This window comes from Ipomoea triloba, chromosome 5 (genome assembly GCF_003576645.1).
Source record: "Ipomoea triloba cultivar NCNSP0323 chromosome 5, ASM357664v1".
Classification (NCBI taxonomy): Eukaryota; Viridiplantae; Streptophyta; class Magnoliopsida; order Solanales; family Convolvulaceae; genus Ipomoea; species Ipomoea triloba.
Window position 1 is genome coordinate 18,304,670 of NC_044920.1, and position 72,089 is coordinate 18,376,758.

Consider the following 72,089-nt stretch of genomic DNA (forward strand, 5'->3'; position numbering starts at 1 on the left):
TACAGGGCAGATCAATGAGATATGTTGGAATCCTTCCGTGAAGACCCGTCAAACATAAAACTTCGGAAACACGCTCTACCGGTCAAATCTTCTTATTATAATGCTTAAGCGAGACTTAGAGGTGGGACTAGGCCAGGCCCCTTGTAGGGATCTATGTTCAGGCCTAATTAATGCCTAGTTAGGCCTAGCTCATTAAGTAGAAAGGCCAAGCTTGAGCCAATTTGAAAAGCTTATTAAACTAAACAAGCTAGACCTATATAATACACAGGTCTAATTAATGTCTGTTTCAGGCCTAATTAATGCCTAGTTAGGCCTAGCTCGTTAAGTAGAAAGGCCAGGCTTGAGCCAATTTGAAAAGCTTATTAAACTAAACAGGCCAGACCTATATATATTAGGGTTCGGCTTACAAGCCTACAGGCCTGGCCTATATATATATATATATATATATATATATAGATATATATATATTCTATTTTATACCTAATATATATTTTTATATTTACTATACAATCCCAAGTATATATAATTACCAAACTTTAACCCTCCACCTTCAAAATCTCATTATAAATTATAATTCAACTATAAACATTGGTGCTAATCCTGTTGTATGTATTTTTATTGTTTAATTTTTTTTATTAACTGTTCTTACTGTCATAATATTTAATGAAATATCGCAACTTAATTATGTGAGTTGATTGTTTATTATTTATGATATTATATAGGATAACAAATAATAATACAATTGAACTTATGTATTATTTGTAAATTTTTTACAGGTATACTTTAAAAGGCTTAAAAATTAAGGACTTAAATAGGCTCAAAGCCTATTTATGATCTATTTTGAAGCCTTTTTGAAAGCCTATATGTTAAATAGGTTTTTAAAAAGGTTTCAGGCCAAGTTAGGCCAACTGTAGTCTCGGGCTTGAGGCTAAGAAAATGCCTACATACAGACCTAGGCCCAAGCTCAGACTTTAGATTTCCATTGCATACCCAGGTCTAAATTTCTAAAGCTCGGCTCGACCTAGCCTATTTCCACCCCTAAGCGAGACTAGGTAATATTTTTGGTCTTTACGAAGTCCCTAATTCAACAAGGATTACAAAGCAAATTTTAGAGATTATAAGTGTTTAACTTACCATTGATAACATCATCAAATTCAATACATAAATTCCTTATTTATATAAAAAAATTAAATTAATGTATTTATTTGTTTAGATACATCATTTATATACATATATTATACACACACACAAGGGTGATTTTTATTTTTTGTTGGTATTTAATACAGTTAGCTATTCCGATGAGGCATGAATAACTAATATTATGGGGGTATGACAATGAATCAATGGCTATTTGTCTATTTCCATTACAAAAGGAATAGCTAATTCCATAAAAATTCTATAAAGTGATTTTAAAAACTAACTAAATGGCAAAATGAACCTATTTCATAAAAATGCTATTTTAAGAACCTGTTTGGTACACCGTAATTTGATTGTAATTGAATTGAAATTCAACGAAAGTTTCAATTACATTGTTTGGTTAGACAGAGTTGCAATTCCCTCATTTTGTTGAATTGCAATTCAATGGATGTGGGAAATGACAAAAGGGATGCAATGACACTACTACCATTAGTTATTATTATTATTATTATTATTATTATTATTATTATTATTACACAAGGACATTTTAGTCTTTATATCACTTCATCCCTTTCTATTCCCAGTAATTATATTCCATACTACCAAACAATGTAATTTGACTTCCTATTTTATTCCGACCTTATTCTTTTCCCACCGAATTATAATTCTTTTCTCTTTTAATTCCTCACTCCCAACTAAACGCCCCGTTAGATAAATATCTCGTATATATATATTTTGTTTGGTACGCCTGACGGGCGGAAGGCACCAGGATTAATAATACCCTCGTATAAATGCTGAAAAGTGACCGTCTCCTAACCACTCAAATTGACCGAATAATTAACACACATATTTGCCTCTCATGTGAAATTCTCAAAGTAGAAATGACACCCCCTTTTGAAAATGTTAAATAACACAGATGTAACGCCGAACTTTGTACACCACAAAACCACTCATACGGCACATGTAATGTTTGGCCTAATTAATATAATTAACTTCAACTAATTGATTAACTTACTCAAACCATCAATTAAATCTATCTAACTTCTAACTAATAAGAACCAATACATGTTATACTTTTAAATTATGTCCACAATTTTTTTAATACTTAGTCAAATTGTAAACTATGTTAAATGTCACTGATCAATACCCCGACTAGGGTACCCGATCTGAGAAGACTAGTATTGGGAGTCCGCTAGTTGACCGATTGTGAACGGATATATATGTAGCCCGGGTTGTTTAAATCTATGTGGCTCAGTCCAGGTAGGCAGTCGGGAGGCGTTGCCCGATCGAGTGCGCTCTGAAAGGCGGTTAACTTGCGTGGAATTAAGAAACTCGAGGTGAGATTTGGGGATTTTGCCTTAATCAGAGTTTGGTAACTTCCATGTCGGTTGGGCAGCCCTAAAATACCTTCCTAAATTATATTTGTTAAGAATTTTACTTAATTTCTTGAATAGACTTATTATTCTTGTATAAATACCCCTGGGGTCACATTGTATCAAGAGCTCATTCTCTCTCTCGATTTGGAATAAAAGTACAATTATTATCTCTTTAAAGTTTTAATATTGTGTTAATTAAAACCTTTATGCGCTTATAACTTGAATGCGGAAGCACAATTAACAATGAATCACATGTAAATCAAATCAATCAACTAAACAATGTTCATGATCATGGATCTTTAATTAAAACATGAATAAGGATAAAGATTTACTTGATTCCATGTAATCTCTAACTTGAATAATCTAAAATGCTTCACCTCTCTGATCTGTATGCCTTAATCACCTCTTGATGATATGGAGACTAGAAAACTCAGGGACTAGAACCTATGATTGGAAAACCATATGATCCCTAGAGTTTTCTTGGGTATTTATAGATGTGGTGAGAAACCCTCTTTCAAGAGGAATGAGAAACCTCCTTTCAGGAATAGAAATCCCGTTAGGAATATGAAACCTCCTTTTAGGAGAATCCATATCCTTTTTCCATTATACATCTTTTAATCCTTATAAACTTAAATTTTAACAGAATGAGAGGGAGGGAATTTCACCCAGTAATTCCGCCTTTATACATCACTAATCATCAACGTGAGTCCCTTGTGGAATTACAACTTTTATTATATAAATCAATGTTAGGAAATAATTATTTCTAACAGTCTCCCACTTGATTCATATAAGCATGACACCTTTATTATATGAATCAACATTAGGAATAAATTATTTCTAACATTTTCCCACTTGATTCATATAAGCATGATTTTACATTTTCAATCCTTAATTTTAGCTCACTTAATATGAAAATGTAGAAGTCAGAACCTCATCGGACTTTACTAACCGAATCATGGCAATTACAGGCCTGACATAGCGTCCTGCTCCCTTCCATGTATCACGGTTAATAAGAATCCGAACCATAATAATAAGGTTAAATCCAAAATAACCTTATTCCTTATGTCTTAATTAAATAAGACTAATGTTATCACTTTTGAATTATGCATAAATAAGTGATCAACATCAACAATAACGAAATCAAAACCTGAATAGATATCTAAGACTATCAACAACCCAATGTGCTAATCAAACATAAATCCATACATGTATGGCAGGATTAACCGTTATACAAGGACTTTACCAGTATACCCATTTTACCAACATGGCAAATGAAGGTTTTGGGCGTCAATCCCTTAGTCAACGGATCCGCGATCACAAGACCGATGCCAAAATGCACTATTGATACTCTTTTTTGATTTTGTACATTCTCCTTAACAGACAGAAATTTCAAATCCATGTACTTGGCACCTCTAGTATATATGTCGTTCTTTGAGAAGAACATAGTTGCCGCATTATCACAATGAATCCTCAATGGTTTGGCTATAGTGTCAACAATGCCCAAACCAGAAATGAAATTGCGCAACTATGATGATTTGAATCTGTAGCCTCAAAGCATGCTACAAATTCTGCCTCCATACTGGAAGGAACAATGACAGATTCCTTCACACTTTTCTAAGATATTGCTCCACGAGCAAGTAGGAAAATATGTCTGAATGTGGAGTTTCTGTTATCCAAACATCCACCATAGTCTGAGTCTGAATAACCTACAACCTCCAGGTTATTCTTCCTTCTATATGTGAGCATGTGGTTCTTAGTGCCTTGTAAGTATCATAGGACCTTCTTTGCAGTTTTCTAGTTTATATCTTTCTAAAACTTTGTTAATGTAAGCGATCTAGGATAAACCTAAAATCCCATGTGATCTATCATGGAACATTTCTATTCCAATCACAAATGAAGTCTCACCCTTATCATTCATTTCAAAGTTCTTAGAAAGATATTTATTAACATCACGCATTATCCCTTTATCATTAGCAACCAGAAGAATGTCGTCAACATATAATACCTTGATTACAAACTTGCTTCCATTAACCTTCATGTAGATACACCTATCAACAATGATCTCTACAAAACCAAATGACAATACAGTATTGAATTTCAAGTACCATTGTCTGGAAGCCTATTTTAATCCATAGATCGACTTCTTCAATCTACATACCAGATTTTCATTTTCTGTGGACATGAAGCCTTGCGACTGATCCATGTATATTTCATCTTCTAATTTACCATTCAGAAAAACAGTTTTAACATCCATTTGGTAGAGCTCAAGATCAAAATGAGCCACCAAAGCAAAAATAATTCTCAAAGAGTCTTTCTTAGAAATCAGTGATAAAGTCTCTTTATAACCAAAATGAGAATTATTGCCCTGTATGGCTTGGATAAATGGGACTGGATCATTATCAATGCTCAAGTCACTTTCATGCTCAAGTGCATAAACAATGTAGTCACTACATCAGGAATGACTGATCTTTTTTGTCTAGTAGATCTCCTTAATGTCACTTCCTGTTGAGTTTTCACTTGATCATCAACTTGAGTTTCAATCTCATCTTCATTTACAATAGCTTCCTCATGTGGAATTGGAGCATCTAGTTGCTGTTGTTCCAAAGTATTTCCATAAGGTTGCACTACAACAATAGGAACTACAGGAGGGAAAGGATCACTTGATGAACCTGGATCCATCAATGTCTCATTAATTTCAACATTATGAGCTCCCACACTCCCACGGACTTTACTATTTTTTAATGAAGCGAGCATTACTAGACTCAACAGTCCTCACACTATGATTAGGATAATAGAACATGTATCCTTTAGACGTTTCTAGATATCCAATGAAATTACCACTAATGGTTATGGAATCCAATTTATTTTCATGTGAATTATATATCCTCACTTTAGCTTGACAGCCCCAAATGTGAAGATGCCTCAAACTAGGTTTCTTTTCTGTCCACAGTTCATAAGGTGTTTTAGAAACAACCTTACTAGGAACCCTATTGAGTAATGAAGCTATAACAAACACAAGTTTTACAATCACAATAACTCAAATATAAACTTGACACGATAAAGGCCTTGTTTTCGTATCTAATTATAAGCATATCTAAGTTAAACCCTAACTTGTTAAAGCGGTCATACTTAATGCTTATATAGGTTGATCTTTTATATCATGCCCTACATTATGCATTTTTTTTAAAAGATCAGTTAAGAGTAAAACTCAACCTTACTTGCAATGCAAGCCAAGTACTGTATTTAAAGATAATTTTAAATTACTACTTGCCACCAATAATGAAGTACTCATCTGCGCATTGAACTCTAATTCTAATGTCATATATTAGAAAAGAGTTGAGCTTTCCTCCATCACTTGCTATCAATAGGTTTCAATCATATCCTTTCCGATGTCTTTTGAACTATGTCCCTTGCTAACGATTTTGTAAATGGATTCGCTAAATTATATTGGGACCATACAAAGTCTAGTTCTATAACGCCATTATTTAGGAGCTCACACACATAATTATGTCTCATGCTTATGTGTCTTGACTTGCCAATTTGTCATTATAAATTTTGTTATATGCTTTGGCATGTGTTGTGGCACTGTCACAATATACCAAAATTGGTAATATTGGTTTAGGCCAAACTAGAATTTCCAAAATTGGTGATATTGGTTTTAGTCAAGTATTTTAGAATTAATTTTAATTCCACCCAATGTACTGCACTAGGATTACTAGTGTACCTACTCATCTTTCCTATTTCGAAAGCAATATCAGGCCAAGTGTTTGTCATTACAAACATGAGGTATATAATTACTTCAGAATATTCCAAATGTGGAACAGGATTACCTTCGTTGGATACCAACTTAAATAAAGGGTCCATAAGAATAGACATTGAAGCACACTCTATATAATTAAATCTTTTTAATATTTTCTCAATATAATGAGACTGTGTTAAACTTACACCACTCTGCTCTTTTATTATTCTTATTGCAAGAATAACTTATGCTTCTCTCGTATCTTTCGTGGAGAAACTGGAACTAAGGAAATCATGTTTATTTGACTTTGTCTAAATTAGTAGTGAAGATTAGCATGTCGTCTACATATAGACAAATAATTACCCCTTGTCCTTGGTTTTAAATTTGCTATAGATACATTTATCGGACTGATTAATTTTGTACTCATTTCTCAACACAACTTGATCAAACAAATCGATCATGTCATCGTTTATAGGCATGCTTTAAGCTATAAAGTGACTTGATTAACTTACAAAATTTATGTTCTAATCTTGGCCTTTAATTATGAAACCATCTAGTTGTTTCATGTAAACCTCCCCCTCTAATTCACCATTTAAAAACATCGTGAAGAATTACAAGATCGTGTATTGCATATATAGCAATTAGCAATCTAATTGATATACTGTAGCAATTCTTGCTACAGGAGCATAGGTGTCAAAGAAGTTAATTCCTTCGCTTTGCCTAAAGCCTTGTGCTAGAAACATGACTTTAAACTTCTACTTGAAGTGTCATGTGTTTTGAACATTAAATTATATAAGATGGACATGAAAAATTCATTGTTAAATGTCTGTGAAAAATCATTTTTAAATGGCTATATAAAAGAAGACATTGGTGTCTGCCAACTAAACGGGTTTATGGATCCGAAGTTTTTGGATCACGTTTACATGCTAAAGAAAGCCATTTATATTCGGAAAAAGGCCCCTAGAGCCTGGTGCTAGCTATACAACAGCCTGACTCAATACCTATTATAGTAGGGATAAAACTAAGGAGTAGTAGACAAAACTTTATTTGTAAAACTTCAATGGATTAGCATCACAGTGGCACAAATATGCTTTCTTGGTTCTACAAATCAAACAATCCTAAAGGGGTTATTCATAACCTAGTCCAAATAAAAAAAAATCTAGCTAAAGGATTTGGTCTTGATACTCCTAAGTTTGCTTGCACACCTATCAAACAATAGAACTAAAAGAATCACACTTGGCGCCAATAAAACAGATTATTAAATATGTTAAAGGCACCCATGAATATGGTATTTAGTATGATAGAGATTGTAACAATGATCTAATGGGATAGGAAAAGCCTGTACTTAAGAGGATGTTTCTTCATAAGACAAACCTTGGTGTCCTGGTTAAGTAAAAAACAAAGTCAATATCCTTTTCCACAACTGAAGAAGAATATGTTGTCGGAAGAAGTTGTTGCACTCAACTACTATGGATAACGCAAATGTTGTCAGACTATGTTATTGAAGAAAAACGCGGATGATTAACTATAATGTGTAGATAAAAGAGGGAAGAGAAAGAGACAAAAATGGATAGAAACAAAAAGGAGGACAAATTTGTGTAAAGTAATCGGTTGATTACCTTCTTCTCATTAGGGTTTTTAAGAAAAGGTAATCAACCTACCTTTTTAACAAAACAAAATAAAAAAAAGAAGAAAAGATAAAAGTTGACATGTTCCAGAGGAAAGAGAAGAAGGTGTTAGAACACCTTATTCTCTCTCCTCATTTATGCACATCGTACACGGCCAATGGTAGAGTAGTAGTAGATCATACTAGTTGTTGTTGTTGTTGTTGTTATTATTATTATTATTACTATTATTACTATTATTACTATTATTACTATTACTACTGTAGTGTAGTAGTTATTATTATTATTGTTGTTGTTGTTGTTGTTGTTGTTATTATTATTATTATTATTACTATTACTGTAGTGTTGTTGTTATTACTAGTATTTTCACCCATGTGATGCACGGAATGAATACGCAATAATACTTTAAGAATATTTGGATCGATATATAATTATATAAATTATAACATCAAATATTATATAGTGCAATTGAAAAGATGGTTTGGATCGATTATGTTTTGTGATGTTATCCATTCTTGAATTCGACCAAATAAATGTTTAATTAATAGCTAATGTGTAGATGTAAGCATCTAATGCTAAAATTTTGGGATTTTATATATCAGTGTTTAGGATTTGTATAACTTGGGCAAATGTGTTATTTGAAAAAAAAACATAATATCACCAGTTCGAATTACACATTATTAAAACCTCTTTGTATAGTAGACGACATTGGTAGTAGTAACAGAATCTTATCCATGCTCGTCTAGAGCTAACACCTTCAAGCCATCAGAATGGGTGACTCGGAAAAAAGTCACATACAATTGACCTTGATTAAACACCGGTTTTCCAGTGATAATTGTTTATGCTGGAACTTGAAGGGCAATCTCATATTAGAAGGAGTTAGAGACATTCGGGAGATAAGAACTTTGGTTCCTTTATGTGTCCCATTAACTATTCTTGCTTTGACAATGCTATCTGTCAATCTTATGACGATGAGACACGTACCGTTGCAAAGACCAAGAGAGTGGCCTATGTTCCACAATAACATAACATGTGGACCAACCTTTAATGTCATGGTATTCAACATCATCATATGGGTCTGGTATTTCATCTAAGATCAGGGTGTCAATTTCGTTCACAGAATTTTCCCTATTTATCCTTTTGGCAAATAGCAAGATGTGTATCTGAGGGAGACCTCTTTTTTGAAATTCGGTCGTGTAGTCATAAATATGTTATTAACTGCAAATACATAATCTAAATGTCATTTTGGCTCAAGATTTACAAATCAATTTACATTTCATGTGTAGTTTGTAGACTATCACTGCACAAAAAAAAAAGGTCTGAAATGCATAATTATATTTACATATTTATAATTTTTTAAAACAATATGTTATTGTATTGAAGAAAAAAAACAAAAGCCATTATTATGATAAATAAATGTTTGATATATGATATATTGAATTTATCATCGCAACATATATATCTGGTTGTTTTGCTTTAGACTCCAAGCTAACTTAATCGATTGTATCTAAAAACTAATATTTTTCATTTATGTTTAGTATTTTCATTACCTTTTTTTTTTAATAGATTATAGTATATGAGTTGTACTATACAATTTTTCAACTATTTTTGCAATGCACATGTATCATATCCACCATATATTTTCTTATATTCTTCAACGGTAATAATATATAGACATTATATATATTAGAATACTATATAAGTTATTTCCTAAAATATAAATTTCAAATCTATAAAAATGGTTTACATTATTATTTATCTAAATAAATTTAAGATTTTAATATAGAGTACTAATGTTAAACATCGATTTCTGCACGACACACTAAAACACAATGTTCGATTCTTGCATCACAAATGTTATAAAACATGGTCGGTAGGATTTGAACCTACACGGGCAAAGCCCACATGATTCTAGTCATGCCCAATAACCACTCTGACACAACCACAATTGCTACAACCCTTCAGGCATTACATCTTTAACTAAATAAAAACTTTCTTCGAACGAATTATAATATGTTATTGAGTGACAACATTTGAATAGTTTCGTACTTCTTATATATAGTTTTATCTCATTTGGGATGGTAATTTCACTCAAATTCAGTGGGGATGATAAAATTTTTCCCGTTTCTCAATATCTATATTAATTTTTTAAGGGTTAATAACCGAAATGATCCCTTGACTATATATAACGAAATTACCAATATTGTAACTAACTATATTTTTTTACTATATGTATCGTATAGCAAAATTAATTGTAATAATATATTAATAATATTTGGATTGATATACAATTATATAAATTATAACAACAAATATTATATAGTGCAATTGATGAAATGTGTTGGATCGATTATGTTTTCTGATGTTATTCTTGCTTGAATTCGAGCAAATAATGCCCAATTACTCATGCGATGCATGGATAAAATTTTTTATTATATAATTTAGATAATAAAATTACAAATGAAATTATAAAAAATTCTAATATTTGAAAGTGTACATTTATTTGATTATAAGATTAGTGCAAAAGTATCACTCAATTAATTGAATAGTATGTGACTTGTTTGTCTGCAATTATCTTAAAAAAATCAATATGTAATATAATTTATGTAATTATATTATTACTAAAATAAATATCAAAAAAAAGGAAAAATAATTTAATTGTAATTATTATAAAAATAAATCCAACGACCCGTGTTTAGCTTAATTAATAATTATTATGCAATTATACTAATATTTGTGCAATTATACTTTTATACCTTAAGTATATTACTTTTCTCTATATCACATTTACTTTTTTCCTCCTCCTCCTCCATATTGAATAATTAATTTTAATTATTAATAAAAAAATCTAACGGCACATATTTAATTGTAATTATACTAATATTTGTGTAATTATTAGCTTGATTAACATAATAATTATTAGTCAATTATACTAATATCTATGAAATTAATTCCTTAGATACCACAATAATTATTAGATAACTATACTAATATTTTACAATTATACTTTTATAGTTTCAGTTTAAAAATATATATAGAGAGATTACCATCCATATAATTACCGTTGTAATTACACGGAAAAATATGAATGATAATTTATTTTGTTCTCATAGTATTATACCTTAAGTATATAAAAATATATCTATATATTAAAATTATCATATTTATTGAGCTATTATTTACTGTAATAATTATTAGATTTTATATAGTTAAGTTTGGGAGGTAGTTTGGGCGGAAAGTTGTAAACATAGGACTTAATTTTTATTAGTAGTATAGATTACTAGTATAGATGTAATTGTATTACCATATTTTACAATATTACGTTGCAAGGAAGTATATGTACTGTATTATTACAATTAGTAATTTTAATCTAGAATTGTATTACGAATAGAAAATAAAGTATGAAAGAATATATTGCATAAGGAGTTTTATTACAATTGTAGTATGAATAGGAATTGTATTATCATATTTTACAATATTACGCGAACCATGAGTGTTTTGGGCGGGAAGTTAATTAAAATGGAGGATTTTGTTTTTATTAATAGTATAGATTACTAGTAGTAGTGGTGGTGGTGTAGTGTAGTAGTAGTAGTAGTAGTAGTTGTTGTTGTTGTTGTTGTTGTTATTATTATTATTATTATTATTATTAATATGAAGTTATTAGTTGCACTAATAATTACACATTAGTGAATAAAAGAAGGTAGTCCAATTATCTTCTTTTCAAATAGGGTTTTGAAAAGAAGATAATGACATTAGTACTTTATACATTTTTGTCTAGCGTTTTTAATCAACACATTTTTATCCAAATGATGTCAAATCCACACAATTACTATGTCATACCCAACAGTGTGACAATAATAGTGCTATCAACATTGCTAAAAATATTATTCAACACTCTTGGACCAAACATATCGATAGTGAAGTGAAGTCATTCTTTCATCGAGTTAAATTAAATAAAGCAAAGGTAAAATTATATATTTCCCTAGTCAAATTTATGGAGGGTTTTGTTCGTAGGGATTTGAGAATTATGCTTTTGATTAGTGGGAGATAACTCCAACTTGTAAGGTTAATAGAAGATTATTTAACCATCCACATGTTGTGGGCACTACACCTATTGTAATTGATGGAATAATATAATATGCCTTATTATTATTATTATTATTGTTATTATTATTACTAGTATTTGACCCCGTGCGATGCACGGAATAATATTTAAGTAATTGATGAAATTGGTTGGATCGATTATGTTGTCTGGTGTTTTCCTTGTTTCAAGTAGAGCAAATAATTGTTCAATTACTTGTGCGATGCACAAATAATATTAGTTTGCGCGGGAAAGTTGAAGGGGAAGATTTTTCTTTTATTAGTAGTATTGATATGTGAATATAGAAACAATATTACCAATTAATAGATATTAGTTAATTTCCATTTTACATTTTCTTACCAAATAAGGTTTATTAATTATTTGACCAATAAAATATTTAATTAATAGCATTTACCTGGGAGTCATGGAGTAACCACTCCAGTGTGTGTTGGTTGATTGTGGAATGTGGATATTCCCTTGACAAATAAAAACGCATTAGCCGGAGTCTGATACAACTCCTTCTCGTCTTGGGAGATAGGTCGGAAGCAGAGACAAAAACATACCCCATTAGTGAAGGAACAATATTGTTGAAAGATTTGTGTGACAATATCATTTTACTATTTCGATTTGTGTGAGTAGGTTATAAAATTTCTAATTGATGAATGTATTTATAATACGAATTGACGGAGGAATTGTAGTATAGGAATTGCAGAGGAATTGTAGTATACGAATTGTATTAGAATTGTAGTATAGGAATTGTAGAATAGTAGACTTCATTTTGTAGTATTGGATTTCGTGTTGTAATAGCAGATTTATTTGATACGGATTGTATTGGAATTGTAGTATAGGAATTGTATCGTTTTAATATTATTCTATTGTTTATACGAATTGTATTAGAATTGTAGTATAATAATTGTATTGTTTTAATATTATTCTATTGTTTATACGAATTGTATTGAAATTGTAGTATAGGAATTGTATTGTTTTAATATTATTCTGTAGTATTGGAATATTATTCTATTGTTTATACGAATTGTATTGGAATTGTAGTATAGGAATTGTATTGTTTTAATATTATTCTATTACTTTAATTGTTTTAATGTACAATATTTTGGGCGGGAAGGAAGATTTCGTTTTGGAGGATTTTGTTTTTATATATATAATAATATAAAGATAAAGATTTGTATTGTTTTAATATTATGGATTTTGTTTTTATATAAATTTGTATTGTTTTAATATTATTCTATTGTTTATACGAATTGTATTGGAATTGTAGTATAGGAATGGTATTGTTTTAATATTATTCTATTATTTTAATTGTTTTAATGTACAATACTTTGGGCGGGAAAGAAGATTTCGTTTTGGAGGATTTTGTTTTTATATATATAAAGATTATTATTACTATTATTATTATTATTATTATTATTATTATTATTATTAATTATTAATAGTCAAAAAAGAAGGAGTCCAACAATAAAGTAGACAATGCTACAGGAAGTTGTAATTGCAAAGGAATAACATTATATAATCGTTCAGAAAGTTCAGACAAAGGACCCAGGCTCATTCTGCATATTTTTCTGCCTCTGTACATGTACAACACCTACACCAAACATAATAAAGACTTTTGGCTTGATTTAGCCCAAAAAGGCCCATGGTTTTTACCGCTTTGATTTCCATGTTAAATCCTTGTGTCATTGTTTATTGATTCCCTGCAATCACTTCATTATCATTCTTCTTTTATTTATTGAATTTATTAATTAGGGCACCCCCGGGTTAATTAAATCCATCAATGGTGCTCTTGTTGACAATGAATAAATATGCAGTTGGTCACAATAAAAGAAGATTGAGATTTCCGAACCTATCTTCAGTTTTAATTTTATATTTAAATCAATACTAGTGGCATGGCCCACTAATCATGTGTTATTTAGCATGCAGGGAATAACCTTGGTGAACTCCTAGGTGCTCCGTGCACCTTCATATGATCTTCAATGCTTTGAACAAGAAAGGTCAAAAATTTAGTGCCCGTGCACAAACATGTAGTCCAAACTACACCCATCACACCACAGGTTAATTAAATCCATCAATGGTGCTCTTGTTGAGAGCTAATTAAACACTCAAGTTTAATTTGCTCTCCGTTTTGTATCTCACAACAAAATATATTATTCATCCTTATAATATTAATCTATATATTGTTCATCTTTTTCTATGTAAGCAAGCCTCATTTCGATCACTCCATCTAGTACATTATCTCAAATATACATGCAAATAATACAAGTTTATATATTTTATCCTTCCATCTCTCCTTGATTCTTGGAAATTGAAATCTTGAAACTTGAAGCAAATATGGAGAACAGTATGAATGCAGCAGCAGCAGCCAAAGTTCAGCAGGTGACTAAAGCTCCGCCGGACAAGCTTCTGAGGAAGTTTGCCAAGGTGGGTTCCAAGTCGGAGAATAGACGAAGGAGGTAAGGTATGGGCGGCGGTTTCGATTTTCCAGTTCGGGCTCGGCAGTTGTGCGGTGGTGCTGTGCGCACATCCGATTGTGCTTGCCTTCTGCCATGTTGTTGTTTCGCCTGGGGAGTATTGGTTGCGGTTGGGCGCGACAAGGCAGCAATATCCATGTCAGGCATTCTGCGGAGTGTAGGCTCGTCTCTTGGAGGCCGACTTTGTCTCCGCTGATGTAGTTTCCGCGGTTGGCTGCGCATGGGAAAGTAATCGGCTGGCCACGCATGAGCAAGATAGCCACGCATGTTAAAATTTGCTTTCATGAGCTCTTTCATGGGGAGTTGGGGGCTATGTATTTAATTTGTTTGACCGGATCCACCTAGCAAATAAAACAGAACTAAATATGTTATCAACTGGACTCGAACCCTAGCGTGTCGATAAGAGAAAGAAGACTCAGACTAATGGACCAAGACATGGTTTGTGAGCTAAGGGATGCCTTTAAAGTGGAGGGAAGGGTGGCTATTTATATAGTTGTAGGATTCATGAATCGTTGACAAATGAACGGCATCGGGTTGCCTTCAATATTAGCCACACACGTGTCACTCCACTACTTTGCTTCCAACGCGCTCCCATGCATAAGTGGAGATTCATGCCCTTTAGTATATAAGATCTTGAGTGGCTTAATGATTTAGAACTTATATTGCTATGTTGGAGGCTGTGGGTTTAAACTCTTATGATAGCACATTTTATATTATTTTGCTCCAAACTTCCTTCTCCCCTTAGCCCAATAGATTCCCATTATTCTTATTGGGCCAACACCTCACCCATAAAGATGGATACCCCGCTTAGGCAGTTGGGCCAAGACTTATCCCATAAAATGGGCCGCCGAGGTCCCATGGCCCAATCAATAATAATAATAATAATAATAATAATAATAATTATTATTATTATTATTATTATTATCATTTCTTTTATGTTCTTTTCCAATTATTTAATGTGTCCAACTGTGTGTTTATTCAAATAACTGTATAACGTGATGATGTAGTGTGAGCGGGAGTGTGAAAATGGGTGTAAAGTCGAACCACGGAGATTGGATTTTATGGCACGTAAGGAGTAATCACCTAGACTCTAGTCACCAAGGTCTTGAAACCCATAAGGATCCAAGCAAACCATTTTAAAGATTAAGGTGTAACAACTAAGAAGTATTTTTGGAGTTTTGGATATAAGGGAAAACAAGATTTAACTAGGATTAAACTCTATTGGAAAGGATGGGTTAGACTAGGTGTATTACTCTATTGATGCATTCAAACTTAGAATTGGGGGATGAACATTAACCCTAGGTTCTTGAAGCTAGCACTAAGGAATCCAAGTTCCCCACAAGGATTATTAGAACAAAGGTTGCCCCATTTCCATGGTGTATCAACCTAAGTTCTTGAAGAACAAAAGCTATTTAAGCCCCAAATCTACCCCTATTTCCATAGAAGAGAAAATGGGTTTGAGATGTGAGTCCCATCAATCCCATTGATGGAAGACTTTCCAAAGACAAACAACAATCATTGCGCAATAACTATTGAAAGATAAAATCAAAATCCAACTCAAACTCAATAACCCTAAATGGGTGTTCATCCCCTTTATGCAATAATCACATAAACAGCATCAATAAGAGCAATAAACACCAAATCTAACCCATAAAAAGGACTACTCACTCATATATAAGGTAAACATAGCAATATCAATCAAAGAAATCATAAAAGCACAATAAATGTAAAGAAGAGATGAAGAAGAGGAAATGAGAACTTTACTATTAAATGTTGAAGAAAGTTGGTGGAATCCCTTCCAAATCCACAAAATAAAGCTTGCAATGTGTTCTCTAAAGTAGATCTAAGCTATTCTAAGCTAATATTTGCTATGGAAAATAATAGAGAGAAGTTATACACTAGCTAGGGTTCATAATAATCAAAATTGAAGCAGAAAAACGCTTAAAACATAACAGTGCAGACATAAACGGGTAGGGACACGGCCATGTTAGTACCCATTTCGGTGAACAGTTTTAGGGCGGACCAAAACGGGTAGGGACACGGCCGTGTCACTGGCCGTTTCCCTTCATTTTCCAACTTTTCTTTGTTTCTTGCTCCATTGTGCGCTCCGCTGCTCCTCTCCCTCCTTGAGTGGGATCCTAAGCTACCAAAATTGATCCAAAGCTTTCCAAAATGCTTCCTTTACCACTCGTTGTGAAGAATTTCACCTATAACCACAAAAACACACAACCAAGTAATAAATCCCACTCAAGTTTCAACACTTAACTACAAAAATAGATGAAAGAGGGGGCAAAAAGGTATTTAGAAATGGAGTCATCACGTGACAAGCTCCATGCTGCCACTTACATATATAATATGGTATGGTAAGCCTCGTGCTACCAACTATATCTCAAGGCAAGCTCAGCGCTGCCATCTAAATTACATGGTAAGCTCCACGCTACTTCCTACAACAATGTTCACAATGAATAAATATGTAGTTGGTCACAATAAAAAAGATTGAAACTTTTGTACCTATCTTCAATTTCAGTTTTAGATTTAAACTAATAATAAGGGCATGCCCCATTAATCATATCATATGCTATATATTTGGATTGCAGGAAGTAATTGTACGTCATGGGATCCTAGGTGCTCTGCGCACCTAATTGTGACTCTCCCCAACGCTTTGTGCGATGAGGGCTCAACTTTAGTGTCCCGTGCACAAACATGTAGTCCAGACTACGTTTGTCATTAAGGATGCACTCCGAGTGCATGTTATTATCTTTACCTGCAGTTTGGTTTCACCTGTAGTAATTCTCTACTTTCGTAAGCCGACAAATATTTGCGGCTAAGAAAGTGGGAGACTCATGATGGAAGAATATAATATGCCTTATTATTATTATTATTATTATTATTATTATTATTAGTCAGAGAAGAAGAAGTCTAGGAAGAAAATAGGAAAGGCTACGGGGAAGTTATAATTGTGCAAAAAGACATTATATAAAGGCTCAAAAAAATCAGACAAGGGATATCATACTCATTTTGGTCCTAAATAACCTCTCTCCTATGTACCTTCCTTCTTCCTCTTTCATTCCATGGCCATGACCTGCGTACATACACCTACAAAATGTAATAAAGACTTTCAGCTTGGCTTAGCCCAAAAAGGCCAGTGGTTTTTAATGCTTTGGTTTCCACGTTATTGTTTATTGATTCTCTACAATCACGTTATTATCATTCTTCTTTTATTTATCAGATTTATTGACCCCACTCCGGATGAGCTCTAAGGCTTGAGGTCCAACCTCGCTTCAGATAACCTCTAGAGCTTGAGGTCCAACCTCAGCCAACGCGAAGACTTGGACTCCACTGTAGATGAGCTCTAAGGCTTGAAGCCTAACCTCGCTTCGGATGACCACCAGAGCTTGAGGTCCAACCTCAACAAACACGAAGACTTGGACTTCCCGCTTCGGATGACCTCTAGAGCTTGAGGTCTAATCTCGCTTCGGATAACATCTAGAGCTTGAGGTCCAACCTTGCTTTGGATAACCTCTAGAGCTTGAGGTCTAACCTCGCTTTGGATTACTTCTAGAGCTTTAGGTCCAACCTTGCTTCGGATGACCTCTAGAGCTTGAGGTCCAACTTCACTTCGGATAACCTTTCCAACTTGAACTCCCTGGGATGAGCTCAAGATTAGCTTAATTAAGGAGGTCGGACCTTACCCGGTTTCGCGTGCCCAACCTCCTTGAGGTTGTGTTGAGCTTGTGTTCGACTTGATCTTGGACCCCAGGGGGTCGGACTGAACTTTGAGCTTAGCCTTGACCTAAGGAAGTTACGTCGAACTTAGAGCTTCTCTTAGGTAGTACTGTCAAAGTGGGCTGGCCCGCCCCACTGCGGGCCTAATCTCTGGCGGGCTTTTGCGGGCCGGCCCATTAGGCCCGCGGGCTAGGGTTCATGCGGTCTAGCCTGCCCCACGTGGGTTCGCGGGCCCCACGGGTCGGCCCGCGGGCTTTTTAAATTTTTACTCTTTTTTTTTTCTTAATTCTTGTTGAATTCAAAGTTCAAAACAATAAGTAGAGTCTATAAATACTAACATTGCGAATTTGCAATCCAACTTTATAATCTAACAAAAGTTAATATTAATTCAAAGTTTAAAATTAAAAAATATGTAAAGCCTACAAGTAATATTAATTTTTTTGTATTTAAAAATTTTAAAAATTATATTTTATAAAATATTATATATATATATTACACAGCAAGGCAGTTGGCAGCTGTGTAACATATATATTATATAACATGATTATGTTATATAATATATAGATTATGTTATATAATATATATATTACACAGCAAGGCAGCGTACTGCCTTGCTGTGTAATATGTATAATTTTTTTATTTATTTAGGGGCTTGGCCCGCAGGCTGCGGGCCTTAGCGGGCCAAGCCCGTTAGGCCCGCACTTTCGCGGGCCATTATTCTTGTGGCCCTAACCCGCCCCATCGCCGGGCGGGTGCGGGCTAGCCCGCGGGCTTCGGCCCATTTTGACAGTCCTACTCTTAGGCTTGACCTGAGGATGTCAAGTTGAGCTCGGGGCCCGGCCTAGGCTTGACCTAAGGAAGTCGGGTCGAGCTCGGAGCTTGACCTAGTTTTGACCTAAGGACATTGGGTCGAGCTTGAAGCTTGTCTTAGGCTTGACCTAAGGAGGTTAGGTTGAGCTCGGAGCTTGACCAAGGCTTGACCTAAGGAATTGAAGTCGGGTCGAGCTCGGAGCTTGACCTAGTTTTGACCTAAGGAGGTTAGGTCGAGCTTGGAGCACTGCCTAATTTTGACATAAGGAGGTCGTCTTAGTTTTTTTTTTTTTGTTTTTTTTTTTGTTTTGTTTTTCTTTTATGTATTTTCTTTCTTTGCTTTTGTCATTGTTGTTTGCTTTTTTGCGTTGGCGTTAGACTAAGGTACCTCAACCCTCAGTTCTTAGCACACCCTTTCGATGGTAGACAAGGTCAAACCTTGTACCCTCCTTAGGGTGCCAGTCGTTCTAAATCGAGACCATTCGATATTACACCTAGAAACTCTTCCGTTTGACGATAGGCGAGGTTGGACCCAGTATCACCCCTAGGGCTTTTAGTCGTCCTAAATCGAGGCCAGTCGACCTTGCGTCTAGGGACCCTTCCGTTCGGCAATAGGCAATGTCGGACCTTGTATTTCCCCTAGGGTGTTTGGCCGTTTTAAGTAAAAGCCTTTTAGGTTTTAACTTATAGACCTTGTCCGTTCGGCGATAGGTGAGGTCGGACCCCATACTACCCCTAGGGTACTAGCCATTTAAATGAGGTTGGCTAAGAAATGTTGACCAAAAGGTTGGCCCGTTCGGTAGTAGGCGAGGTCGAACTTCATTCTGCGCAGTTAATGCGATATGATCTGCTGCAGTTTCTCGTGTTGCGCATTCTGAAAGATCAGAGGCTATGTTACCATGTGAAATTTTGGAAACGTGAAGTCATGAACTGTTGTTTGCCGGTGCTGCGATTGAATTGTTGTTGCTAGGTGTGATGCTACGAATAGAGGCAGTTGTTGCCGGTCATATGTGAAGACAAAAAAGAAAAATCATCATAACATCAAGAAGTGAATTGCAATTGGCAGTAAAAGATAAGAAGATGCTCTTAATATTTTAGTTATTATTATTATTATTATTATTATTTCTTTTATGTTCTTTTCCAACTATTTAATGTGTCCAACCGTGTGTTTATTCAAATAACCGTATAACATGGCAAGCTCCATGCCGCCACTTACATATATAATATGCTATGGTAAGCCTCATGCTACCAACTACATCGCAAGGCAAGCCCAGCGCTACTATATAAATTACATGGTAAGCTCCGCGCTAGCTACCTCCTACAACAATGGTCACAATGAATAAGTATGCAGTTGGTCACAATAAAAGAAGATTGAAATTTTTGAACCTATCTTCAATTTCAGTTTTAGATTTAAAACAATAATAAGGGCCTGCCCCACTAATCATATGTTATATATTTGGATTGCAGGAAGTAATTATACATCATGGGATCCCAGGTGCTCTTCGCACCTAATTGTGACTCTCCCCAACGCTCCGTGCGATGAGAGCTCAACTTTAGTGTCCCGTGCACAAACATGTAGTCCGGACTACATTTGTCATTAAGGATGCACCTCCGAGTGCATGTTCTTATCTTTACCTGCAGTTTGGTTTCACATGTACTAATTCTCTACTTTCTTAAGCCGACAAATACTTGCGGCTAAGAAAGTGAGGGACTCATGATGGAATAATATAATATGCGTTGTTATTATTATTATTATTATTATTATTATTATTATATGCGTTGTTATTATTATTATTATTATTATTATTATTATTAGTCAAAGAAGAAGAAGTCCAGCAAGAAAATAGGAAAGGCTACAGGGAAGTTATAACTGTGCAAAAAGACATTATATAAAGGCTCAGAAAGATCAAACAAGGGATCCAGGTTCATTCAGTCTTAAAGATATAACCTTTGTTCTACATATTTTTCTTCCTCTTTCCCATGGCCATGGCTGCCTTTGTACATGTACAACAGCTACACCAAACATAATAAAGACTTTCGGCTTGGCTTAGCCGAAAAAGGCCCGTGGTTTTTACCGCTTTGGTTCCCACGTTAAATCCTTGTGTCATTGTTTATTTATTCCCTGCAATCACTTCATTATCATTCTTCTTTTATTTATTGGATTTATTAATTTGTACACCCCGGATTAATTAAATCCATCAGTACCTGTTGTTCCAATTGCCCCTCCATCTACAACTGAACCAACAATTGCATGTAGCTACACCTTCTTCACTTCTATCACATCTGGAATGTGACAGGAAGACCGTAGAATTTCTAAAATCCCAAGTTGCTGAGATGACATCTTTTATTACTAGGGAAAACTCACTGTTTTTGCCACTCAGTTGTTTTGCAACTGTTAATTTAGTCCCTACTTTTCAATTTGAGCGAATTTAATCTTCAAATTTTTTTAAATTTCGTCAATTAAATCCATTTGGCACTATTATGTCACTAATTAGTTGCCCTTATTTGAGTCCCCGAGAAGTAAACTTACTTCTCGGCTAGGCAAAAAATTACACTACTCTCGCATGTGACCATAAGGTATGTTTACTTCTCGGCCACATGGCGAGAGGTCCTTCTGACTTCGGTCACGTTCAGGGGGTATGCACTCAAATAAGGGAATCTAACAATTTGAAATAAGTGCAACCGAGAAGTACGGCTAGGTAAAAAAGTAAACTCTCACTTGTGACTAGAAGATATGTTTACTTCTCGGTCACACGACCAAGAGGTGCTTCTGGCACCTCTCGGTTATGTCCGAGAAGTGCACACTCAAATAAGAGCAACTAATGACTGACTAACAGAATAATGCCAGATAGGGATTATTCCCGAGTATACCTCCATGTACATGATGTGCGTCTATTTGGTATTCGGGTCACGGTTAAGTATTCTTCGAGAAATATTTAGTTCCTGAAGGGTTAGGGTTAAGTATCCTTTGAGAAATTTGCTATAGATACATTTATCGGACTGATTAATTTTGTACCCGTTTCCCAACACAACTTGATCAAACAAATCGATCATGTCATTGTTTATAGGCATGCTTTAAACTATAAAGTGACTTGATTAATTTACAAACTTTATGTTCTTGGCCTTTAACTATGAAACCTTCTAGTTTTTTCATGTAAACCTCACCCTTCAATTCACCATTTAAAAATGTCGTATAACACATCCATTTGGTGAATTACAAGATTGTGTATTGCAGAAATAGCAATTAGCAATCTAATTGATATATTGTAACAATTCTTGCCACAGAAGCATATGTGTCAAAAAAGTCGATTCGTTCACTTTGCTTAAAGCCTTGTGCTAGAAGCATGGCTTTAAACTTCTACTTGAAGTGTCATGTGTTCTGAACATTAAATTATATAAGATGGACATGAAAATTTCATTTTTAAATCTGTAAAAAATTCATTTTTAAATGGCTATATAAAAGAAGACATTGGTGTCTGCCAACTAAATGGGTTTATGTATCCAAAGTTTTTGGATCACGTTTACATGCTAAAGAAAGCCCTTTATGCTCGGAAAAAGGCCCGAGCCTGGTACTATACAAAAGCCTGACTCAATACTTATCGCAAATTTTACTGTGGACCGCGGATCAAAATGACGTCGTTTTGATTAATTAAAACAAATAGTTGAAATGGCTTCCATTCCGTGCAACTGTAGTTCCCTTTCAACATAACTGCGGGTCCATTTCAAGACAACTGCGCGTAGTTCCTTTCAATACAACTAACTGTAGTTCCTTTTTTTATATAACTGCAGTTTCATTCGACATTATATACTCAAATATGTGAAAATGTTATTTAGTTTCCTTTCAACACAGCTACAGTTCCTTTTATAATACACTGCAGATTCCTGTCAACACAACTACAATATCATTTCGATATAACTACAGTTTCATTGAACAATATACACAAAAAATGCGAAACTGTTATTCAGTATCAGTTCAACACAACTGCAGTTCCTTTTCGATATAACTGCAGTTTCATTCGATAATATAAAAACAAATGTGAGACAGTATCTATTTAGATGAACTGTAGTACAGTATCAGTTACGGAGCTCCATTATGAATAACGGCCGCTGTTTCTCCCACTTACTGAAATGGCGTCATTTTGTGACCATGGTCCACCGTATAATGACTGAATACTTATTATAGTAGGGATAAAACTAAGGAGTGAACAAAACTTTATTTGTGAAACTTCAATGGAATAGCATCATAGTGGCACAAATCTTGTTTCTTGGTTCTACAAATCAAACAATCCTAAAGGGGTTATTCATAACGTAGTCCAAATAAAAAAAAAATCTACACTACAAGAAAAATGCACATAGACAACACTAAAAAGACAACATTTTTTGACAAAAGTGTTGTCCTTTGTGTAAAAGACAACAGTTTTGGACAAAACCGTTGTCTTTGACGCAACACTTTTATCAAAGACAACGGTTTTTACCGAACCGTTGTCTTTAGTGTGTTGTCTTTATGCGTTTTGTCAAAGGACAACACCGCAAAGACAACGGTTTTTAAAAAGCGTTGTCTATGTGCATTTTTTAAAACAAAAGACAACGGTTTTATATAACCGTTGTTGTTGGTGTGTTGTCTTTAAGTGCATTTGAATACACAACACTACAAAGACAACGGTTTTTTAAAACCGTTGTCTTTGTGCATTTTTTTTCATTTAAAGACAATGGTTTAACAAAACCGTTGTCGTTTGTGTGTTGTCTTTAATCACACTTCAATAGACAACACTTCAAAGACAACAATTTTTAAAACCGTTGTCTATTTGCATTCCGTTTTTTATTTAGACAACGGTTTTATGTAACCGTTGTCGTTGGTGTGTTGTCTTTAAGTGCACTTGAATAAACAACACTGCAAAGACAACGGTTTTGGTTTTTTAAAACCGTTGTCTTTGCGCGTTTATTATTTTTAAAAAGACAACGGTTTTATTTAACTGTTGTCGTTTGTGTGTCGTCTTTAAGTACACTTGAGTAGACAACACTACAAAGACAACGGTTTAAAACCCGTTTTTTATTACTAAAAAGACAACGGTTTTTGGGACAACGATTTTAAGGTTTTATTTAACTGTTGTCGTTTGTGTGTTGTATTGGAACAAAATAAATAAAGGTTGTTACCAATAAGAATTGAACCCAAATCCTTCATTAAACTACATAACCCTTGTCCACCAAGCTACTACATAAACTACATAGACCCTTGTCCACCAAGCTACTACATGAATTACCAAAGAAAATCAACCCCGCAACCTCTAAGCACATAGATTTTTTATTAGGCTATTATATTTAGTTAAGCTATTTTATTATATTTATTCATTATTCTTTCAATAATTTATTTATTTATTATTTAGGTCGCATTTTTGTAGGGCGATACTTTTGGGCTTTGTATGTATCCTATTGGGCCTCACGTCCCAATTAATAATAATATTATTATTTTCCTGTTCCGCTCAATATTGTTATGGCCTTATTTGACAATTAACGGTAAAAGGTTAGCGGATTGTGTTAGCAATTAACAGATAGTAATTTGTGTTAGTGGGTTTTACCAGCGGTTCGAATTCGACTATTTTGAGAACTATTCGAATTCGTATTCGATAAATATTCGAATCTAAAATTTTATTCGTATTCGATTCGGCTACATTATTCAAATATATTCGATTTGACTCGAATATTCGAATTCAAAATGCCTAACTTTATTTTTTTTACAAGTTCTCCAATAAATTAAGATAAAATGTAATAAAACTTTAAATTTAAATAACATAAAATTTTCTATTAATATACTATTATACTAATATTCTATTAATATATTTAGTTTTTAACAACATCGGTTTCAACAACACTCAATAGACAACGATTAAAAAATTGTTGTCTTTTCTAGAAAAGACAACGGTTAAAAACCGTTGTCTATGTGCGTAACTTTTAACAACACCGGTTTCAACAACAGAAATTTTGTCTCAAAGACAACGGTTTTTAACCGTTGTCTATGTGCAGTTTTCTTGTAGTGCTAGTTAAAGGATTTGGTCTTGATGATACCCCTAAGTTTGCTTGTATACCTATCCACACATAACCAAAAGAATCACACTTTAAAACGAATTATTAAATACTCCCTCCGCCCCATTTTATGTTTCTTGGTTCTACAAATCAAACAATCCTAAATGGGTTATTCATAACCTAGTCCAAATAAAAAAAAAAGCCCAGTCCAAATAAAAAAAAAGTCTAGTTAAAGGATTTGGTCTTGATGATACCCCTAAGTTTGCTTGTATACCTATCCACACAGAACCAAAATAATAACACTTTAAAACGGATTATTAAATACTTCCTCCGCCCCATTTTATGTGTCTGATTCGGTTAACGAGGTTTAACTGAAGTTACTTTTAATTCAATTTTTTTAATTCAATTTTTTATAATGTTAAGTTTGTCGGACTATGTTATTGAACAAAAACGCATACCCAACACTCGGACAATATTAGTGCTATCAACCTTGCTAAAAATCTTATACAACACTCTTGGACCAAACATATCGATAGTCTATCAAGTGATGTAATACTTCGAATCAAGGGACGCAAAGGTAAAATTATGTATGTCTAGTCTAATTTATGGAGTGTTGTGTTCATAGGGATTTGAGAATTATGCTTTTGATTAGTTGGAGATATATGCTGTGGACCCAGGTCCACCTTGCAAGGTGGATCTGGGTCCAAAACTACGTCGTTTTTGTCTTTTTTTTTTTTTAGTAAACATATTGCTGAATATAGAATTGTCCAAAAATGTGTGAATGTAGAGGTTTCAAAGTGTGAATGCAGAGTATAGAAATCGTGAATGTAGATTTATGATTGTGTGAATGTAGAGTTGCCCATAAATGTGTGAATGTGGAGGTTTCAAATTGTGAATATGGAGTATAGAAATCGTGAATGTAGAGTTATGCATGTGTGAATCTGTAATAGAGTTAAGAAGTTCTAGCAACTTGTAGCCCTGTAATGTGTGAATGTGGAGTTCTCAAGTTGTGAATGTAGAGTATAAGACCTGTGAATATAGAGTTTTGAATGTGTGAATGTAGAGTATAGTGTATGTGAATGTAGAGTATAGTTACTAAACATATAATCCTGTAATGTGTGAATGTGGAGTTTACAAATTGTGAATGTAGAGTATAGTGTATGTGAATGTAGACCCAGGTCCACCTTGCAAGGTGGACCTGGGTCCACGGCATAACAACCCAACTCCAACTTGTAAGGTTAATAGAAGATTATTTAACCCTTCGCATGTTGTGGACACTACACCTATATATAGTACCTGATGTTCCAATTGTCCCTCCATCTACAGCTAAACCAGCAAATGCATGGAGCACCACCTTCTGCACTTCTATCGCATTTGGAATGCGACAGGAATTGAAGACCGCAGAATTTCTTAAATCCCAAGTTGCCGAGATGACATCTTTTATTACGAGAGAAAAATCATTGTTTTGGTTCCTTAATTATTTTGCAATTGTCAATTTGGTCCCTACCTTTTAATTTGAACGAATTTAATCTTCAAATAATTTTAAATTTTGCCAATTAAATCTATTTGGCACTATTATGTCACTGATTAGTTGCCCTTATTTGAGTTCCCGATAAGTACGTAAACTTACTTCTCGGCTAGGCCAAAAAGTAGATTCTCGCATGTGACCAGATTGTGTGTTTACTTCTCGGTCACATGGCAAGAGGTCATTCTAGCTTCGATCACATCTAGGAAGTGCGCACTCAAATAAGAGAACTTAACAATTTGAAATAAGGGCAAACGAGAAGTACGGCTAGGCCAAAAAGTAGACTCTCGCTTGTGACTGGAAGGTATGTTTACTTCTTGGTCAAACTGCCGAGAGGTGCTTCTGGCACATCTCGATTATGTCCGAGAAGTGTGCATTCAAATAAAGGCAACTAACGACTGAGTGACGGAATAGTGCCAGAGGAATTTAATTGAGAAAATTTAAAACAATTAGGATCGGGATTATTCTGCGGGACTCCGGGTATATCTCCCTATACTTTTCGCGCATCTGCTCAGGTCAGAGTCGAATGACCTTTACGAAATATTTTATTCTTCAAGGGTCCAGACCTATTCCTGTATAAGGGTCCTAACCCTTCAGCACCATAGTGGGAGAGCCATTCAATACAGACAATCGATAGCAAGAATATCCTCATTTTCTTCTCTTCTGCTCCTTCAATCTTTTATGAAGGCTAATCCAAGCCAATCTAACAAGGAAGAACAATCAAATCAGCATTCAAGGCTATTCTCCTATCTTCTTCCTATATTTATACATACAGTCGATTGGCATACATGCCAGATCAATTAATGCTATCAAATTCGTTCAAATTGAAAAATAGAGATTAAATTGACAGTTGTAAAATAATTGAAGGCTAAAACCATGATTTTCCCATATTACTACCATGAGAAAGTTGGTGTTTAGTGAATTGGACTAGCATGTTGGGAGCCCCACCCACATTTGCAAGATAATATTTCCGAATTAGGCCAACAAATTAAATTCTGGGTGCCCATGCCTTAATTCCCATTCTGTTATGCTAGTTGGCAGCTAATGTTACAAAATTTGTTTTTAGTGGATTTGACAAATTTTAGCCACAAGTGCGCACTCGCCACAGCGGTGAAAACAATGTGTAGATGGGGACTGATTTGTCAAGACTGAAAACCAACACTTTTCAATTCAGCACTAATAGTAAAGCTTTGGGCTCTTAATCTCTTCATTGCTGAAGCGGTGGAGATCGAGTGGTGGATGATGGATGAGAGAAAGAAGCACTTTGTGCTGGTTCACGGAGCTTGCCACGGCGCGTGGTGCTGGTACAAGGTGGCGGCGCTGCTTAGAGCGGAGGGCCACAAAGTTAGCGCCCTTGACATGGCCGCCTCGGGAATTCATCCCAAACGCGCGGAGGAAGTGCGTTCCATGGCGGAATACAACCAACCCTTGATGGAATTCATGGCTGCGTTGCCGGCGGATGAGAAGGTGGTTCTCGTAGGCCATAGCAAAGGTGGGATCAACATTTCACTTGCCATGGAGGCTTTTCCTCACAACATATCTGTTGCGGTGTTTGTTGCTGCTTTCATGTATGGCCCTCATCTAAGCCATCATGCCGTCAAACAAGAGGTATTCTCCAACACGTGACCTTATACCACTTTGTTACACTCAAATGCTTATTGTTACTTCAAAAGTTATAGTATAGAAGGCCTAATTTTATTTTATGACATCTGGTGGTGGTTTTATGCGGTTTAGTTCTAAATTTTCAAATTAATTACTCGTGATCGTTCAATCTTTAAATTTTAATTAGTCGTAGTCCTTCAACTTTCAAGCTTTAACCCGTTGTGGTTCTTCTGAAAGTACCACAATTATTTAAAATTTGAAAGTTGAAGGACCTCAGTTAGTTAAAATTTGAAAATTGAAAATAACGGCTGGTTAACTTGAAAGTTTAGGACTAAACGTGGAAGAACCACTATACTCGGAGGACCCCAGATGGTATTAACTCTTATTTTCTTTATACTCGTTGTACGTCAGTTGAGTTTAGTCCATGTTTAATTTGAGACGTGGAGTTTTGGCCTACAATGGACGGATATGGTTAAATTGTTAATATTCACTTACTTATCAATTTTAAGTAGGATATAACAACCAGAGAGAAAATATTAATCGTGCAGAGATCCATCACCTGTCATATTTTCAATAGACAGGATGTTGGACTTAATCGTTCAACAATAATATAACCACTAGATGCTAGACTTGGTCGTGTAAGGCCTCCAACGCTCCACCCAACACAGACAAACTATATCTTCTTCTCTATTTATTTCATACTTGCAAGAACAAATTAGTGGTGATCAAAGTCATATACAGTTCAATCGACAACTGGAATCTTACATGGACACAAAAATCGAGTACAAAGAGGGAGAAGAAAAGGAACGCCACCCGGTCTCCATCCTCTTTGGTCATGAGATGCTACAAAAGATGTTGTATCAGCTCTCTCCACCAGAGGTTAGTGATCTGACTGAGTTCTTTAGCTGAAACTGAATGAGATAAACCTACTCAGTATTAATTACAATTTTAGAATGCTCTGTCATTACAAAGTCAAGTCTGGTTAATTTCGCTATTTTATTTTGCCTCTTTCCATCTCAACTTTTAATTTCAACTAATAGGGTATTTGTTTAAAATATAGACAAATTTGATGCTCATGATATTATTGTACTAAATTTAAAATCAATAATCAAAATGGTGATAATCATTATATAGTCGAGGAATTATTATAGTAATTTATCTTTAAAGTCTGTATGATTAATTACACGTGACATGTATAAATTTGACATGATATCATTCATGAGTTTTAGTGATTTTTTTAATTTTTTTTTTTTTTTTTTTTTAAATGGTGTTAAATTAGCCTCTTAAGTTGACAGAATAATGCAATTATGTCTTCGAAGTGAAAGAAAAAAAAAACTTCCAGTTAAAGTTCTTAAACCGGCAAAAGGTGTAATTAGTCTTATTTTAACCTATATTCAACAAGTTAATGTTGATTTGATGATTGCTTTCAGAAAATCATTTATTAAATATTTTATGTTCTTAAACAATATTTTTTTCAATATTTTTAATGGACAACCATTAACTATCTTAGAAGACAATTACTGGTTGTCTATTTCCCGACGACCATTGTTATATCTTCGCCACAACTATGGCTTCCCTAAAAAGAATTGATTCTTTTTTAAAAGTCATGATTATTTAAAACACGTGAGGTTCAATCTAGACCTTGCGAAAGCGGTCAAGGTTGGCCACATTCGTTATCTAAATTAGACTTGACGTAAGTGACCATGGCTAGTTTCGTTCGTTGTCCAAATTGGATTTAGCAAAGGTGGCTCTGGCCGGCCACCTGCACTGGATTTAGCAAAGTTGGCCGTGGCTGGCCACCTGCACACATGCCCATGCATTCTATCCCTCCTCATACCCACACTCATGAGGTAATGAAATTTCTTTTCTATTTCCACCTCACGGGGATTTTATAGGTGTAGGGGATCCCCCACATAGTATTTTAACCATTAGTATTACATTATCATATGTTATATTTATATATAATATAAAATTTATAGCTACAAATTTCAATGTTAGTGTGTTATATAGAATCTTCACCTAATAAATCCTACTTCAACATTACTATTTATTTTCAACTTTAACATTTGATAACATTAATAGTTGATCGAGGGGCTATACACAACGAGATATAGGACAAGATTAGATAGAAATGAACTTGAGTAGATTAGCTAGTAAAACCCTAGCCTATTCTCTCGAATCCTCTCTTCTGTCTCTCAAAATCTTGCCTCTTTTTTTGCCGTCGGCCTCTGGTCAGATCTGGCCGAAGCTTTGACGGAGCTTCGTGTCGGCGGGTCTTAGGCCGGCAGTCTCCTATTTCCTTTTTCTTTTGTTTTTTTTTTTGTGTCATAACTTTCACTGCCGATTCAACCACCAACTCTCGAAGGAAGTTGCAAAAGTTTCAAAGTTCAAATGATTCAACCAGATCTGGAAAAAGAGGTGGTTTGATTTTAGTGGATCTCTAAAATAAAGTTTTCAAGAAGAGGTGTACTGTTGTTTCCCTTTTCTTGTGTGTTCTGTATTTGTTTGTGTTTTTCTGTCTATTTCTCTCATACGAGTTTGTTCTCCTCTCGTTTCTTTTGACGAGTTTATTTTCCTCTCGTTTCTTTTGATGAGTTCTTTTCTTCATAAGTGTGAATAATAAAAGTTGGTCATGGCGTATGTGAACCTCATCCAGCTGGGTGACGAAGGTGACAATGAAAAAGACCATCTGCAGTTCAGATCGATGGATGCATTGACAATGAACGTAAGGTTTAAAACAAATATTCAGGTGGTGTGCAAGACTTTCCAACCGAAGTCAGTCTTGACTACGTTTGATCAATCCTTCAATGATATTAAAGAAGCGTTAAGTTCATCCAACGGATTTAGCTTCAAATTTGTGAAACAGTCTCACTGTTGGCAATATTCATTTTTCCGACCACCAAAAAGTGGTCGGAAAATGACGATTTTCGATCGGAAATACAGTTTCCGACCAACTTACCGACCACTTTATGGGTTCGGAAAAAAAGCCCTCGGTATTACAGACCACTAGACACGGTGGTCGGAATTACCGACTACTTTTTTAAGACGTCGGAAACATAGATGAAAATCGTTGGATAAAGAGAATTATTTCCTACCACTGGTGGTCGGTAATTGGTCGGAATTACCGTCCACAAGTGGTCGGTAAAATTGACTAAGAAAAATTAAAATTTGAATTACCGACCACTTTGGTGGTCGGTAATATTTACATCTTATTGCATATACAATTGTCAAATATCCTAAAAATCCTGTTATAATAATACAAATATGAACACCACAGTTTTAAATTCAACACCATAAGGGAATGAAACATTATTCAATCATTTAAATCCAAAGTGTAGCAATTGCTTCACTATAAAAAATACAGCTTTTGTTTGCAGCTATGTTTCACCATCTAAAACAGATTTTCAAATCATACAAATAATATGCTATCTAATCTTGACTAGAGGGGATAGTGTATCATCATCGGAGGTGGAGGGGGGTAGTGTATCGTCATTGGAGCTATTTTTGTTTGGATCTTGATCAAGACTACCAATATTTGCACTAAAGTGGGCAAGTGTTGCTTCTATTTTCTAGACGATATCACGGATCCTCTGATTTTCCTCATGCATATCTTATTTCTGCTGTTGCATCACTTGATTTTGCTCCTCAGTTCAGAAAAAGCAGAACAACTCTTTTCATGCCCTAAGCACTGAAATGCAGAAAACATATGGTAGGAGATCAACAAATAATCAGTATTCATTTAACTCGGGATGAAGAAATGTAGAAAACATATGCTTGCTGTGCTTTTTGGCATACATATCCTCCTCCCGTTTAAGTTTGTGTGTAGCATTGAATACTTCTGCATGAATAGGTTCCCTTCCAAGTTAAAGAATTACATCAAGCAGAGGGAATATATAGTACCTATCTTTGCGAAGTAGAACATGCCTTAGAGAACCATCTAGCATAATACTAAGTAACAGTATCAAGTGTTCCATCCTATTCCATCTTGTACTACACCATAAAATGCCACCACATTTGGGTGATGAAGCTCTGTCAACTAAACATTCCTGGTTTTATGTTTAGTTGAAGAAAGATCATCAATCTCTCTTGATATTTACCAGAAGCTCTGTCAATTTTTGGGAGAGAAACAAGGTAATGTCTTGGAAGCTTCAACTCCTCATCTTATTGTACCATATGATCTGCCTGGAAATTGAAGGTCACAACAGGTCAACATAATATAATTAAAATTGTGCAACTGAAATTTAATAGTAAAGAAAATATACACATTTAGCTCATGTAATCTATGTTAAGATATCCTAGCACTTCCACTAGTAAATAGGTGACAACTTGGCCAGTAAAACAATCAATGTCTTCTCATTGAACACTGAAGATATAATATTGCGCGTCCTATTCTCCTAACTGTTTCTACTATCTTAAAGTAAGTAATACCCCACCGGATTTAATTGATCTACATCAATCATTCTTTTCTGTTCTAGAACTAGTTGAACCTAATATTTTACATCTTGGACTAGTCCATTGAAAATCAGTAAAATCCAACCAGATTTAATGATATACTGAACCTGCAAACAAAGTTGCATGTTTAAGAACTGATAACTTAGGACAGCAATGCATCAGATTTCAAACCTAATTGCTACTGTAGCCACAGAAATAGCCATCACCTACATATATACAGAAGGAAATAATAGAATCTTTACCAGCTTCAGTCAACTCAAGAGAAGTAATTCGTGCTGTGTAATAAGTCCCTCTGGTACTTATCTCCTGTACACAGAATCTACAAAGTCCTAACATAACTGAATAAGTCACTCTCCCACTTGGTCTCTCTACTTCTCTTGAGAGATGCAGAGCTCAAGCAGCAACTACCCTGCATTAAACATTTAAAATCAAGACATTGTATAGCACATAACTTTGACCAGTTCAATTTCTAAATACAAAAAACCTGACATTACATTAAATTATAAATCCCTAGCACTTCAAACACAAGAGAATATATGACAGATTTACCACTTATGCCAGTGAACTTGTTGTAGACTTTTTCCATCATGTTTGTTAAATCTGATATGCTAGCTTGATTTTTCAAGGTATACTCTACAAAATCAGTTCCCATGCCTATAAAAATTGCATATAATATTTTAATCAAAAAATGAACTAAAGTAACTGATAAACAAGTGAAACTCATAGGAAATCACCTAGAGACAAAGCAGGATCCACAGTACTAGTCTCTGCAGAATCCTGAACAAGGAGAATCGCAATCACTCCCTTATCTTCTTTCTGCCATAACTCTTGGTCCACCAATTTCACACTGCTCAATCAGTAACATTTTTCATCACACACAAATCACTTAGGGTTTAAGATTTAGAGACAAATGAAATTAGGAAAAGAACTAACCTGTAGCAATACGGTGAAGGCGACTAGAAACAGCAAGGAGCGCATCGACGACAACGAGAAATTAGAAAACAGCGAGGATTGACGGCAAAGGCGACGAGTGGCTGCGACGGTGAAGACAGTGGGCGCTGTTATGGGCGACAACCTCCATTGACCAAGCTTTGTTATGGGCGACGAAGTTGGTGGAGTTACGGTGACAAAGCGCCGACTTGGTCGTAGCACACACATGGTCTGAGCACCAAGTGCGGCGCGAAGGAGTCTGAGTAGGGCGACGATCTGCTTTTCATTTCTAAGTGTTTGAACCGATTCTTTTTCTAAAGTCTCTGTAGCAATATATATATATATATATATATATATATATATATATATATATATATATATAAATTCCCGACCACTTGGTGGTCGGAAACAAAAATCTAATTTAAAAAATTAAACAGGCTCAAAATATTCCGACCACTTAGTAAAAGTGGTCGGAATTACCGACTATTTTTCGACCAACATAATTCTTTGACGGAAAAATGAAAAAAAATTACTTTTTGTGACCAATTTTTTAGGTGGTCGGAAATGAGGTCGGAAAATCAATAATTTTCAGTAGTGTCTGCGAATCAAATTCTTTGTAGCATTGCTAGGGAAATTGTTTCTATGTCTGACTGTAAAATGAATGAGTTTCTTTATTTTCAAAAAAAAAAAAGAAATGAACTTGAGTGTTATAAATAGTGTAGACTTAGAAATTACAAGTAGACATGGCTGGGGAGCCTTGAGTAGGTTAGTTGTAAAGTATATACTAAAGAAAATGATTCAAAAGTCCTCCTCAAGGCAGGTGTTGAATTGAAGCTGGGTTTTACAATACTCTAGGAGAGAACACATGTCAACATCTACTAATAAGGGGGAATCAATCGGCAGGCCAACATAACCTAGCCATTTGATAAATAATAAAATATATATGAGTGGAAAAATAAATAGAGACAAAATATAATAGTACTACATTTGGTAACTTAATATGCTTATGGAGTTATGGTAATTGCGTATATATGGTAGAGTGAAATATTTCATGGGATGTAGAGGTGACTTAAAAAATATAAAGATATTTAGGTAGTGGAGGTGATTTAGGGAAGAAAATTATATTTAGGAGAGTAGTTTATATATGTTGACTTGCCTATCCTTCCATAATATTGTGATTGCCACTTAATTCCTTATTCCGCCGCAAAAGTTAACTAATTACCAAGGTCATTGGTTATCAAGGCTGATTGGTCAAGTTTCGAGGTTGAGTGCTGGTCCGCGCTCCCCTGATGACTGTCAACCATCCACTCCCAATCGCCTGGCGAGTGAGCCCAACTAGGTGCCTTACTTGAGTATCCATTAATAGTCCATCACTTTCTTGCGACTAGCATGGCTAATGATGCAGGAAAGTATATGTCATTCACCCTACCTTGCTCATCTTCTTTTTCTGTCTACCTTTCCCGGACCGACCATATTTTCATGGTTGACTGCTCTTTGCTGACCATATTTCCATGCTGACTAGCTACTTGTCAACCGCCTCTAGCTAACCATATTTCTATAACCGACTACCTGCTCTACCAACTGCCTTCGGCTGACCATATTTCTATAGTTGATTGCTTAATTACTTGCCGGCTGCCTTTGGCCGACAATATTTCTATGGTCCACCATCGAGATGACTACCGAGCACTCAACATCCTGAAAAATTTAAGACATCAATGGAGTGAAAAAGTATCTTCGTGAGATGCATCCTACTAAGTAGGTATGGTCTGAACCAGTTAGTTGGCCACTCCTAGCTCTAAGAGGTAATTCCTCAGCATTTCTCTTCACATCCCCAAACCTGCAACGATTCAAAGAAAGCTAGTAAAAAACAGCCAATCTCCTCACGCCTAAAGGGTGATTGACTACCAGGTAGCCTGCCTAGGCTGAGTAGCTAACAATCCATCTCCTTTTAATCATAAAGGCTTGAATACGCCTAGTCAACCGGCCTTGTTGCGAGGAGTGGACCTTGTTGGGTCCCGAGCCTTCAACGCCAAATGTGTAATAGACTGGGTGGCTTAGTTGCTCGGCTTCCAAGCCAGAACGCCTACACGCCCACTTTGGCAATGTGGTTGGAATCTTCTCTCCAAGTGGTGATAAATGCTTGAGTAAGCACAGTCAGCCGCCCTCGTTGTGAACACGGCCGCAGTGACTTGGTTGGCTTCCGGCCTACCTTAATGCTAATGTAATGAATTTGTAAAGATTGAACGGCCTGATCATCTAGCACTTAGGATAGGATGCCTACACGTCCACTTCGATTGAGCTGTTGAAATTGTGATATGTTTTTTCTTGTGTGTACGATGAATGTTATAATGACCACTGTACATACAATTATAAAACACAGCAAACAACAAAGTTCAATTCCTCCTACTGCCGCATGCTCGCAATTGATGACTCTAATTCCGTAATTTTTCGCAGTTACATGGTGAACTTGAGCGCAGCTCATGACAATTAGGAAGGAATACTAATTTAGGCATGCATCATAGTCTTTAATTCCTAATATCTTGCTACAGACACACATGTATGGACATACGTACTACCTTGATACATTGCTTGGATGAGAGAATCCTCCACTTATCTTGGAACCATGGTGCAGTGATCTAGGGTTGTAGAATCGTGCAGAAATGGAATTTGGGGAAAGAGAGAGAGAGAGAGTGAAGAAGAAAGAAATCTGTTGATAAAACTTAGCATGGAAAATCCCAATACAGCACATAGGGTATTAATTCCCCCAATTTCCCTTAACGGGTCTAACAAACAACAGAAGAAAAACTGAAAAACGGTCGAAGGTACTGGAATGCTTAAAACGATGTTGCCTGAAGGCTTTTCAACTGCTCAATTGCTATGCTACGAAATAGCGTCGTCTGACCCTCCTACTTAACGGTCCAAACAACCTTTTATTCATAGGTCGTCGTATTTCTCTTCTGTTTCATCCTCTTCCTGGGATCATTCTCATAACCCTCGCCTCCAAAAGATCCTTGACCCCAAGGATCAAAGGCGGGAAATTGACTTCGAATATGATAGTAATACTCCCAGGTGACCTCCTCTGTTGGCAGATTAGTCCATTGGACCAATATCTGAGTAACGGCTTGATTTCTTCTCTTCACCAGTCTCTTTCCCAGAACAACAAGGGGTTCAGCTAAGACTTGCCCGTCCTGTCCAGTGATGGGTGGATCTAGTTGGGCCACAATCCCTTCTCCAATTTTCTTCTTCAACTGAGACACATGGAATACAGGATGTAGTGATGAACCTGGGGGCAGCAACAGTTTGTAAGCCACCTCCCCTATCCTCTCAAGCACTTGGTAAGGCCTATAGCATTTGGAGGATAGCTTAAGGTTACTCCTGACAGCCAGTGACACTTGCTTATAGGGTTGAAGCTTGAGGTATACCAAATCACCCACCTCCAATGTTCTCTCACTTCTCCCTTTTATCAGCCTGGAGTTTCATTCTATTTTGGCCCTGACTTAAATTTTCTTTCATAGCTGCCATTACAGCCTTCCTCTCTGTTAACCAGTTGAAATCAGTATCTCTTAGGATTGAATCAGAGGCTATCAAGGGTGGGAAATAGGCACACAAGGCATGAAAAGGAGTACACTTAAGGGATGAGTGGTAATTGGTATTGTACCACCACTCAGCCAAGTGAAGCCACTTAACCCAATTCTTTAGCTTTTGAAATACCATGCACCTAAGATAACCTTCCAAACATTTATCCACTCCTTTTGTTTGGTTATCTATTTGAGGATGGTAAGCAGTTGAGAGGCTCAACTTAACTTGCATACTCTTGAATATGGCCTGCCAAAATTTGCTGGTGAACACCTTATCCCTATCAGAAATGATCTCCCTCGGTAATCCATGCAATTTATATGTGATTCATGAATATTTCAGCTACAATTTCAGCAGTATAAGGATGGGAGAGGGCCATGAAATGTCCATATTTGGCTAACTTGTCAACTACAACCAGAATAACATCCTTGCTGCGAGATTTTGGGAGGTCATCAATGAAATCCATAGAGATGCTTTGTCATGCTTCCTCTGGGATTTGCAGGGGTTGCAAAAGGCCTGGGCTTGTCACATTTTCATGTTTTCACCTTTGGCAAGTGTCACAGCTTCTAACCCATTCTCTAACTTCTTTCTTCATTCCTTTCCAATAAAATAGAGATTTCAACCCCTGATATGTTCCATTCTAACTAGAGTGACCTCCTAGAGATGACTCATGCAACTGAGTAATGAGCTTTGATCTTAATTCTCTAGAAGTTCCAATGTACAGTCTGTTTTTTAATCTCAGTAACCCTCCCACCACAGAGATATTAGATAGGGCTGTCAATGCTGGCCGGCCCGCCCCATTAGGCCCGCCCCGCTGCGGGCTTTTCTTTTTGCGGGGTTTTGCAGGTCGGCCCGCGGGCTGAGAGATGCATAGCCCGAGCCCGCCCCACGCGGGCTTGCGGGCCGGCCCGCGAGCCACCAACAAAATTATTTAAAAAAAATTCTAAGGTTAACACCAAAAACAAAATGTCTTGATCATCAGATTGATAACTTCACAACCAAAAATTCAAAATCTATGAAGTATTGAAGTCATTTCTTTCTAAAAAAAAAAGAAAGAAAAAGAAAACATTGAAAATTGAAATCGGCAGTGGCGGTGGAGACGAGCAGTCGTTCAGACGTGCGAGAACTGCAACGGCGGTGGCGTGATGTTTGGAGCAGACGTCGTGGGCTGAGATCTCAGATCTGGACTGCGACGGCGGTGGCCTGAGACCTGGGCGTGACGGCGTTGGCCTTAGACCTGGGTGCAACGGCGGTGCCTTGAGCTCTGGGTGCGACGGCGGTGGCCTGATCTCTGGGTGCGACGGCGGTGGCCTGATCTCTTGGTGCGACGGCGGTGGGTTGAGCTCTGGGTGCGACGGTGGTGGCCTGAGCTTTGGCGTTCGGCGGCGGGCAGAGGGCTGAGGAGAGGAGGCAGACTCTTCACAGTTCAAATGCTTCTTGAAGGATTAGGGGATTTAGGGCTCTGAGGGAATTTTGAGGGTTTGAGGCATTTGAGAGTGAGCAGAATTTTCGAGTGTGAGATTTACGTTCCTATACGGGCTACTATTAAAATGAGGGTAGAATCTTAGAGGCTATACTCTGTGAGGGATTAGGTGATTTAGGGCAGAACCTTAGATATTATATTTATATATATAATTTTTTTTTTAAATATCTTGGCCCGCGGGCTGGCCCGCGACCCGCACGGGTTAGCCCGCGCGAGTTGCGGGCCTTCGCGAGCCAAGCCCGTTAGGCCCGCTCCTTCGCGGGCCTTTATTTTTTAAGCCCTAGCCCGCCCCACCGTGGGGCGGGGCTTTGGCCCTAATTGACAGCCCTAATATTAGAGATGGCAATTGGGTCTACTAGGGCTGTGGTGAGAGTCTCAGCAACCCAGTCATCTCCCTCATAGCTCTTTGTAACCTCTTCTATCCACTAAGGTTGAACAATAGTAATAGAGTGAATTTCTGCCTCTATGTCATTCATTCTTCTTGATAGAGCATCTGCTGCACAATTATCTTTGCCCTTCTTATACTGAATTGAATAATCCAGCCCCAACAATTTAGTTAAGCCCTTTTGTTGCAGAGTTGCAGTGATCTTCTACTCCAATAGAAACTTCAGGCTGTGGTGGTCTGTTTTGATAGTAGAGTGTCTGCCTAGGGGGTATGGCCTCCATTTCTCAACAGCATTAATGATGGACATATACTCCTTTTCATATATTCGTATACCCAAGTGTTTCTCTCCAAAAGCTTTGCTGAAAAATGCTATAGGCCTTCGTTATTGTAACAATACAGCCCCCATACCCTTGTAACTTGCATTTGCCTCAACAGTAAACTCCTTTTGGAAATTGGGCAAGGCTAACACAGGTGATTGGCAAAGGGCAAACTTCAATTGCTCAAAAGCCATGATGTGTAGTATTTTGTGGTGGGTTGGATAAGTGGTAAAACGAGGAAAACTCCCCGAGTGTCGTGTCTCTCAAGGAAGGCAGGTTTGGAGTCGAATGTATGTTGACTTTTAGGAGGTTGAAGGTTAAGAGTTACAAGAATGACAAGAACTTGAAAGTATATGTGTAAGGAAATTGGAAATCTAAAAATAATAAAAGCAAAAATAAGGGAAAAACGGGGATTGGGGCTCTTGGCTAGCATATATGGTCCAAGATTCTATCGGTTATGCGAGCATATGCCTCGGATTTAACAAAGGAGTTTTAGGCACATCACCGAGTGGCGTCACACTCGGACTCCCATATCCTCATTCGGTTGGGGCATTTTATCAAACACTTTGGCTACTACTCCTCTCGGACCTCGTCCTTTCGAACTAAGGGGCGGAGATGTAGGTGAGTAGGACTCGTGAGAGGCCGCTATCGCGCACACAATCACTTTCACAGAGTTGCTACCTAGTGTGGCCACACATAGGCACAAAACAACACTGAACATCACCCACACAAGCATTCAAAGAACATAAAGCTCACAACTTTAAGAAAAACATAACATTAAATCAACCATAAAACTAGTTTCGGGGCCACCAATCCCCTTTTAAACTAATCAAACATTAAAAATAAAGAAACAAAGAAAAGAAATAGAAGATGTAAAGGAGAAAGATGAACTTAAAATATATATGGAAATGAAGAGTCACCATTCATTGGATTTATTACATTCTTGCTCCAATCTTCTATTCTCCTCATATTGTTTCTATAATCTACATAAGACGCATCGAGCCTTGAATCTTCGACATTTTGGCCCTGAATCCTTCTTGTGGCTGTAGAAATAGCTTCAAAATATCTTCCATAATCGTGTTAGAGGTTTTTTATCACAGCCGAGTCTTAATGCATGAAATCCTTATAAATGGGTAGCAAACTATGCAATTTAGCTCGTAAATGACCCTTAAATCGGACTATTCTTGGTGCTTATCAAGCCACATCAGCTTTCTCAGTACAGACAAATACATCCTTTTTCAGCAGATCTGTTAAAGGTTTGCTAATCTCACCATAAGATTTGATGAACCTTTTATAATAGCCTGCCAACCCTAGAAATCCCCTCAAAGCTTTGGCTGTGCTAGGTTTAAACCAAGCTGGAACAGCCTCCAATTTACTAGGGTTAGTTTGCAAACCCTCCTTGGATATAATGTGTCCTAGGTACTCAACTTTAGTTTGGGCAAAAGAACATTTACACATTCTAGCAAAAATCTTATGTTGGCTCATGACTAGGAGGACTTCTTTCAAATGCTGCCAATGGTCTCCCAAGCTAGGGCTGTATACGAAAATATCATCAAAAAATACCAATACAGATTTTCTGAGTAAGTACTGAAATACTTGGTTCATGAGGGCTTGAAAGGTTGCAAGAGCATTTGTGAGGCCAAAATGCATGACCTTGAATTCATACAGCCCTTGGTGGGTCCTGAATGCTATCTTAAACTACTCACCCTCCCTCATTCTCACCTGATCATAACCAGATCTGAGGTCCAGTTTGGAGAAGTATTTTGCTTCAACCAGTTCTGAGAACAAGTCCTCCGCCAAGGAAATAGGAAACTTGTTCTTTACAATGATGTTGTTCAGGGCCCTATATTGAATCTCCAGGAACTGTCCAAGAGAAGCAAAACAAGAAAAACTGGGGGTAACAACCCCAACAACCAACATTTTTGCTACCATTTTATCAATAGTGTTCTTCTGATCATAGGAGTACCTGTACGGACCTATATTGATAGGTTTAGCTCCTGGGATTATTGGGATAGTGTGGTCAAGGGTTCTTTTGGGTAGTAGGGAAGAGGGTTCTTGAAACAGGTCGTGGAATTCTTGTAAGAGTTGGTGCAATTCAGGGTAAGGGTTTTGGCTGGTTGTGTGATATAGCTGGGGTTCCCACTCATAAACATCCGACGTCAGGGTGATGCATTGAAAAAGGAACCCCTGGACACCCTCCTTATGCCACTTTTTCACTTGTTTACCAATGGCAGCTTTCAACATCACTCTCTTTGTTAAAGCTTTAAGGAAAACCTTCTTCCCATCCTTGTGGAAGGAAAACCCTGGAGGTCTGGTGTGTAATTGGATAGGAGCAAATTGGTCAACCCAATCCATACCTAACACCATATCACACCCTCCCAATCTGAGCAGTCTAAAATCCTTCACAAAACTATCATTGAGAATATGCCACTTAAGCCCTTGACTGACTGTGTCACTTATCACTTTCTCTCCATTGGTTATTGTGACAGTGAGAGACCTGGCTTTCTCAGGTTCTCTTCTCAGTTTTTTTTTTTTCTAATAGGTCTTACTGTTTGGCCCAACTTTTACTTTCAGGTGCAAATAAGCACCAAAATATGCTGATAGGAAATCTCAAAATGTGAAGGTGTTTTTTTTACAATTTGTTTTGGAGCACATACAACAAGTCCCACTTGCATGGCTTGCAATAGAGCAGCACATATACTAAGCTAACTAGCAGTGGAAGATATATTTGTCCTCTAATATACTAAGCACACATATACTAAGCTAGCAGTAGAACATATTTGTCTAAGCGAGCTAACACATATGATGACATATCTAAAGATTAATTTTATTGATGGCAGCAAGGAGTAACTCATCCCTGATCTTCCAGTCTCTGGCAAAGTCCATTTTTTCTTTCTTCAACGATAGAATAGTTTCTCTCCACTGTGTATCTTTCTCCTCCCTGCATTTTCTTTCTTCCTCCCTTTGTTTATCCAGTTGGATATGTTCCTTTGTAACTTTAACAACTTCTGCTAATGAAGTGTACAGTCTTTCTGGTTCAATGTTTCTTTTCCTTTTCTTGCCGCCAATGACGACACTGCTACTCTCTGCTACAGTGGTTTCATCTTCCAACAACTCCCTTCGCTCAGTCAAGAAGGCATCTAGAACATTAAAGTAGGGAAATTTCTGCTTATCCTCATCACTTTTGCACCCCTTATATCGAGTAACCAGAGTGTTCCATTCGGTTCGGCATTGATCGTCGGTTTTATGATAACCGTTGCTCTTCATCAAGGCGGCGATCGCCCCCCATAGTACATTATTGGGAAAATCCGAAAATGCGAAACTGACTTCCATCCCCTTCTGAGCAGTAATCATCTCTCTTGTTTCTTCATAATACCACTTACCATCTAACGCCGATAATAGCTCACCTACGTTTATATTCCCAACCAACGGACCAGGCGTGTGGTTTTCCAGAAGGGATGAAGTGGATTGCGGTCTAAGAGGGTGGTCCTCGGGGATTTGAGGTATTGGACCAATATTTGTTAAGTGCCCTAGAGGTGGACGAGGACGGGGTGGAGGAGGGTGGGAAGTGGGAGGGACGGAAGACGGTGGTGGTGGATCCATTACCGTTGCTATTGTTCTCTTCTCAGTTGGCAAATTAGTTTAGGGTCTAAAAAACTATGGGTGCTACCACTGTCAACAAGGATGATGACTTGGTGTCTGTGTATAGTATCTAATAGTTTGATTGTATTCAGCCATTCCCCTCCTATCACTGCACATAAAGAGACCCCAGCTTCATTATTTTCCAAATCACCTTTTTCCTTCCAATTTTTCAGATCCCACACAATCTTCTTGCTCCTTTATGATGTTAAAAGTAGGCTATTTATATTTATGCCCCGGCTGCCAAGGCTCAAAGCACTTGAAGCATCTTTTTTGGTCCCTTAATTGGCTTTTGAATTGGGCTATATCTGGGTTCTGGAAACAACAGGGTGGCTAGTAGGGTTGGGTTTGGGTAAGTTGGAAGGTTGGGTGGGGTGATTTGAGTTAGAGCTGTATGTTCTGGAGGGTGGAGCTGGTTTAGAATTCCAGTTTGAGTTTGAAGTCCTAAGGTTATGGCTTCTCCCAAATTTCTAAGCCTAGAGGTCCTCACAAAAGACCTCAGGTTCTGCTTCAACCTAGCAATATAATTTTCTATGAAATAACTCTCAGTTAAATAGTGGTGGGCTTGTAGCATCAAGCTCTTCAGCTCTTCATATCTGTCTATATAATCATCTACCCCTCCCCATTGTTTGAAGGCTGCAAATTCCTCCATTAGGGAGGCATTGCTATCCCCAAATCTCTTGCACAGAGCATCGGCAAACAAGGCCCACTGAAATTCCTCCCTTAACCCATGGACATACCCTTCAAACCACAATCCCACTTTCCCAGACAGATTAACATATAGCAGATTCATAATTTCATGTCGTGGAATATGCGACAACACAAAAAATTTCTCGCACCTCATAATCCATTGCTTAGGATGCGCGTAATCCAAAGAAGGGAATTCCGTTTTATACCTCATGAAGAACTCGTGGTTCTGCCCCATTGGCAATAGCCGTGTTCCCTCCACCGGCCCCCTCCTCGGAGCCCATTCCAGGTTCGTCTCTTCCCTCTGCCCAAATCCTCTAGGTGTTTCTACTTCGGGATCCACTCCTTCACCCTCTGTTTCCTGGGCCGGAGCCTTATCGGGCCTCCTCTCTGGACGTTCTGGGCCAAGCTGGGCTCCCCAGGGAAATAGCTCTGGACTGACGATTGTCCGGGATAAGAGCCTAAGATCGGATGAACCAGGCGATTGAGCCGGATGAGTTGCAAGAGTTCATTTCTCAAGCTTCCGAACTGAGTGGAGAGATTAGTGACCTAGGTGGTCACTGTAGCTATGGAATCCTGGGTGGTCTGGGCCTGCGCATCCACCTTCCTAGTGAGCTCAATCATGGTGGCTTCCTGTCTACGCACTCTGTCTTCTATGATGGATGGGGCTCTGATACCAACAGTAGTGATCTAGGGTTGCAGAATGGTGCAGAAAAGGAAATTAGGGAAAGAGAGAGGGAGTGAAGAAGAAAGAAATCTGTTGATAAAACTTGGCATGGAAAATCCCAATACAGCACATAGCCACATAGGGTATTATTTCCCCCAATTTCCCTTAACGGGTCTAACAAACAACAGAAGAAAAATAGAAAAACGGTCGAAGGTACTGGAATGCTTGAAACGACGTCGCCCGAAGGATTTTCAACTGCTCAACTGCTATGCTACGAAACGGCGTCGTCTGACCCTCCTGCTTAACGGTCCAAACAACCTTTTATTCATACGTCGTCTTATTTCTCTTCTGTTTCATCCTCTTCCTGGGATCATTCTCCTTGCTGGGATCATTCTCCTTCCTGGGATCATTCTTCTGATTAGAATTGCCCCCATTACTGAAGCTATCTTCACAAGTCATTACACATGCCTTCTTCCAAGTTATCATGTATTCACGCACATGTCCGGACTCTGCTACACTCTAATAAGTATATTATTTTTGGATAATGAAAATTTTAATTTCACACTTAACTAGAGTACCTTAACTGTGGTTAAGCGGCATAGCTGTGGCCCTCCCAAGTGAGAGGTCACAGGTTTGATTCGCAGTGGGGGTAGGTTAAGAAAAGTATGTATGAATAGATAAAAAAAAAAAAAAACCTTAACCATGGCTTTTGACCTCTTTCGAAAGTTGATTTTATGTGTGTGTGATGACTTGAATTCATATAACTTCTTTGTGCATTCTCGAGTATGGAAATAAAGTAGGTCAAAACTGAAACTAACCCTTTTATTTAAAAACAAACCAAGAATCTCTTTCTTGGGTATATTATTGGAAATAGTAATAAAATTTGTATTTCAAGTGGTCATTTTGTAGTACAAATATATGTGAGATTCACTTTTGATTTGGGTTGGATAAAAATAAATTCAGCTTTTTCTAATTGAGACAAAGAAATCGATATATTGTACGTTCAAAATAGATAATGGGTGTGAGAAATTATCCTTCAAATTGCACTCATGAAGTTGGAAATATGAAGTTAGGAATACTTGTAAGAAGCCATTGTCCCACATTTAAAAATAGATGTGGGTGTACACTAGAATATATACAATTCTTTTTTTTTTTTCAACAATTTTGAATTACGTAGTATATAACATAGATACTCTCTCATCTGCACACAAGTTCACACCATACCATCCACACCCGTAAATATGCGCAAATTTTATTGGACCATGCATCAAAACGACGTCGTTTTGATTAATGAAAACAAACGGCTAAAACGGCCTCCGTTCCGTGCCATTCACTTTCAATTTATATTTTATATACACTGCAGTTCCCTTTAAACCAACTGCGGTTTCCTTTCAACACAACTGCAGTTCTTTTTCGATATAATTGTAGTTTCATTCGACATTATAACTCAAATATGTGAAACTATCATTCAGTTTCATTTCAACACAACTACAATTTCTTTTATAATATACTGTAGTTTCCTTTTAACACAACTACAATATCATTTCGAAATAACTACAATTTCATTCGACAATATACACTAAAAAATGTGAAACTGTTATTCAGTTCCATGCAGTTTCTTTTCAACACAATTACAGTTTCATTTGATAATATAAAAACAAATGTGAGGTTGTATCTTTTGAGATGAACTGTAGTATCCTTTACAGAGCTCCGTTAAGACTTCCCGTAGCCGTTTCTTTTACTAAATGAAATGGTGGCATTTTGTGACAATGGTCACGGTATAATGACGGATAAATATGAGTAATATTATTTAATTCTCCACATAAATTGTCAAACCAAACTCTATTTTACTGGATAATAAATGTCCAACAATCTACAGATAAGGCTTTAAATATAAATAGAGAATCCTCAAGAATCATGAATTTTTTTCACAAATTTTAAATATAGTGTCAGTCTCCAACTGCGAAATCACCGGCGACGGGGCGGTGAAGCCTGCGCGACGAATTGAAGTTCGTCCAGGAAACGACGAACAATCTGTTTTGGATTTTCAGGGGGCTCCGGGGTGGATCACCCACCTCCATGATCGTCACGAAAAGGCGGAGACGTGTGATTTCCCCATAAACTTCTAATGTTCAATCCCTTGTTCTAGTTTAGCCGTGTGATTTCCCCCATAAACTTCCAATATTCAATCCCTTGTTCTAGTTTAGTATAAGTAGGAAAGCCTATATGAAGGCTACTGACCCTCTTTTAGTGAAAGCACATACATGCAGGATAGCTTTCAATTCGATTGCTGAAAAGGACTTCCAAAATATTCATATTGATATAGATTATATTGTCAAGTTCCGGTTCAAGCTTCAGCTAAAAAAGTCATTGATTGTCTAAAACTCTAATTAGGTCCCATTGAGTCTTGCATGCTCTATCCATTTTATAAATAGGTCGGCTAACCGTTTGACTCATACTCTGGCCACAACGATTAATTCTGATAGGGGCAGGGTCGGATTTTAGGGCGTGCAAGATGAGCAACCGCACAGGCCCCAAAATTTTAGGGCCTCTAGTCCAGCCTGGCCTAATAGTTAGTATATGTATTTCTTATTATATTGACTTAAAATTAGGTTTTTTGCATTTTTCTCTTTGCAATTTTTCTTCAATTCGCAGTTTATTTATAGTTTGATAGGGTCTCACTTAATTACTAGCATAGGGCCCCGCAAATCAAAAAACAGGCCCTGTTAGGGGCGTTTCAGTTTGGGATTCTGATCCCCTCTTCGTGCATATATTGATCACTTTTCTTTTATATATATATATATATATATATATATATTATTTCATTGTGTTAGCTTAAAAAAATAATGAACATTGAAACAGGATTTGACATTGGCAAAGTTGCTGGTACGAGGTATGGCCATGTGGGGAGATGGAAATAATGGTGAGGAGTATGCATTGAGTGAGGAAAAGTATAGATCAGTAAAGCGAGCTTATGTGGTTTGTGGCGAAGATAAGAGCTTGAAGGAGGAATATCAACGATGGCTAATCCAAATGAATCCCACGGATGAGGTCTGCGTCATCCCCCACGCTGATCACATGCCTATGTTCTCCCAGCCTCACCAACTCTGTTCTTGTCTGCAACTCATCTCCGACAAATATCACCATTCATCATCATCATCATCATCATGCAAGTCCTTCGGCAATATAATAAATCTGTAGGTTAATAAGGTTATATATAATAAATAAACTTATTAACATGTATTATACATTATATTTAACATTAAGAATATACGTCTAGATGCAATAATGAAGATGGGATGGCTAAGGTGCTTGTAAGAAATGTTGGAAATTTATAGATAAATCATGTTCATGCATGACCAAGGTCGCCTTCCTTCTCCGCTTCAATAGCAACCAGCGACCAAATGTGATTCAATAGTCAAAGATCAAAAGTGAAATTTATTCATAAAATTATGAATAGAGGTTGTGTCAACCAACTGCAACAATGGCCAAAGATGGGTGATTGTTTATTTCAGTCATAAAGTGTGTTCTATGCTTAAATTTATCTAACATATACTTCAAAGTTGTTTTATCAAGAATGATTGAAATCAGATAATTTAACTGATTAATTTTTCAATTAACATACAAATTAATTTAAAAAAATCTAGACTGATTTGTGTGTCACAGTCAGACACATGATCCATTTGAATTTATAGCCCAAATTGCAAATATGACCTATATGGAATTTAAAATGAAACCAAACATTAGAATATGTGTCAATTTTGTGAAATATTATTTGATTCCTAATATATTCAATGAAGCTAAACAAGTACGTGTTAGTTACGTTAATCCTTACCATTTTTATATCGTGGACCAAGTTTGACCTTACATTATGGACTATAATCTAAAACCACATTCAGATTATTTTCTTGTTGTTAACATATATATTGGCCCTGTTTGGTAAATAATCAGCCTATCAGCCAATTTTGACTTATTTGATCACTATTAGTTGTTTGGTTAATAAGCTTTTTATAACTCTAAAATACTAAAATTCAAAAGGCTACTCAAAGTAGCATTTTCAATTAGCTTTTTGAGAAAAAAATTATACCAAACAGCTATCAGCTAACAGCTAATCTATCAAACAACTTTTTATAATCAGCTAATGTTATTAACAAATCATACCTTCTAACCCAAACAGCTAACCCAATCAGCCAACAACCATTTACCAAACATGACCATTATCTACTTTCATTTAATAAATTATGTATTTATTACAATTAAAATATTATGTATTTGCAATTAATAAATTATGTACTTCTTACAAATAATAAATTATGTACTTATTATAATTAACATATTATGTATCTTCGGCTTATTTACGTGTACATAATTGATTAACTGAAGGTACATAATATTTTAATTATAAGTACACAATTTGACTATTGTTTTGGATCAAAGTCCACAATGCAAGTACAATAAGATAACCCAGGTTCATAGTATAATTTCCTGCATTATTTCAAATTTTGTTTAATTTTCATCTTCATTTTATATGCAAATAGCCCAAACTCCACAATGCCGCAAATTATGCCATGGACCCAGGTCCACCTTGCAAGGTGGACCTGGGTCCAATACGACGCCGTTTCACTATATTTTTTTTAAAAATAAAACTACTAAACATAGTAGCCATGAAATGTGTGAATGAGAAGGTTTCAAATTGTGAATATGGAGTATAGAATTTGTGAATGTAGAGTTATGAATGTGTGAATCTGTAGTAGAGTTAACAGAGTTCTAGCAACTTGTAACCCTGTAATATGTGAATGTGGAGTTCCCAAGTTGTAAATATGGAGTATAGGACCTGTGAATATAGAGTTTGAATGTGTGAATGCATAACAGTACTAAACATATAGCCTTGTAATGTGTGAATGTGGAGTATAGGGTCTGTGAATGTAGAGTTTGTGTTCTGTTGCAATGAGGGGTCGCCGTTATTTTTTTTTTAATTGTGAAACGACGTCGTATTGGGTCAGGTTCACCTTGCAAGGTGGACCTGGGTCCACGGCATAACTACTGCCACAATGCAAGCACAATTGGCAGTAGCCCAAACTCCAAAGCAAGCCCAACAGAATTTACAATTTGGTAGCCCATAAAAAATATTTATGCCCAAACAGAATCTCAAATTATCACAGGGTTTTAAACTAAGAGCATCCATAGTAGTAGATATTTGGGAGTTATTGAAACAGTGTTTGTACACATGAAAGCGAGAGAAGGAAGAAAGAGAAAATTTGAGTTCATCTGCAAAACATGGGTTATTGGAACAGTGTAAAGGAGAGAGAAAATTTAAAGAAAATTGCGCCAAGCGTGCATGGACTTCAATCAGTGCGCCCAGCGGGCGCGTGTCAGGCACGCTTGACAAAGGCTTTGTTTATTGTTATTTTTTTAAATTCAATTTGTTTTGTTTTTTCCCCCTGCCATTTTCTCTTTCCTAATCACACTTATAAAAACTCCTCAAAAACTGAAAAAAAAAAAAAAAACTCCATTGATAAGGATGCTCTAAGGGATATAATTTATCCAATGCAAAATACTCGGTGGATGTTTTCCGGTCCGGAATCAAACTGTCAGAGGTGAAACCGAAGACGTGATAATCCTTAGAGAAAATATAGAGACCTGCTTTCGGATATGAAAGAGAAAACGTTGTGGTAAAATGAAAAGACCATTATACCCTGTTATAATGGGACAATAATTTTTTCGGTTAAAAATTAATAGAGATTTTACTGGAGATCTTCTCCAATTCTTTGAGTTCTCTCGTTCTTTGACTTCTCTCATTCTCTCTACTTCTTATCTTCTCTAGTATCTTCTCTCAGAGACTAAGAATCTCTAGCCCTCGTCTCTCATCAGATCTCTTAGCTCTCTACTTCTGGAGTTCTGGGTGATATCGCATCTCTTAGCTCTATGTTTTAGTAGTATTATTAGTATGTCTTTCACAGTATTCGTAACATTAGTGGCTCATTCCTGATTTCCTGGTGGTTTGGTAACCTGTGGTGGAAGCCCTAGACCATAGTTGGTGGTACGGTGACCAGTGGTAGAAGCCTAGGTCGTAGCTTGCATTTTTGTGCGTTAAATCCAAAGCCCTTGTTCTTCGGGGATTTATTAGAGAAATGAAATAATTTCGAAAACCCTAATTTCCAGTTTTAGTTTTTGTGATATACATATACTACTATATGTTTGTGATATTATGAAATATCCAGTTTATTTATGTAATTTGTGAATTCCTTAATTTTATGTCATTTGTGAAATTTTCATTCACTTTGATATGTCCCTTAAATGGTCCTTGATTTTATATGTAATCTGTGAAATTTTCAGTATGATATGTCTTTTAAATTGACCCTGATTTTATATGTCATTTGTGAAATTTTCAGTTTACTTTGATATGTCCCTTAAATGTCCCCTGATTTTTTATGTAATCTGTGAAATTTCTAGTATGATATGTTCATTAAATGACCCCTGATTTTATGTCATCTGTGAAATTTCAAGTTTACTTTGATATATCCCTTAAATGGCCCCTTAAATTTGATGGAAGCTCCTTAAATAAAATCCAGATAAATGATGAACTTTTAGTGCCTGATTCTGGTTTTTATAAGTTGTAACTTGTAAGTTGTAAGTTTATGGATATATGAGTAATATGACCCTTAAATTGAAACGAAGCCCCTAAGTTGCTAAGTGTGAAATCTAGATAATGATAGATGATGAACTTCTTAGATTTGTATGCCTAGAAGCCAACATTTATTGTTTTTGGTATTGATTTCCTATTAAATAAATATAATAAATAAGTATTTTTATTTATTTTATTTTGGCTTAGTTAATATTTGATATTATTCTGTACAATCTTCTTAATTCTTCATTCTTAAGAGTTAAGAATATGAGTGACGGAAAATTAATAAATGAAGTATTGTAAAAATGTTCCTAATTATAGGAATTCTAAATGGACACTTGAATTCTGATAAAACTACCACATTGTTCTTCTTATGGCGAGTCTCATTCCATTTTGTATGAGATACGGAGAGTGGACATGTGGATGATTGATAGAAAACAAGTCATCAATGACTTACTACAACGTACCACATTGTGTTTACCTACGTGTCATTAGTATGTTGTATGTTACAAATACGCAATAATCATTTTATTTGAGACAACATGGTCATCTAGTACATATGGTGGACTAGTTTTTGCCAATATGCGTTTTTTGTTCCTTATGGGACTATAAGTGTACTTTGTGGCGTTTGGTTAACGAGACTTGACTGAAGTTATTTTTAATCAAATTCTTCATAATATTAACTTTAGTATTAGTTTACAAAATTTTTATTTTTAGAAAATACACTAAAAGTATTATTAAACACAAAAAATTAAATTTAAAAATAAGTAAAAACTACTAAAGAAAATAAACAAAGAAAAAGGAGTTGATTTGACCAATGAATAGTAAGTAGGATAGATAAAATGAGACAGATGGGTATTAAATATTAATCGTTGCTAGTTTGACTATGAACCAAGAAAGTCACACCTTAATGGTTTGTGGTAATGCTGAGAACTTTAAAAGAAATTGATAAAGAGTTATTGATATTGAATTAATATATTAATAGTTGATTAATGAATTAATTCAATATTTGGTAGTTTTGCAATTTTAAAGGCTAGCACCTTTGGGCCCAAACCAGGCTATATATATATATATATATATCAAATATCAATTTTGGTCCCACGACTATTAGTAAAATGATAATTCTGGTCCACATGTTTAATTTCTACCAATTTTGGTCCCACAACTATTGTTTTAGTACCAATTTTGGTCCCACGACTATTGTTTTAGTACCAATTTTGGTCCCACGACTATTGTTTTAGTACCAAATTTGGTTTCATGACTATTGTTTTAGTGTCAAAATTCATCGCGCCGATCACTCATCTGTTTAAAACGTGCCGAAATCTAAAATTTTTATAGGTATTTTCGTCATTTTCAACTCAATATCTCAATTTGAGCATGAATAAAGATATTTAAGCCTTAAGATCGACAATAATTCACAGTTCTCCTCTTCAAATTAAGGTAAAATGAGGAGGAAAATTTTGAATTTTGGTCGATCTTAGGACTTAAATCCATTTATTCATGCTCAAATTGAGATATTAAGTTAAAAATGACGAAAATACCCTTACCAATTTTATATTTTTGCACGTTTTAAACGGATGGGTGACCGGTTCGATGAACTTTGGCACTAAAACAATAGTCGTGGATGAAAATTCATACTAAAACAATAGTTGTGGGACCATAATTCCTTGAAATTAAACATGTGGACCAAAATTGTCATTTTGCTAATAGTCGTGGACTCGTGGGACCAAAATTAGTATTTGCTCACTTTCTCTTTCTCTCTCTCTCTCTCTCTATATATATATATATATATGTATGTATGTATGTATGTATGTATGTATGTATGTATGTATGTATGTATGCATACCCTTTTCCTAAAGTTGTGAAGTGAAAAAGAGACTTTAGTCAGAAAAGAGTTTTCATGTGAAATCTCTAGGAGTTCTTGCGTGCCCAACCGGTGGACATACTAGATAGAGGCCATACAATTGGGTGGTTTAGGATTTGCATATGTCAAAACAGGCTTCAATGTTAAAATTCTAACTCCCTCTTTACACGTAAAATCTAGAAAAAGTAATTGATGCTTTCACTGCGCGTGTATGGTTTTCTGACAATTCTTAAAGTACCTGATTTTGGATTTCTCTCAATTCTCTGTCTGTTTACGTGCATGCCTGAGCCCGTAATTGTTTATGATTTGAGATTGAGTGATTTCCCATTCACTAATACTTTCCTTTTTAGATGGAAAGTATTAGTGGCATGTCTGTAAGTCAACCTGAGGTGGAAGCCCAAGCTGTAGAGACAAATACATCTCAGCAGCCTATGTCTCCATCTATTACAAAGAAAACGAAAGAGGTTGAGACCGTATCTCATATATGGGTGCCAAAGATGTATCTGTTGAGGTGTCATTTTGAGATTGTTTTATGGTTGATTAAGATGATTTTCACTTGAATGAGAGGCTAATGAGTACAAATTGCTATGATTGAGGTATTTGGATAGTTGGAAGATGCATTTTGATGTTTTGCAGGATTTTGGGCTCAAATGAGAAGTATTTTGGAGCACTGTTGGCGAAATCTAAATAGTGGCAATGTCACGATCATGCAGAGCATCGTAGTGAAGAATCAACAAGTTACACGATGGTTGCTATGATTGTGGTGTTAGACATGGCGAAGAAGTAGCAAGTTGCACGACAGCTGCCACGATCGTGGTTGTGTAGTCGCAGGATTGTGCACGACAGCCGCCACAAGCGTAAGGGTGATCGTGCAGAGGGGCGCGAGAGTATTTAAGAGCTTTTCAAGTTGACTTTGGATAACTTAGTCTTAGTTTTAGTTTTCACTTTCTAGACGCACTTCAAAACTCTTTCCACTCCAGAGAGAGAATACTTGTAGGGTTCAAAGGTTCTTCACAACTTGCTTGGACCTTGGAAGTTTCTTCTTGATTTGGTTGAAGACTTTGTTAGATTGATTGCAATTTCCCTTGAAGCTAAGTAATCTCCATTTCCTTTACTTCAATTTCAAATTCATTGTGTAATTGCATTTAATCAAGAACATGTGTAGCTAGAACTTGCTAGAAAGTGGATTGGATCACTCTTGTGATTATGCATTCTTGAACTTCATTGATTAATTGAGAAGAGTTGGTGCATTGATGTCCTAATGTCTTTGTTGGCAGTGAACTTTGTATTGATCCTTGCACATTGGTGGCCACTTTGTGTTTGGAGTTTGAGAAACGTGAGGCTTGCAAGAGACTGAGGTTTCACAATAGTCTTGTTCACTTGCATTTCCCGCCTTAAATCTGAGAGGGAAAAGTCCCGAAGGGGACATGTAGACAAGGTGTTCGACAAAATTCCTTCGACAATTAAAGTTGATACACAAGTAGAACTTGAATTGTCTAAGATTCTATGATTGTAGCCGGCTTAGTGCTAGTATTAATGTCTCCAAAAGATTGTCAAAAGATGCACATCTCAACTATCCCCGTTGAACATACTGGATGCATAAAAGCAAGGAGTTCTAGTTCATTTCCCTATTCTCTACTTGTGTACTTCCTTTATTTGCTACCACATCCATTGGTGACTCACATTCAATGATTCCTGTGCTCTTTACTCCACCTAGTCTCTATTTGTCATTGCACCACTTATGATTACACCACACTTGAACCACTCCAAGTTGTCATCCCTTTGAGAATGACATCTCGTGAAGTTTACCCTTTCCCACTCTACTTTCCATCCACCATCTCTATACACAATCCGTCAAATGGAGCCGTTGCCGGGGATGAAAAACTGTATTGACTAGAGTGTTTACTTGGTTAACATAAGTGGAGTATTGACAAGGATTCTAGGTTATTCATTTGCTTTCATTTGTTATTTTTCTTGTTTTGTAAATATCTTTACTTTGCTTGATCTAAAGTGAGTGTACATAACTTACAAATATGAATTGCTCACAATCAACTACTTCTAGTTGCAAAACATTTGTTTGTTGAATTCTTGTGTAGGAATAATCTCCCAAGGTGTATATAAGGTGTCAACCAACTTATGATGATGCACCTCCTTATGGGTACTACTCACCCCAAAGAGGAGAAAAAGGGATACCAAGAGAGATCAATAGGAGACCCAAGTAATCACACTAAGAAGCGGAAGAACACTTCCAGAGGCAAGAAACAACAATAACAATCCTCAAAGAGATGAACCTCCAAAGAAGCCACATGATTCCCCAGAGCCAAATGGAGAAGACAAAGGCCAAGGGGAGAGAGAGGAAGAACCGTCAAGTGTGAATTTCCAAGCAATTAAAGAGGAGGAGGTGGTTAATAACCAAATTTTACCCACAAGCCACAAGTACCATTTCCTCAATGGTTCCGGAAAGATGTGTGAGCAATACAAAGTATCGCAAGTTCCTTCAAATGCTCAAGCAACTTTATATTGACATGCCTTTTGTATATGCTTCGGGGAGATGCCCCGATATGCCAAGTTTTTAAAGGAACTACTATTAAATAAAAGGAAGTTGTAGGAATCGGCCACCATAGTACTTGGAGTGGAATGTTCGGTGATTGACTAATAATGTATATCACTTACCTTATCTCTCTTTTTCTTTATGCTTATTTTTGCGACAATGATGCTTCCACCATGTTATCAGAAAATCTATAATTGGGTTTTTTTATGTTGCTTATGTAGTGTGGTCTTGGATGCCATAACTCATTGAGCAATTTGCCCCCAATCTTAACATGATATGAAAAAAAAAAAAAAAAAAAAAACTCTGAGCACCCTTGGTCCCTTTATTATGTTTAAAACATTGTTTTTTTTTACAGTTCATTGTAAATCCTTTTGATTAACTTTTAAACTTATTCAATTTTATAATGAAGAAGAATAGAAGATTAGGATTGGATATTTGATACTTGGATTCTTTTGCAGTATGAATTGATGATTAAATTCTGGGGACTTCTGATTTTCAGAAAGGGCATTAAACTTTATTACTTTCCTTGATGCTAATTTGTAATTTTGTTAAGTGTAATACTTTAACTACTAAACTGTAAATTTGTATGTTCCGTTCCATTTTGTATGTATATTTGAACACTGAAGAATTGATGTATTGTAGATTTGTAGTTGTCAGAAGAAATCATGAAACATGAATGAATGAAAGTAAAATCATCAGTCAATTTAATTTTAGTAAATTATTGAATTTTTAAATTTTAATTCTTTTTTACAAATCCAAAATATCCGACGAATTTAACAGAAATCTGATGGGTTAAGTAACCCAAATATCCAACGGGTTTATACATAAAATAACACAGATTGGGCCTCCAACACTTTAACCGAAGTCGATTCGGATTGGTCACCTGTGCACTTGAACCGTTCGAAGCCGTCTGATGCTTAACGCTAGCTATAAATGGAAAATAATGTTTCTGGTGAAAATATTGACGGGGATTTCACTAGAAGGACCATTTGCGCTAAGAAATTGATACTCGTGGAACAATTATGTATGTTTTGAAAGTTGTGGATCAAAATTGTTAGTGCCACAATACTAGTGGGGCTAAAAGTGCAAAAACTCCTTCTTAGCCTAAACTCTTTAAAGGAGAAATGTATTAGTTGAGACATCAGACAGAGATTGTTTGCTCTCTTTCTTGTCTCATTATCACTCTGAGTATGATGTGTAAGTTCCAATCCCTGCTCCGAGTGTACGGAGACAGGGATTGCTATGTTAAACTTTGGGGCAACGCCATTGTTGTGACTTGTGAGTAGAGTCGTCAAAACGTGCTTAGCCCGCTAGGTTAGCCCGCCCCGCTCCGCCCCGTGAAAAAGGTGGGGCTGACTTTGATATTTTGGCCCGTACTTTAGCAAGCTTTTTAGCCCAACCCGCGGGTGTTGGTCCTGGTTAGTCGAGGAGTGAGTCTAGAAGAGGGATGGGGGGGGGGGGGGGGGGGGGGAGGGGTTGAATAAACTCACTGGGTTTTTAAAACTTTTCGCAAGAACGAACCCTTAAAAAGGTTGAACTTGACCAAAGATAAACGCAGCGGGAAAAAAGAAGTTTTGTCGATTTTTAATATCACTTTGCATGGTTTATGAATATGAAAATATTAGGTTTGGTTTGTGATAATGCAATGCAGTAAGTAAGGCAATAAGTAAAAGAGAGAGAGATTTTTATAGTGGTTCGGCGGTTAACGAAGCCTACTCCACTCTTCTTCACAACTTGTGAAGGATTGCAATATTATCTCCTTTGATAGTACAATATCCTCTCCAAAACGTGCTCCTTTGATCACAAAGCCCGACAGCCACGCTTTTGTAAGTTTTTCAACTTCTCCAAGTTTACTTCGCCTCTTTCTACTTCTCCTAAGTAGAGGTTGGTTGAAATGTTGAAAAATTTCTTCAACTTGGAAATCTTGTCTTGAGCTTCTTGATTCAACACTTGAGTAGCACAAGACTTCCTTTTGAAACTATATTGAGAGTTTTAGCTTTTTCGGATGTTTTTGCACACTTTGAGAGCTTGTAATTGCCTTATTGCATGTATGAACCAACTAATCCAAGTGAGAGGGAGCTTGGGTATTTATAGGCGTGAATTTTGATTCTGTTGGAGGGAAAAAACAAAAATTCAAAACCTAAAACCAATGTGCAATATCCGCTGGGTAATATTCTACCCATGTGAATGTCAGTGCTTTCTAGTTGTTTGTCTACTTTAGTGTATAGACAATTTGTCTTTTGTCTTACACAAAAGGACATGTCATTTAATGCTCCTTAGGATCATAGCCTAGGATCCATTTGACATTCTGATCATTCACAACCTCAAGGCTATGGACAGGACAATATTCCAGAGAATGTCTTTAGAGTCCTTATGCCTTGGATACTCGTGAGAATGATTGTCCTTATCATTTTCTCATTATCTCCTCGAATAAATCATCTTGGTTATTCGGTCTTCAAGAGTTCGGCCCTTCCAGTATTCGGTCTTCAAATCATTAGTCTTGAAGTCTTCGATCTTGAGAGCATTCTAAGTCTTCGAGTGAAGGTTACTCTTGATCTTTATATGGACTCGTCGAGACGAGTTCTTGACTAGTATTCGCCCTATTAAAAATAAAATACAAAGAAAAGGTTTGGGGGTCTTCTGTGGTCTTTGGTATCATCAAAATCAATGACTCTGAGTTCCTAACAGCCGGCTTTGGTTGGGCGGGCTTGGCAGGCCGCTGTGGGCCCGCCAAGCCCCCCAAATGTATAATAAAAAATTATTAAAATAAATAAATGCTAGAATAGTAAATTTATAACATTAAATGTGTCTTGTCAGCTGAATTATATTACTAACATTAGTATATATTAAAATTATTAAAATAAATAAATGCTATCATACTAAATTTATAACATTAAATATGTTTTGTCAACTTGATTATATTACTAACATTATTATTAGTATTTAGTAATTGGATATACTAAATTAGTATTTTAGTATTTAGTATATAAATATTTTGTTTACAGTTTAGAGTAAACTGTAAACTAAGTTAGCATATTCAATTAGTATTTAGTATATAAATTTTTGGTTTTATAGTTTACAGTTAGTATATTCAATTACTAAATACTAATATATATATATACATATATATATATACATATATATATATACACATATATATATACACACACATATATATATACACATATATATATATACGTATATATACATATATGTGTATATACATATATATATGTGTGTGTGTATATATATATATATATATATATATATATATATGTATATAATCAAGTTCAAATAATTAGTTGTATAAATGATTTAATATTGATTTATGGATTAACACATTATGTATTTGATTATTTATTAGTTGTTATTGTGTTTAAAAACAATAAATGCATTATTATATGTTTAAACTAGGGCTGCAAATGAGCAGAGCGGCTCGCAAGCGGCTCGCGAGCCGCTCGGTCAAAGCTCGACTCGAGCTCGGTCAAAGTCGAGCTCGAGCCGAGCTCGAGCGGCTCGTTTAACAATCGAGCCGAGCTCGAGCTATAATTCTTTAGGCTCGTGGCTCGACGAGCCGCTCGCGAGCCATGTATAATATAATATAAAATATAATATCAATATATATATATATATATATATATATATATATATATATATATATATATATATATATATATAAATTCTAACCCTAATATTCCCCCCCAAAGGCCAAAGTCACCAAATTCTAACCCTTAGTCTGCCCTCCGCCTTCATTCTGCTTCTCTGCGTCTCTGCGTCTCGGCCCTCTCCTACGCAACCGACGACCGCCGGCAATCATCGACGAGACGACGACCGGCCGACTCTCCCCTCCGCGGCTCCGCCTTCGGCCTTCACCCACCGCCTCCCCTTTGCCTTCACTCTGCTTCTCTGCTTCTCCTACGCAACCGACGACCGGCCGACTCTCCCCTCCGCGATTCCCCCTCCAGCCTTCACCCACCACCTGCGGCCGAACCAGCACCGCCTCCCCTCCGCCTTCGCCCACCGCCTGCGAACCAGCACCGCGACCCTCGCCGGTAAGAACCTGCCTTCCTCCCTTCTTATTTTCTATTATTTTATATTGTATTTGTAATTATGTAATTATTGGTGTAATGTGTATATGTAATTATGTATATATAAGAACCAGCAGTATTATGTGTTAGGGTTTAGGGTGTAATGGACTAATGGTTAATGTGTTAATGTGTATGTGTGGACTGTGGAAGTGTGGAACTGTGGATTGTGTATAGCTATGTGAATATAATGAACTGTGGATTGTGTGTAGAACACTGTTTTAGTTCAGAATGATAAATAGACAAGAAACTTCAAGAACATTGTTTTAGTTCAGGAACAAAAACTACCAGATTCTGCCAAGAAGTTCACGGAATTTTCTGTGTTTATTGGAGCAACTTTTCTACTCAAACTTTTTATGGATTTCAAGTATTATAAGTTGAGGTCCTACACAAAAAAATTCAAGTTCAAAAGAGTATTGGAAGTATTTGTTTTCGAATTTCTTTCCTGACTGCGCCAGGCAGAATTTCTGGACAGTATTAACCAGAAACTGACTGAACTTTAAGGATTTTCTGGGAAAGATTGGTAAGGAATTTTTGGCCCAAATTTTCCAGATATCAAGTTCAACAAGAGTAGGACTTCCAGAAAAGAATTCAATGAAAAATAAGGTTTGGAAGTCTTGTTCACGAATTTTTGTTCTTGATTGCGCCAGGCAGAAATATTCTTGACAGTCACTGCCAAAGACTAATTTTTTTTTCTTATCTTTTTCTTTGAATAACAAGAATAATTAAACAAGGAATACAAGGAAACAATCAAAGACACAGAATAATTAAACAAGGAATACAAGGAAACAATCAAAGACACAAAAAAGTTTAACAAGGAATACAAGGAAACAATCAAAGACACAAAAAAGTTTTTTTTTGTTGAAGAGGAAACAATCAAAGACACAAAAAAGTTTTTTTTTGTTGAAGTTTTTGTTATGGATATGCAAGAAATAAGATAGCAAATTGAAGTTTTTGTTATGGATATGCAAGAAATAAGATAGCAAAGAACTGAACATAGCACTTAGAAGCAGTTATTGGTTTCTCTACTTGATTTTGAGGCAGTAGGCAGCAGCTATGTGAGGCAGTAGGCAGTTGCTATTGGTAAGTTTAATTTTATATTAAATGATGATGATGTGATTATCTTTTTAAAGCATTTGGTTACTTACACACTTTTTATCTTCTTTTTTTTTTTTTTCAGAAAGAGAAATCATATCAAGAAATTTTTCTTCCGGTATCCAACTCATGAAAGTAAGTTATTCTTTTGTTGTTTTTAAACAAATATTTAGCATTCTTCACTTATCTAATATTATGCTTCTTTTTCTTTTTTCAAATTCAACAGATCTTTCTTGGAATCAAGGATGACTGTTGTTGTTGCCTTTTAATTGATATTGAAGTAGATCTATGAACTTATTTTGAGTGTTGTTATTGACTTGTAGTTGATATTGAAGTGGACTAGTGAACTTACTTATTTTGAGTGCTTTAAGTGTAGTTGATATTGAAGTGAAGTTTTGAACTTATTTTGGACTTTTGAATGTTTAAAAATTTGTATTATTTATTTATGGATAAAACAGTAAGTGTATGATGAAACACGTGAAATTCAAGCTGAAAATTTGAGCGTGATTTCGAGCCGAGCTTGATTTCGAGCTCGAAATCGAGCTTGCTCTCGAGCTCGAAATCGAGCCTGCTCTCGAGCTCGAAATCGAGCTTGAGATCGAGCTCGAGCTTGAGCTCGAACAATCGAGCTGCTCGAGCTCGACTCGAGCAGCTCGAGAACTTCCGAGCTCGAGCTCGAGCTCGAGCTCGAGCATCACCCTTCCAAACGAGCTCGAGCTCGAGCCACCCCAGGCTCGAGCTCGAGCCACCCCAGGCTCGAGCTCGGCTCGGCTCGTTTGCAGCCCTAGTTTAAACTATCCAAATTATTTTAGTATACTCTTATTATATTTTTATATTAATTTTTATTTTAAGTTTAAAACTTTTAAAATTTAGCTGGACCCTGTCAAGGCCCGTGGGCTTAAGGCGGGGTGGGATGGGCCAACCTCCCTTAGGCCCGTATTTTGGCGGATTTTTTAGCTCGGCCCGCCGGCTTGTTTCGACAGTTCTACTTGTGAGCATGCATCAGTGGCAGAAAATTCGCTTCTATGGCAGTGGTTATACCATGGCACAATATTCCTTATTTTCACTTTATCAGCCTAATTTCTCCAACATTAAATGCAAGCACATAGTATGTCAACTAGAGACACATAATTTGAATGTCATTTTGGACCAAGGTCACAATGCATGGTTAATATATTATGTGTTTACATTTAACATATTATATATGTACCTACCGTTCACAAATTATGTGTCTTCAGTTTATTTACATGCACATAAGTTATTAACTGAAAAACATAATATACATACATTAATTATAGACACATAATTTTTGAATCAGAATTCACCCTGCAAGATGGACTATACTCAATGGTATAATAATTGTGGTTAATTTTGACATTTCTAATACGTAAGTGTTTAGGTTTAAGGAATTTATAAATATACACATGCATAAAATAATTTTTTTTATCCTTGAAATTGGCCCCCAGGAGTCAGGACCTTTTCAATACGTCACCTTCTTTTCAATTTTCCATGCTTCGCTAGCTTAATGGCATAATTCACATGCCGACATGCGTATATATAAAAAAACATTTTTTTTTTCAAAAAATAAGTTGGATCTCAATTTTTGGGGCCCTATACAGCGACCCTGGTTAATGCAACAATTGTTTGTCGAAGGGCGGGCGCAATCATTATTGCATGTACTATGGTCCGCACAGCTGTGTGGATCAAAAATAAAAAGTACATTATTTTTGTACTGAAGGTACATTATTTGATAGTATCTATCAAATAATGTATCTACAATACAAAAATAATGTACCTTCAGTACAAAAATAATGTACTTTTTATTTTTGGTCCACACAGCTGTGTGGACCATGGTCCATGCAATAATTTGCCGGGCGGGAGGGGGGGAAGGTCCTAATTTCTCTTTTTTTTTTTAATTTTTTTTTTTCACATGAAGATAATGGCATAATGTTGCCCTTACATGTGAAATAAGTCACATATATAGCCATAATAATTGCGTGAACAACTTGAAGATAATGGCAAATAGCCATAAAGACCAAAGGGGTGGCCTGGCAATCAAGATTTCAAAAACTTTACCACCAATGGGGAAAATAATTGAACCAACCATTGTTGGTAAGACTAGCTAACTAGCAGTTTGGTGTAGATATATGACAAACTTAGCACTGGTAACAGTTTCATGGTGTGTGTAGTCACATTCACACACTTGGAGAATGGATCAGAAATGTAAGACTAGAATTGAAGCCAGTGACTCACAATAAGCACATGTTTTAAAAATTAGTGCCCAATATCAAATTCTCTCTCAAAGTGAAGTTGAGAGATCCACAAGTAGGGTGCAAAACACACAATATCTAGTGGGCAAGCATTATTTATTGCAAATTTGTCTTATAGTTGAAGGATGCCACCAAATGCAACAAGATAAAGAGAGTGTGAGATTTATGTAGGGGAATTCAAGGCATGTATGTCTGTTTGCAATTTGATTTGTAACCCTAGTACGAGAGAGCCTTTATATTGTATAATTAAATAAATTTTAAAATTAAATTTAATTATATATATACTAGTGCAATCCAAACACATCCATTTTCATTGTGAGAGAAGCAGACTATTCAAAAGCCTTTGCAATTACATTTTTCAATTCCTAGTTAAAATGGGTAAACTTTGAGCATCAATCTCATTCACCCAATATTCATTTTTAGTATATAATATATCAAATTATACATCTCATTTAAAAGAATATGAATCCATTTTATCATGATCCATTAAAAGTGAATCTCATTGAAAATTATATCACAAAATAGTTACTTTATATGTCAATTATATATAAAGCTAATTTTTCCAAAACTTTGTTTATTTCCTTGGGTAACACTCAACGTCATATTTTGCTAACAGAATGTTGGACTCGACTTCCAAACCTCTACCCATGGGCGAACCCAGAAGGAGTGGTTGGGGGGGGGGAGGGGGCAATAGGGGGCAGTTGCCTCCCTCACCCCACCCCCATACCCTTTTATATATAGGGGATCCTAATATATAAGCATATAGTATATGATTAAGTATAACTATAAATATACATAAAATTAGCTAAAGGATTGGTTAGTTTAGATGATAAAACACCTTATTGTATCTTAAAGGTTAAGAGATTGAATCTTGGTACATGGTTTCATTAATTTTTAAAGTTTCATTTTTCTTTTACCTTTTTTTTGGCTTTTTTTTGTTTTATAAAATATTAATAGTGAGATTTGCTTTTGGATATATATGTGTGTGTTTTAGATCATATGCGAACAAGTTGGAGAAAATTAAGAACTAATCTCAACTTTACATCTGAAAAAAATTAGACGGACTAGATCAGATTTTTAATTAAAAAATGGTGATATTTTCATAATTATCACAAACTTTACTTGTAAACTTCAACACTAAAATATGCACTTCTCATAATTTTTTAGGTTTGCGCATTTAGTATTAACATTTTGCCCATTTAGCATTAAAAGATTGCTAGTTCACTTTTTATTACTTAGGGTCTAGCATTTACAGTTTAGATTTAAAATTTAGCTTTTTCATTCATAATTTTTAAAATTTATCTAGATTTGCATGTTTAGTTGTTACATATTGCATATTTAAATGTTCAAGTATACAAAGTAAAGTTGACGATAATTACGAAAATGCCACAGAGTTTTTTTAAAATATGATTTGATCTGTCCAATTTTTACAGATGTAAAATTGAGATTGGTTCTTAGTATTTTCCTGGTGGTGTGTTCTCATGGGATCATGAGTATATATATATATATATATATATATATATATATATATATATATATATATATATATATATATATATGGTTGACTTCATATGAGACAACACCTTCCCGTGAGACAGTGCGACAACGTGAGTGCACATAGTCTACTTCACGAATGCACACACCCTAAATTGTGTGCACTCATGTAGGCTAAGTGCACACACTTTAGGTTGTGTGCATCCGCGTAGTAAACTGTGTGCACTCACGTTGTCGCATATCTGTCTCATGGGAATGTGTTGTCTCATATGATTGTAATTTATATATATATATAGTATTAAAATTGTGATTAATGATATTTATTCCTAATTCTAATTGTATTTGTAATTTGTAACATTGTGGTTTTTTAACGCCTTTTTTTCAATAGTGAGATGTGCAATTTTAATGTGTTTTATATTCAAATTATTTTATCTAATCAATTATGTTTCATACATTTTATTATATTTTGATGTATTTTAATTTTTATCCTCAATCAACAATATTTCTAGTTCTACATCTTAGTGTTTTGTGTTTTTTTTTTTATAATTAAATATGTCATTATTATTTTGTTTTTACCGCACTCAAGAAGATTTCTGGCTCTGCCCTACTTCTACCCAACAATCAAATTTTCAAGCTTTAGGAGGGATCTAAATGTGTAAAACTGCATAACACCGTAAAAGAAACCAAGGTTCCCATTTTCTTCATTTGAAATTGGAGGATGGTTGTGTTTGGTTCAGGTTATTTAAGATATAAAAAAAGGGTTATGAAGTATTTGGTTGGTTATGTAATATTCCTATGTTTGGTTGGAATTATGTAACTTCCTCATGAAATCAAAGGTAGCCTCCACCGCACTGTCAGATTTTTTAAGGAATGTGTTTCCCCCATCTTCCTTAGGTAATGTGAAATTTCCTAAACTTTTTTACTTACTTTGTCCTTCTCCTACTATAAAAATATTATTTTGCTGCTACTATGAAAATATCTTTTGTGCTATTGAGTTTTTAGTTTTTATATGATAATAAATTATATTATTATTAAAATTACATATTTTATTATCTATTATCTATTATATACTAATAAGATCCAATAAAATTAAGCTTATAATAGACTCTAAAAAATGTCTGTCCAATTATTTGATGAAATAAATGGTTTAGATTATTTTAATTTTAGTATTTTTTTTTTATTTTCCTACTTTTCCTCTATTATATCATTTACTTTCCCTAAATACCCTTGTACTCCGTCAATGTAAATTTTAGTTACGGAATATTCCGTTAACTATTTATATATTATTCTTAACCTACTCATTGATCTTTATAACGAAGGCCTTAGGTTCGAACACATCCCAATGAAAGTTGGCAAATTGTTAAACATATACTATGAATATGTTATAGTGTATTAAAAAATACAATATAAATTTTAACATGAACTTTGGTCAATTAATTAACCAGAGTATATACATATCATTCAACCTTGAGCATCACAGATTACAATTAAGAAACCTTGAAAATTATTTTCATGCATTTTTTAAAAACATATCAATGTTAAGTTGTTTTATTTCCATTTTTTCGTTTAATTAATCTTCTTTTGATTATCTTGAACAAGACTCTATGTTTCTATAATGGTACAATTATAAATTACTTTACAAATAATTTACTATTATATATAGGGTAAATTGAGCTTTTGATCTCTGAATTGTTTTACTTTTAAGAAATTTGGCCCCTACCAATTAATTTGAATAAACTTAGTCGTCTTTCAATTGTTCATAGTATGCCACATTTAGTACCTATAGTTATATATTTTTAAACTATACTAATAAGTTCTTTTTTTTTTTTGTTTCTGAAGTTATATTTGTCAATCATCCTCCACGGTTAAAGCTTCCTTCGTTCCCCCTTAACGCCATTCGCAAAAATTCTTCATTAATAAGTGAGTACGGCTGGAGCAATCGTAGGGGCGGCGATTGGAATTATGCAATTACTTGTAGGTAACTAATGCAAATTGGGTTCGAACTGATTGGGAGAAATTTTTCAAATTCCCAACACCACAAGTTATTGTAGACAGGGACGGAACCACTGTGGAGGCAGCTGTCCCCACTCATCCCACTCCCACCCCATCCCCATATGTAGCCTTTGTATGTATATATGTATATATAGTACATGTTTTATATATAAATATATGAAAACAGATAAAGGTTAACTGTTGATAAGCTTGTAGAGTTGGTAGGTGTATGTGTTGTTTTGTCTTGAAAACGGCGAGGGTTTGAATCCCAGCGCCCAACAGTTGATATCTTCATTGTATACATTCATATATAGCTTTGTTCATTGCTTTATTAATATGTATAATTTATATTTTATAATGTGTTTTCTATTTGAATTATTTTATCAAATTAATTATGTTTTATATAGTGTTATGAATATTTTTATAAAGTTTTGATGCGTTTTATTTTTCGCCTATATCCAACAATATTTATAATGCAATTTATTCGTATTTGATATTTGTATTTGAACTTTGTGTTTAAACATTTTTGAATTTAGTTTACCTTTGCTTTTTCGCCCCCGCTCAAAAGATATTCTGGATACGTCACTGGTAGTAGATATGCTTGTTTAATTTATCCCTCTTTGCTTTTTTGATTAGTATCTCTCTCATATTTAACTCAATTTCTATGATGAAATGTCTAGCAAAACTGCATGAAGAACATGAGGAATTTGCGAGAGAAATGCTAGCCGGAGTGAACCTAGTTTGCATTACTCGTCTCCAAGTAACTACATTTAGTTCGGCAGTTCAATCACTTTTGATCTTTATATATATTCCGCCCTACAATTGCTCCGGCTACTATCGTACTCACTTATTAATGAAGAAATTTATGCAATGAAGATGGTTAGGGGGAGATGGTAGCTTTAATAGTGGAGAATAATTGACAAATTTAACCTCATAAAAATGGCTTATTAATAGAATTTGTAATTTGTAATTCTATAACTCCAGGGACTAAATGTGACACACTATGAACAATTGAAGGACTAAATTTGTTAAAATCAATTAACAGGGGCCAAATTTCTAAAAGTAAAACAATTTAGGGACCAAAAACGTTTTTTTCCCTTTTATATATATATATATATGCCCTTGTTCACATGAAACCATAATAATAGAAGACTATGAGGACTAATCTTACCCATCAAATCTAAAAGCATAAACGGCTAAGATTAGAAGTTGATTAGTATGGTAATGGCTTATACAATTAGTAATTAAGGGCAAAGAAGATTTTTTTTACACGAATTAGAATTATGGAAGGCTTTTTATTAACAAATATAGAGTTACTCTTGAATTATAATTACGGTAGAGAATCAATATTGCGTTTCATTCGTAAAAAATCCAAAGACCAACGACTTGAAATGCAAAAACCATGGCCAACAGCGTACAGGACATTTATGATGATGCCATGGGAGACGACTTTGAAGGGAACTCTGAGCAAACGATAGGAGACGCCTCCATGGAGAGGCATGCCTCGGGAATGTTTGAATGTAAGATTCAGAACTATATTAAAAAAAAAAAACCTTATTTGTGTGCTTTACTTGAAACTTCCATGTTTAGTTATTACTGTATCTTTCTCTCATGTTTACTTGAAAGTCGCATGAAAATCAAGAGTTTAACGTGTACCTATATATAATTCGTTGTTTGCACAATATGCCGATTTCGTGTGCCTTACTTGAACCTTCCATGTTTACTTGAAAGACACTTGAAAATCAAGAGTTTAACGTGTGTGTGCCTATATATAATTCGTTGTTTGCCCAATTTGTCGATTTCGTGTGCCTTTTAAAAAATGGACAGAATATACCTAGTACCAACAGATGTTATTATAACTAGGATTAAACGTAAATCCACATTGTTTATATTCATGCCAACACGAAGAGTAAGGATGATATGCTATTCGAATTATGCATAAAAATTCTAAGACAAAAAAAATTAAAGAACAAAGTAAATCAAAAAGAAGTTTGGTCTGCAGCTAATATCTGCTTCATTCGTATTTTAACGTGTGCATGTTGGGGATTATTTAAGTGTCCGATTGAGTTATATTGTGTGCCTTCACAAAAGTAGGAAGAATACTGTAATGGAAGTATTTTAAAAAGTAATACGAACAAAAAGTAATATGAAGTTTGTTTTGGTAGAAAAATGTGATTTGGAGATTGTTTAAGCTGATTAAAAAAAAAACATATTACATGTGAATACTGTTAACGCCTTAACAATTTTTTACAGTACAATTCAAGTAGTATTGAAGGGGAAAAATGGAGAATGTATATAGTGGGGATAATTTTTCAATTAATAGAGTGTCAACGCTGTGTATAATGTTTGCCAATTGATGATATATTGTGTGCATATGGAAAAAGACGGACAGGACACCAATGGACAATTGTGTGAGGACAAGATCTGCCAAAGAGGGAACGACGAATGTATATTGGAATGTGACGACTCCACAAGACCATACCTCGGGTAAAGATTTTCAATAGTAGATGAATGTATACAGTTTTACAGGCGCTATGCAGCCATGGTAAGTTTCTATGTGAGATGCAGCACAATGAAAAAGAACTGAGATAGCGAAACTGGAGTGAAATATTTGCTTTGCTCAAGAAAAGGGCACAAACTGCAGACAAATGAAGAGAGTAAAATCATAAGTGAGGATGCCACAGAAAAGATAACGACACGACGACGCATCTCAAACTGGGTGCGTTGTAATGCAAGATGTGGACTTAGGCGTCAAAAATATGGTGAGTATGCGGTGAGCGTATTACAAGACGCACACAACCACTGTTTATGCTCTGAACTAGCAAGATCATTCCTAAAGATAAACCGTAATTTGGGCATTGATCATCAAGCATTCGTAGCAATCTGTGCAAAAGCAAACATAGAGACTTCAAAAGCATTCGAGTTATACAAAGAACTGACAAGAGAATTCAATCATATTGGGGCAACATGTGTTGATTTCAGAAATTGTAGGAGAGATGTACATGTGCACCTACATGAGGCTAATGCACAAGCAGTGATAAACAAATAAGTAAATAAGCAAACACTGTTTCTTACGCACACATTTGAGTACGATATGGATTAAGAGAACCAACTTCGAAGAGTGTTTTGGGCTGACCCTATAGCTTAGAAGAACTATCTCCAGTTTGGAGATATGATGTCATTCGACGCAACGTACCGAACTAACAGGTTAGAAATAATTAGTATTTTTAAATCCCAGTATATGATTGAATAATGTGTGCATAAATGATACATAAGGTGTGCTTTCTCCCATTATATTGTGTGCACATATAAATGTATAGTAACTATGATTTTTTAGGTACGTACAAATTAAACTAGTCTTCGTCCCATCCACTGGGATTGATAACCACAAAAAAGTGCATGACTTTTGGAGTAGGCTCATTTTGAAGGAAGATATGATATCATAAATGGTATATTTAAATGTAGGGAACTCGAGTTCAAGCAGTAGTGTTTGATCACGACATTGAAATGTATGATATCACTCTACATATCAACTTTTGATATACTCTTTCAAAAGCTATTGTCAAACCTACGCGACCTAACTACAAAGTTGTTGATCATAAATACAACTACACCAAGACTTTAAACGGTAGGACCATTGTCCAAACAATTGATAATGATGACACCCCACTAGCTCCAATTGAACAAGTTTAATGATAATAATAGTATTTATTTAAACTATCGATTTTATAAAGTTACAAATATTTATTTTAGTGACAATTATAATCAATCTCCTATATTATCTTGCATTAATATACTTTGAATTATCTATTTAAATAAACATATTCAATTACATATGTATGAACTTCTCCTATTAATCTAGAATTAAAATACTTTGAAATGCTTATTTAAATATAAACACTGGGCATTAGCATATTCGCACAATGAGCGTGTAAAACTAATAAAAATATAATTATAATAAATAATAATAATAACAATAATAACAATAATAACAATAACAATAACAATAACAATAACAATAACAATAACAATAACAATAATAATAATAATAATAATAATAATAATAATAGGTGCAGCATCACCTTTCGTAAGGTGCATTTAATTGCATCATTTATGCTATTTTAAATTTTATTATCTACTATACTAATAACAGCCAAAGAGAGTTGGGCCTAAAATGGGTAGAAAAAAATTACGGTCAAATTATTTAATCAAATGGATGGTTAAGATGAATTATTTAATCAAATAGATGGTTAAGATAATTCAGATTAATATTATTAATAGAGATTACCTAATTTAACCTTACTTTTATAATTATCAGTTAAGTTTTCCGTTAAATATTCTCTTTTCCGATAATATTCCGTTAACTTTTAACTTACCCATTAATTTCTATAAAAACAAATTCTTAGGTTCGAACCTCATCTCAATCAAATTTGACATAATTAAGTTTCTCACTCTATTTTACTCTTATTAAATTAAATAAATTAGTAGCTACAACAAAAAAATGATACATATTTAATTTAGAATTATGTGTCTACAATACCTTTATTTGAAAAAATTATTCATTATCAAAAAATTAAATTAAATAAGAGAAATAATTTCATTAGTTATATTGTCTTTATTTTCTCTAATGCAAAGATTCTTTACATTCAAATTTATCAATTGATATTCATTACATTGTCCATTATCTTATTTTTACAATATCTTGTAATTAAATATCAAAGTTATAGTACAAAATAATGTTATTTATTTATTTACCAAGTATTTTATTAATACTATGAAATTTTTTTTAAATATTTTGAAGCTAATTATATTAACTACTTGGGGATTGATTGACAAATAGAGTACTCAAATAGCCAACAAATTGAAGCGAAATCACTCTATTTTACTCTTATTGAATTAAATAAATTAGCAGTTACACCAAAAAATGATACATATGTATTTCTTTAATACCATGAAAAAATAAAAAAGAATAGTTTGAAACCAATCATATTAACTACTTGGGAGATTTGTTGACAATGAAAGTACTCAAATAACCCAGCAAATTGAAGCGAGAAACTATCTTTTAATATCTTCGGAATACATAATATTTTAAATTTTCAAATTTTTTTAAATTTATTTAATCTTTTTTCTTAAACTAGGGATTTCTTTATCCACAATAACTAATTCAACAATAATGGTTGAACCAAATGAACCCCAAGCAGAACACCTAAAGGAAAGTTCATAATCTTATTGCATGACATTGTCATCTATGCTACCAACAATAACAGAATTGCAAATAACACACTACCAACAAAAAGGAAGAGAACAAATAGTTAAAGATGAAGACAATGACAATGTTACTCAAAAGAGAATTAAGAACACTTAGAAAAATTCAAACAAAAAGTAGTATTTATTTAGACTATCATTTTTAGACCAAATATTTAGACTATCGATTTTACAAGGTTGCAAACATTTATTTTAGTAATAATTATAATGAATTTTTATATTATCCTGGATTCATATACTTTGAGTTAGATATTTAAATAAAAAAATTCGACATTCAATTACCCATGTGTAAACATCTCCTATATAATCTTGCATTGATATACTTTTAAATATTTATTTAAATATAAACATTGGGCATTAACCCATTCGCGCAATGCGCGTATAAAACTAGTATTATATTACTTATAAATTGTTATCTATCTTTATAATTAATATATGACATTTTTGATCCGTTCCTCAAAATGGACGAGGGGCTAGAGCTATTAATGGGAAGCCATGCAAAGTATGAAATTGGAGCTATTTAAATGTGTGTTGATTGTTATTATTGTGTTGATAGTAAGTATATTGTGCTGATTGTTAGTTTTGTA

General features: G+C 35.4%; 1 protein-coding gene and 1 long non-coding RNA gene across 2 annotated transcripts; one reads left to right on the forward strand and one right to left on the reverse strand.

The window, feature by feature from the left end:
- The first annotated feature begins 27,653 nt into the window (after positions 1-27,653).
- Positions 27,654-47,617, forward strand: LOC116019028 (methylesterase 3-like). Its single transcript, XM_031259093.1, has 3 exons — positions 27,654-28,131; positions 28,867-29,004; positions 47,124-47,617. The coding sequence occupies exons 1-3, from the start codon at positions 27,763-27,765 to the stop codon at positions 47,460-47,462; spliced, it is 846 nt and encodes a 281-aa protein (XP_031114953.1). The 5' UTR covers positions 27,654-27,762; the 3' UTR covers positions 47,463-47,617.
- Positions 32,976-33,408, reverse strand: LOC116019029. The gene is made up of 3 exons (XR_004098655.1): positions 33,312-33,408; positions 33,127-33,231; positions 32,976-32,986 (listed from the first exon to the last, which is right to left on the reverse strand). It is a non-coding gene; the product is annotated as an uncharacterized LOC116019029 (long non-coding RNA).
- Positions 47,618-72,089: the final 24,472 nt, after the last annotated feature.

Coding starts and splice junctions, on each gene's coding strand:
- LOC116019028 (XM_031259093.1), top strand. CDS start 27,763: ATGATGGATGAGAGAAAGAAGCACTTTGTGCTGGTTCACGGAGCTTGC. Junction 28,132..28,866: donor ATCATGCCGTCAAACAAGAG/GTATTCTCCAAC, acceptor AGTCATATACAG/TTCAATCGACAACTGGAATC. Junction 29,005..47,123: donor ATCAGCTCTCTCCACCAGAG/GTTAGTGATCTG, acceptor ACATTGAAACAG/GATTTGACATTGGCAAAGTT.